At 51.5% G+C, this 70,596-nt stretch overlaps 2 protein-coding genes, 1 long non-coding RNA gene and 1 pseudogene across 4 annotated transcripts; all 4 read left to right on the top strand.

Annotated features, from left to right (window-relative positions):
• Window positions 1-3,866: 3,866 nt before the first annotated feature.
• LOC144371131 (cell adhesion molecule CEACAM1-like) lies at window positions 3,867-11,417 on the top strand. Its single transcript, XM_078033345.1, is given in 6 exon segments — window positions 3,867-4,069; window positions 5,056-5,289; window positions 9,336-9,614; window positions 10,121-10,375; window positions 10,502-10,541; window positions 10,543-11,417. Coding segments are annotated over 6 exon segments (1,194 nt in total). The 5' UTR covers window positions 3,867-4,005; the 3' UTR covers window positions 10,865-11,417.
• A 1,663-nt stretch (window positions 11,418-13,080) lies between these two features.
• Window positions 13,081-13,863, top strand: LOC144370807 (uncharacterized). Its single transcript, XR_013430765.1, has 2 exons — window positions 13,081-13,272; window positions 13,528-13,863. It is a non-coding gene; the product is annotated as an uncharacterized LOC144370807 (long non-coding RNA).
• A 15,721-nt stretch (window positions 13,864-29,584) lies between these two features.
• On the top strand, window positions 29,585-37,520 carry LOC144371130 (cell adhesion molecule CEACAM6-like; annotated as a pseudogene).
• A 20,647-nt stretch (window positions 37,521-58,167) lies between these two features.
• LOC144370804 (cell adhesion molecule CEACAM7-like) lies at window positions 58,168-67,342 on the top strand. 2 transcript variants are annotated; one of them, XM_078032001.1, is made up of 9 exons: window positions 58,168-58,389; window positions 59,245-59,604; window positions 63,076-63,351; window positions 64,040-64,306; window positions 64,799-64,919; window positions 65,877-65,929; window positions 66,260-66,291; window positions 66,805-66,846; window positions 67,113-67,342. In XM_078032001.1, the coding sequence occupies exons 1-9, from the start codon at window positions 58,326-58,328 to the stop codon at window positions 67,176-67,178; spliced, it is 1,281 nt and encodes a 426-aa protein (XP_077888127.1). In that variant the 5' UTR covers window positions 58,168-58,325; the 3' UTR covers window positions 67,179-67,342. The 2 variants fall into 2 exon arrangements, with proteins under 2 accessions (XP_077888127.1, XP_077888126.1); XM_078032000.1 differs by lacking the exon at window positions 63,076-63,351 and having other exon boundaries at window positions 58,170-58,389; window positions 65,877-66,291.
• Window positions 67,343-70,596: the final 3,254 nt, after the last annotated feature.

Genomic DNA, 70,596 nt, shown 5'->3' with positions numbered 1-70,596 from the left:
GAGACTGCAGCTGTCCCAGGACCACAGCACCCTCAGCATAGACCCCAGCAGACAGGAGGATGGCGGGGAGTAAAATAGGAGGTCCTCAACATGGTCAGTTCCAGCAAGAGTGACACCCTCAGTTGGCAGCGAATTATAACCCCCTTTTGGCCTCACCTATTAATTATTCATCTCTGTTGAATATTTTTTTGCTGTAATGAGGCAGTTATCAGACACTTATGTTTTTACAGTTGCTAAAGGTGGAATTTCCTGAGAACTTGAACTGAGTCAGTAAATGCTCAGAACCGTGATCTGACACACCTTATTCTTGACCTAAGGTCCTGTGCAACCCCAGGTCCCCCCTTTGCAGGTCTCACTTGCACCATCTCCACTGTGGAATGAGATGGCATTCTGCAGGGACAGGGGCACTTGGGCTGAGACCACGTGAGAGACAGTGCTAAAAGGAGAAGGTCTCTCCCGCTCTATGGTTTCACCATCCCCCTGGAAGATGCTCCCTGGCACACCTGCCCCAGGGGACCCAAGCCCAGGCTGAGTCCTGCTAAGGATGAACCCCAAAGCCCTGAACACCCACCCCCATGCCTGCACCAGCCCCTGCAAGCCTCACCCTCCTGGACCAGCAAACACCAGCCCTTACCCAGGGAGTGGCCTTCATTCACCATGGCCTTCATGCACCCAGCTACAATCTCTATGTGAGCTGCAGAGTCTGGCTATTTAAAATCCACCTGATGGAGATTCCAGCATCATCTGAGAGGCAGGTCCTGAATACAGACAGTGGCTTTGTGTTAGATTCCTGGACACACGTAATGCAGTTGAAGTGAGGACAGCAGCTTCCCCATAATGGGCCTGGCCTCTGTTCTCCCCAAGGCCCAGGCCTCTCTTCTTCTTGGTTCTATCTAAGGGCCCTGAGAACTGTGTACCTTTAAGCCCCAGTTTGAAGGAAGCTGCTGTAATGTGCCAGTGACCCTGTGAGGGACAGCTGGGCACAGATGGGCACCATCATGAACAACTCCAGAGGTCCCCCATGCCCTGGAGCTATAGAGGGTCCCTGGTGGAGCTGGCTGGTGGGTAATACCCTCTCCACATTCTAGGCTTCAGATCCTTAGCCACAGAGCTGATGTACTGATGCCCATTCACACCTGTTCCCAGGGAGCAAAAGACCCCTCAGGTCCCTTCCCTGAGCATAGTGGTGGGTCCTGCCCCATAGAGCCTGCTAAGGGGGAGTTTTTCCAGAGAAGTCACAGGACTGGGGTTGGGGATTTAGCTCAGTGGAAAAGCACTAACCTAGCATGTGCAACGCCCCGAGTTCAGTGCTCGGCCCTGAAAAAAAAGAAAAAGTAAAAAGCAAGAAGTGACAGGACAAGGGACACTCAGGACAGAAGCATCCCAGTGTTCCCACCCAGGTGGGTGACTGGTGAATGAGCAGGCAGACCCCTCCAGCTGAGCTCTCACTATGTCCCTCAGTTTCCCCCTCCCCCAGCACCCAGGACTGACCACATCACCAGAGAAGGCCCTGAGACAGAGAGCTCAGAGAGAAATGGACACACGGAAGCCCTGGGCCCTGCTGCTTGCCTTCCAAGGGCATGTCCTGAAGTCACTGTCCAAGAGCGGGTGCCTCTGTCCAGCCTGTCTCTGTGGACAGTGCCTGTGCCCTCCTGCTCTGCTAGCTCACTCCCTGGGTCCTTCTCCAGGTGCCTCTAGACAAACCTGGTGTGACTGTGTCCCTGTGAGGTGTGTGTAGAGGCTGAGTCTCTGGGGCATGTGTCTCAGAGCCACGTCACAAACATCTCTGGTGTCTAGGACTGGAGAGGAAGGACAGGGTTTCAGCTCCTCCATGTGAGACAAGAAGTGCCAATCCTGGGTTCCCATAAGTGTCTATCAACAGAAAAATACATAAAAAACGTGGCTTACAAATATGTTGGATTATTGGTTGGCCATAAAAAATAAAGTTCTGATGCACATTACAATCTGGGTCAAACCTGAAAACATGATTAAACAAGAAGCAAATGGTATGTGGTTGTATAATTTCATTTATATGAAGTATCTAGAATAGGCAAATTCATAGAGACAGAAAATAGATTCAAGGTTATCCAAGGCTAGAGAGTCCTGAGATGTGATAGCTTAATGGTTAGAGTTTTAGTGCAGGTGATGAAAAAAATCCTGGAAATAGTAGTCGTCGTTGTACATTTGAATGGAATCATGGCATGATTTTGCACACTTACAAGGGTTAATATACCACATTTTTGTTATAAGTATTGCACAATTGAAAGTTTTTAAGAAAGATGTATAAAATACATACACTCTGCTTAGATAGTGTGTGTGTGTGTGTGTGTGTGTGTGTGTGTGTGTGTGTGTGTGAGAGAGAGAGAGAGAGAGAGAGAGAGAGAGAGAGAGAGGTGAGGGACTAGGGATTGGCCCCAGGGGCACTCTATCACCAATATACATTTCATTTTTTATTTTGAAACAAGGTCCCACTAAGTTGCCTGGGCTGGCCTCAAACTAGAAATCCTCCTGTCTCAGCCTCCTGAACAGCTGGGATGAGAGGCTGTGTCATGTGTCTGGTCAGATAATCTTTATAATATTCACACGATGCTCCAATAGGCCCTTTGAGACGAAGATCCAAGGATTTAAAGACAAGAAACAAGCAGCCAACTGCAGACTCAGCTCACAAAGCTAGTGCTTCCACCATAAAGCCTCAAGAGAAACTTCCTGAGGCCCTTCCTCTGAACCCTCAGGCACAGATGGCCCCTCCTGAGGCTGCCCATCCCCTGGGTGCACAGTTCTCCTACTCTGGAGCAGGAGACCCCAGGACAGCTCCTGTTCTCTCACTAGACTCACTGGACAGAATCAGGAGGCCTGGGGACCCTTAGTAAGCAGGACCGATTCTGCAGCCTGTAAGTCAGGGCCACCTGTGTCAAAGGTCAGGACCAGCCTTCATCATTTGGACACTGGGCCGCATCCCTGCTACAGACCCTGACACTGGCCACAGTTCTCCTCATGACCACCAGGGGGAGACATGAGATGCACAGTCAACACTTGGCAAATGGATTCTGAGGCTTGGACTAGGCTCTGTCTCAGGAGGTGGAATTGTGGCCTGATTTCCATCCCCTATAGACTGCAGGGTATCTCCCACGCCCACTCCTTACTGGTTCTGTGAGGACCCTGCACAGCCAGGGGGCTCTGAGCAGGCCCTGCCTCCTGGCATCACCCATGAAAAAAGTCAGGGTGACCACAGGAGAGTCACTAGGTAGAGGACAGAGGCCACCCAAGGAAGGCATGGGCAGGCCTGAGCCTCAGCTGCACCAAAAAATGGAGAGGGAGGGTCTCCCTAAAATCTCTCCCTGAGGACCAAGGAGCCCACATTCACCTACCTCCACTACCACAGTCCTCCCCTCCCAGGACACAAAGGGTGTGAAGTCCTGAGATAGCCACTCAGAGGCCAGGCTGGGGACACCAGGTACAGAGAGAAGGTCCCCTCACCAGCCATCGCTCAGTGGACCCCTTTCGAGACCCCAGAGCTCTCTCTGTCCCCTTCCTACAGGGAGGAAATCCAGTTTCCTAGAGCATTTGAGAACATGGGGAAGACACAGGGCTCAACTGAGATTCTATATCATAAAGGAAACATGCCCAGGGTGAGGGGACCCCAGGGGTTCCCTGGGTGGTGCTGAGAGCTCTGAGGCCAGGACACAGCTGAGGCCAGTGCTGGGTGAGCCACTTCTCTCAGGGGACAGCGTCCCCACCTGCCTTGCTCCTCAGGGTGTGGCATGCAGTAGTGAAACCCAACAGGGAAAGCAGAAGGGACAGGAGGCAGGACTGAGAGGAGGGGACAGAGAGGTTCCTCCACAGAGACCCCGCCCCCAGCCCTGTGACCCAGGAAAGTGCTCCTGCCCTGGGAGGAGGCTGAGCTCAGAGAGGAGCAGGGCAGCAGGGCTGACTGGCCTGGACCTCGGCTTCCCAGCGGGTCTGCAGTGAAGCTCCTTCCACAGAGGGGACAGAGCAGCAGGGACCATGCAGCCCCCCTCAGCCTGTCCCTGCAGAGGGGGCATCCCCTGGCAGGGGGTCCTGCTGACAGGTAAGAGGGGACAGTTCCCTGAGGAGGGTGGGAGGTGGAGCAGAGTCTTGCTGGTGTCCCCAGGGAGGACCCAACCCTCACAGGGGACACAGGGCTTCACTCTGTCCCATTGGGAACCCATTGGGAACAGAACACAGAAGACAGACAGAAGCTCACCAAGAGGAACAGATGAAGGGGATGGAAAGCTCAGGGGTTCTCTTCTCCAAGTTACTCACCAGGGGCCATTATATTTTGAAAATTGATGTTAACAGCTCTGACAGGGACACTCTCCAAATAGAAAGGCAACTTGAGCAATGGACACTGTCTGCAGCCACCAGCCTCAGACATTGGCACACAGTCACCTGGACCCTCAGGGTGGGGACCCTGCTTCACTCATCCACAGGAGGCTGAGCCTGGTCCAGGCCCTGGGCTACCACAAGGGTCAGACTAGTCTCTGCCTCCTGGAGCTTCCTCTCTAGAGGGCAGGAGGCCAGGCCAGAGGGAGATCTGCAGGTGAGGCCAGGTGCCATGTAGATCTAGGAGGGCAGAGAGCAGGGAAATGTCCACAGGGAAGACCTGGGTCTGTAAGGAGGTGGTCAGGGGAGGCGGGTGCCCAGGTGCCCTGGGTGTGAGCAGGGCTCTGAGGGCACTGAGGGGCCAGCCTTGCAGACACCTGGGGAAAGGCGTTCCTAGGAGAGGATGACAGGTACAGGGGTCCTGAAGGAATGGAGGTCATGCTACTGGCCTTGACCAGGGACACACACACACACACCACACACCCCAAGGCTAAGGATGAGAACTCCTGCTGAGGACATCGGCCCCATCTTTCCACCCCATATGAAGGTCCCAGTATTGATGGATTTCTCTCTCTTCCCTCCTAGTCTCACTGTTAACCTTCTGGAACCCGCACCCCACTGTCCAGCTCACTATTGAACCAGTGCCTTCCAATGTTGCTGAAGGGAGAGACGTTCTTCTACTTGTCCACAATGTGTCGGGGAATCCTGTAGGCTACGCCTGGTACAGAGGGCAAATAACAGACCGCAGCCGTCTAATTGTATCCTACTCGAATATCACACACTCAGCTACACAAGGCCCTGCATTCAGTAGTCGAGAGACAATATACCCCAATGGGTCCCTGCTGTTCGTGAATGTGACAAAGGGGGACACAGGATTCTACACCCTTCAAACCATAGATGCCTATTTTTGGACTGAAGCAGCAACTGGAGAGTTCCGTGTACATGGTGAGTGATGCCCCAGCCCTCTGGGTGTTGGAGGGGTCAACTCCACTGCACACACAGGACCCTGAGACCTGGTCTGCCTCCCTCCTCCTGTGCATTACGTCCCTACAGTGGAGTTGGAGCATTTAGTGCAGGACACACGCAGTGCAGACAGACTTCAGAAGAGCCGAGTCCTCTGCCTGAATCCACTGGCAGAGAGCAGGGTGCTCTGGTGGGAGGCTCGGCCCAGGCAGAGCAGTCTCAGCCCAGCCCCTGTTTCCTTCCCAGGAGCATGGCCCTGAGAAAGACCCTGCAGGACTGAGTCAGGCCTGGCCTGAGGGCCCTGGAGTCCTCACAGAGAAGGTCAGCCCAGGAAGCTCCTGCTCCAGACCTCGGTCCCAGGCTTCTGGCTCCAGGTGACCCTGAGGACATGTGGCCAGGGTTGGACTTTGGCTTCCTGTTGAGGGCCGCTGGGGAGCAATGATTTACTGGCCACCTGATCTGGTAGCTCCTGGAGGTGGTCACCAGCCAGGGCACAGTCCCAGGAGCCACATCTGGGCAAGGGCACCTGGGCATCTCCTTCTCCTGGGAAGAGGTGTGGTGAGCACAGAGGGACAGGTGCCTCAGGCCAATCAGGTGCCCTGATGGACCTCTATGAGGCTCCACAGGAAGGTCCATGTCCCCAAGGGGAGGAACAGAGGAAAGAGATGCTCCTGGAGCTCCTGGTCCTCCCGGAACCAGCCCAGGGCGCTCTCACTGGGAGGCAGAGAAGAGTAGGGGCTTTTTCTTTGGGGGCAGCTCCTCTAAACCAAGGTCAGTTACTGTGAGAATTTCAAGGTTAATTTATAGACAACATGGTGAACCAGACACCACTTCCCAGGTATCCAATAAAGGGAAACTGAGGCACAGGCAACATAGTTGCTGAATCAGGTCACACAGACCATGGGTGGGAGGTCAGTGGTGCATGTCACTGTGCAGCCAGAGCCCTGTGCTCTGCATGCTAAGGGCCTATTAGGCATCTGTGGACCAGAGACCAGTCATTGGCTCAGGTAGTTTAGTCCTGGGCACTGGCAGCCTGGAGGGGACACTGTGGTCTGGGAGTGAGAGCAAGTCGAGAATAATCAACTTTTATTCTACAACCAAATCCCTTTACTCAACAAAATGTCCAGGACTCCCCTTCATAAGCCAGTGCACAAGCTCCCTTAGTGAACTTGAGGTCATGTGTTTACTGGTGTGTTGGGTGTCGCTCACTCTGGATCATAAGGGACAGGACTTTCTCACTCCCCACAAGACCCTCCAACCAGCACAGGGCCCAGTGTGTGGCCAACTCCCAGTGGTTTTATGACAAGGGAGGGAAGATCATGAATGAATGAACCTGAACCTCTTCAGAGCCTGGAACCTGCATGTGCAATCCCAGGGGGTTCTGCCACCTGCTCCCTGTCCCTCCTGGAGGCTGAGGCTCTTGCTCCATCCCACCAACCACCTCTCCTGAGGCCACTCAGGAGCCACATCACAGGATGCCCTTGGGGTGGCCAGGCTGTGGAGTGTCTTCAGGGTGGCCCTGGGTCAGTTCTGAGGCAGCCATGAGGCTCTTGGACCTGGGATTTAAGTCACTGTACCCCCACTGCTCCCTGCCATGGTGATTCTGGCTGCCTTGCTCCTGCCTGTCCGTCCTGTCCCTCCTTCTCATTCAGGCAGGACTGGCCCTGCCCTGCACAATGAGCCATGCCCTTCCCTCCTGCACTAATGGCCATCTGTCCTGTCCACCTCCTGCTAACACCTGGGGCCAGGCCCTCTGCTGGGCAGAAGTAAAAGGCACAGAAACAGTCGAGGCAGGTGCCCCTGTCAGGCTGCATCAGGGACAATGTCACCCACTGTGAAGGAGGCCCCACTGTGTCCCTTCCAGGGCTCTTTCCTTCCATGACAATGACATGTGAAATAGTCCAGGACACAGGCCTGAGCATCTCCCCCATCTGCTCTCTGCACTGACTCAGCGAGGGGGGCAGAGGCAGGACAGGGCGGCAAGCCCCTAGGTCCCAGGCTCCTTACACCCAGATGACTGGTGGCTCCATCCTGGTCCCTAAGAGGGGCTCAGGCTCCTCCAGTGACTCCCAGGACCTTCCCCAAGGGGGAGCTGGACTGAACGGTGCTGTCTCAGGGGCTGTCTATTCCATATGTGCCTGTGTCCCCATGAGGACACCATCACTACAAGGGAGGTCTGTCCCCACATGGTGTGATGCTCCAGCCACGGTCACTTACATTAGGCTCTAGGCCCTGATTTGGATCAATTTGATGATCTCACTGCACTTCCTGGGGTGAAAAGAACAAAAAGAAGGAATTCCACAGGCCTGTGTCAGGTGCTTCCCACTTTGCTGAGTCTCCACAGCAACTGGGAACATAGACTTCTAGATTGATTAACATTGCCAGGATTCTGTTCTCGCGACTAAAAGGCTCAGGGGTCACTCTAGTTAAACTGGGCTAACTGGGCTGCACAATATAACCACACAAGAGACACAAATACCTTTTTCTTTGGGGTCGCTGTGACGGCTACTCTGACCTTAAGGGTCTGCAGAAAGAGAGAGAGAGAGAGCACGCGCTGACCCATTTTACTGAAAAGAAGCTATTCAAATGAGGCAAGGGGTCAGATTTCAGCAGGTTGAGTCTGTCTTCATGATGTCCACTGTCAGCAGGTTGATTGACACCTGGGTAGGCCACACCCAAGGGCACAGTAAGAGGAAGGGACACACAGAAGGCACTTCCATGGAAGATTCTACCCTAAACAGGGCAAGGGGTTATATTACAAAGGAACAGGTGAGCATACCTCACCCATGGGGCTGTAGCAAGACACACCCATTTCTGTGACTGAGCGCCTCAGCACCCAGCTGGGGAGTGTAACTCAGTCACCCTTAAGGTTGGCCTACCACCAACATGATCAATAATACTTCTCTGAGTTTGGTGTTGTGCCTCATTTTACATAACAGAGACCCTCAGATGTCCCCTCTGACCATTCAGTCCTCCACCAGGACCCACAGGTCTCTCCTTACTCAGGAGGCTGCTGGTTTCAAACTGACCTTAGCAGCTGCCTTGGGTCATAATGTGACCCCTCAGGACTTCAGAGCTCAGTCTAAGACACTGTGCTCCTGAGAGCAATATTTCTTTCAGAAAGGAGTCTTAGATCCTGGGTATTAAACACTATTTTCCCATATGGAAAACTTTAACATCCCCCATGTCTACCCCAGGTCTGCCACACACAAGCCCACGAGGGCCGTATTTTCAGCAAGGTCCTGGTCCCCTCTTCCACCTCTTAGTGCTAATGTGTTTAGAACCATCCACGGGTCTCTCAGGACCATTCCACATGCCTCACCTGCTCTCTGCAGGGGGAGAGGGATGTAAAGACCAAGGACAGGAACATGATTCTGCTCTAAACCTTGTCTGTCCCCTCACCCTAGAGCATTCTTTGGACTCATGCTTTGCCTTTCAGGTGCCACTGGCTCCTGTCAGTCACCAGGAAACACCTGAGCAGAACTGTCCCCCTTGTGGCCCCAGGATGACCACCAACCTGAATGCCAAGCTTGCCCCTGTATCCTGGTTTCTGTTCACACACCCCATTCTCACATCAGGCGGTGGGGGTGTTCTTGGGGTGTAGGCACAGTGGAGTGTCCCACCATGACCCACATCTAGGATGGCCTTGAGAACCAAAGGCTCAGAGGACACACGTGGGCCGAGCCCTGGAGTCCATGCAGCTGGAGGGACTCTGCTTCTCAAGGCCAGCCAGGGCCAGCAAGAACCAGGAGACACACGGGGTTGCTAACTCCCAGTCCTGGGTCTGTCCAGGACCAAATTCTGCAATTAAGTGCACCTGTGAGAAACTCTGGGCTTCTCCCAGACACAACCCAGGGGGACCCACATCCTCTGATCCCTCAGATCCTCCTGTATCTGCCCAGGATACCCACTCTGCCTGGTTCTTCAGGACTCAGGTTGATGGGAGGTGAGAGGCAGTTCAGGTGGAAAGACACTTTTGAGGGGATCACAGGTACCACAGGGCAATCCTATCTTTGTTGTCTGCACAGAGAAATTACCCAAACCCAACATCACAATCAACAACTCCCAACCCACAGAGGGTGAGGACTCTCTAGCATTAACGTGTGAACCTGAGATTCATTATGCAACCTACCTGTGGAAGATAAACACTCAGATGATCCCAGATGGTGACATGCTGAAGCTGTCCAACAACAACAGGACTCTCACTTTATTCAGTGTCACAAGGAATGACACAGGACCCTATGAGTGTGAAACCCAGAACCCAGTGAGTGCCAGCCACAGTGACCCACTCACCCTGAATATTTCCTGTGAGTAACTTCTATTCCTCCATTACCCTGGCTGTGAACTCAAACACACAGGGCCAGAGGCTGGGCCACTTAGTCCCTCTCGGGTCCAAGTACACAGACCCTCTCTCCTGGGCACCTGGACTGGCAGTGACATTTGCCCCAGGCACATCCAGGCAGGCCCAGCCTTGGGCCATGAATAGGAGGGGAGGGCTTGTGGTTCCCTAGAGAGGTCTGGGGTCAGCCACCTGGGACAGAGAAGCAGGGGAATGTCACAGACTAATTTCAGTGAACAAAGGGGTTTGGTTGAGACTTCCTGTGAGTGTGTATGGTGCTGGGATTTGAACCCAAGGCCTCATGCATGCTGGGCAGGTGCTGTACCACTCTACTCCCCAGCCTAGTTGTGACTTAAAACAAAAACAAAAACAAGGTTGTGACATGGATCAGTAGTTATATTGTGGCCTTCTACAGTCTAGGAACTTCCCCTTCCCTCTGATGACATTACATGTGGCTTTATCTGTTTGCTCCAGATGGCCCGGATGCCCCCATCATAAACCCCCCAGACTCACATTTCCGTCCAGGGACAAATCTCCACCTCTCCTGCCACGCAGACTCTAACCCGCCTGCTCAGTACTCTTGGTCTCTCAATGGGAGGCCCCTGGAATCCACACAGGAGCTGTCAATCCCCAACCTCTCTACAAATAATAGCGGATCCTATGTGTGTGTCGCCCATAACTCTGTCACTAACCTCAATAGGACCACAACCAAGAATATTACCGTCTCTGGTAGTGGACCCTGGAGCACAGTATCAAGTGCTGGGTGGAGTCTTGATTTTTCGGGAAACAACATGGAAGAAGTTACTTCCTAGCCTCAGGCCCACTCTCAGTCAGGCCCTTGCTGTTTTTTCACAGGGCTTGTGGCCCAGCCCTCCCTCAGAGCTACCAACACAGAACACAGAACCACACTCTGTGGCCATGACCTGCCTCTCAGGTGACCCTGGAATCTTCATCACGTGGATCTTCAGTAGCCAGACTCTGCAGCTCACAGACAGGATGCAGCTGTCCCCGGACCACAGGACCCTCAGCATAGACCCCGTCAGACAGGAGGATGCCGGGGAGTATCAGTGTGAGGCCTCCAACCCCGCCAGTTCCACCAGGAGTGACCGCTACAGACTGGCTGTGATCTCTGAGTGGGCCCCGTCCCACCCAGTGCTTCTGTCATATATTTCCGCTGTCAAGGGCCATCATATGGCACCAGCCATGAGCATGGGGTAGATGCCAGAGCTTGGAGAGAATGTGCTTGACTACTTAGAAATTAGGTGCCTTGATGTCACCTTGGTTCTGATCTGTACCCGAGGCTAGGCCTGGGCTAGACAGTCTGTGAGGGCTGCCCGCTGACACTGTCCTGAGATGGGAAGGAAGAAAAGAGGAAGAGACCTTAACAGGAGCAGGAGCAGGATGTGGCCCAGCTGCGTGTGGAGAGGGTCAGGCTAGAGCACATGCAGGTTTCACAACCAAACGTGAGGAAATCGCCAGAAGCAGAGTCAGGAGAACATGGTGACGACATGACAAACTGCACTGGGACATGATGCCATTTCCTTCCACCTGTGTGACCCCCTGCAGGGCCCAGCTGGTTCCCCTGAAGACCTGACCTTCAGCCCCTTTCTCTTCTCTTTCAGCAGAAGAGAGGACCCCAGGCCTCCCTCTGTGGGCCCTTGCTGGCATCGTGACTGGGGTCCTGGTCGGGGTGGCTCTGATGGCCGCTCTGGGGTGTTTCCTGCTCCACACAAGAACTGGAAGGTACCCAGGCTTCCCCCACCTGATCCCACCCAGGAGACCCCAGGCCTGAGGGAAGGAGGCCCATCCTCAGACTCTGGCCTGACTCCCACCTCCCCACTTCCCCAGGACCCTCCCTCTCACCCAGCCGCCCCCCGTCCCTCACCAGCTGCTGGCCCTGGGCTGATTGCTCAACAGCTGCCTCCTCTGCACATTGGTCACCAGGACCTGTCCCCACAGCACTGGTGTCCCTCCCTAGACTAGTGTTCAACACGGCACCTCCTGCAGTATTTGCCCCACACCAAGAGAGGGCTGAAGCTGTGTGTATGAGGGGTCCTGTCCCAGGTCACTCAGGGCAAGGGCTGGGGCCTGGAGAGGAAGGAGGGTCCACTCTGCACACCTCCTGTGTGGCCCAGGGCCCCTGATGTGTGACGTGGGATCCCAGGGCCCAGCCAGAGAGTGTGTCCTGGAAAGTTCTTTGCCTCCTGGTCACATGGGTGGAGAGCACAAAAGGCCACTGTCACATTCCCTCATCTCCTGGCCTGAGCAGAGGGTCCTCCACAGCAGGGTCACCAATGGGGGTCGGGGAGTTTCAAGATGCACGTGGTTCCCAATGTCTTGCCTACATGGTGACCCTGCTTCCCTGTCCTCCCTCATAGCATGCATCCTTCTACTCAAACTCTCTTGCTTTAATTCTTCCTCGATTTCAGTCCGTTTTCTGTGTCCCTCAGCCAAAGCTCTCCTGGGTCTGCACCTGGGAGGGCCCTTCACCTTGGCCCAGGGCAGCAGTGTCTTCTTAAGGCCTTTCCTCCCCTCCCCTCCCTGGGCCCCCTGGTACACAGACCTGATGGAGAGAGGAAGGTTTCACACCCTCCTTGGAAATGGGGTACCCTCCTCATCCCCTATCTGACCCCAGCCCATGACCCTCATGAATAAGCCTGACCTTTCCTAGGGCCAGTGACGAGCATGGCCTCAGAGAGCACTGCACCCCTGCAACAAGACCCGGTAAGTGCCCCCTCAGCCTGAGGGTGGCTGGGAGCCCTTAGGCCTGCCCCACAGTGTCCATTCTTGCCCACAACCACACGTCCAGGGTTGAATATTTATACTGGGGATTCAAGGATCCCCGTCATCAAACACAACAGGGGACCCACCTGGCCAAGCCAGCCCAGACTGTGGCATCTGGTCTCCTCATGATCCTTGGCTCCTTGGGCCACTACAAGGGCTACAGGGTCTCTCCCTGGACATGCTGTCTCCCTGACACTCTGAAAGTTGAGGACCCCTAACCCCTCCTGCAGAAGGGGTCCAGCCCTCCTCATGTCTGCTAACTCTTATCTCTGTCCCCAGGCCAAGATTCCTTTGACAGCTCCACCTCCCTGGTAAGTCCCCCTGCTATCTCTACACAGGGGACTAGCTCTGCAGGCTCAGGGCACTGTCAACCCCCACACAGCACAGACACCCCCACTCATGTTGGACCAGGACAAGGTTAGCCTGGCCCTGGCCGTAGACTTGGCCACTCTCAGGGACAGGACCACCATCACTCTGTCCTCAGCCCACCCTACTTCCTGCCATCTCAGGGGAATCCTGATGCAGAATGGGTGCTGGGAGCTTCTATCAATGGTCCTGGGTTAATGATGGGGACCACAGTCTGGACAGAAACTGGGGTGTCTGTGCTGAAGCGGAGGCTGGTGCTCAGGACCCAGAGCTGGTAACTCCTGAGAAGAAAGGGCTAAAGCAGATACAGGGAGTAAGCTCTGGCCTGTCAGAGACCAGAACCTTCCAGGCTCCACCCAGCACCTGCTCCCTGGAGTCCCAGCCTTGATGAGCCTCCCATGCTGACCCAGATTTCCAATCTCCCTCCCTGCCAGGCCTCACCCCCTGGCCACGAAGCTGCTGTCCCCATCTACCAGGTGAGTGTGGGTGATGACCCTTGCCCACAGTCCAGGGTGACACAAGAGATGCCCCTCCCCACACCTTCCTGATCTTGCCAGGAAACAGCAGCCAAAATGGGATCAGGGGGTGGTGAGCAGGGGAGGGGGGGGGCTATGAACAAGAGCCTCTGAGCACAGACAGACACAGGGACAGAGCAGTCCCAGGTGGGCCAGGGCCTAGGAGTTCACCGTCCCCTGGTTCAGAAGGGTCAGAGCCTCTTTGTTCTTTTTCAGGAATTACTAAACCCTGACCTGGACATCTACTGCCAGGTCGACCACAAGGCTGATGTGGAATTTTAGTTTCCACCACACGATGCTCCATGTGGGCTGAGGGAGGGTCCTGCTAGACCCCAGATGCTGGGTGATGGGACAGAGGTGGAGCCTGAGCCTTACTGGACGCTGGAACCTGGTAGGGGGTGGGGTCCCTGGGATTCTAGAGACACAGGCTGCCCTGGCCTCTCAATGGCCAGAACCAGGCTGCCTGTGCCCAGGAGAAGGGGCTCCAGGGAGAGGGAAGGGCCACTACTGGTCACCTGGAAAGGCGCTGAATAAAGACCCCCTTCCCTCCTTCTCTCTTTTGGTTCCTGTGGGAACGTCTCTTGGCAGACACTCCCCTCAGGGTCCAGGTCAGCTCTCTCCTGTGTCACGCAGGGGAATCGTGGTCTCTAAGTGGCTCCCACAGGGTTTCTCTTCCTGGGAGACAGGAGCTGGGAGGTGGAGCCAGGGCAAAGGTCGGGTCTGTCCACAGGGAAGGGTGAGGGTCCCCAGGCCCTGCAGCCAGCAGAGCACTCAGTGGCCCTCAGGCTCCAGGGACCCAGGGTGGCTAGCTCTGGCCAAGATTTCTTCTCCACCCAAAGGCCAGTACTCAGCACATCTTCACCTCTGCTGGGACAGGGACACTGACTGTCAGAGTAATGAGGGGACAGGGCCAGATCCAGACTCATTCCCTGAACAAGGGCCTCAGGCCCTGCCTGAGGCTCCAGCCCTGCCCTCCCATCACCTTCCACTCTGCCCTGCCTGATCTCTTTGGGACCAGCCTCCTCTCTACCCTCCAGCACCCAGGGCAGAGGCTCAGGGCTCCCACATGGGGCTCTGCAGGCTCCATGGCGATGGGACAGAGGGTCTCCTCCCTGACCAGGATGTGCTCTGCAGCCTCCTCGATACACCTGGCCACGGCTCTGCCTCCTTCCCTGAAGGCTGGGCAGGGACGTTCTCAGGTAGGCTCATGTAGATCAGGCCTCTACACTCCTGGAAATTAGAGGTAAATTTAGTAAAGATGAGGGGACACTCTGCTGATGCCTGAGAGTTGTCTGTCCCGAGATGAGACGTAGGAAGTCATCCTCAGAGATTCCGCCGTGACTCAGCTCTAGTGAGGCTCCTCCTGCGTGAACATAGCATCAGGTCACACACGGTGACTTCTCTTTTCTTGGTTTTCTGGTGCAGCTGCCACAGACTGGCTCCCACACAGTGGCTCCGAACAGCAGATACCAAGGTGTCCTGAGCTGCATTCTTCTGGAGGCTCTAGCGGGTGTGCACAGCAACACAAGTCCCCTCAGACTCAGGCCCCTGTTGCATCCTAAAAGCTCGTGGAACCTTTTCCTCCAGGTCCTGTCCTGGGAACCACAGCAGCTGGAGCTCCCCCTGAGCACCGCATCCTGCTCCCTGAGCCTCACACAAGCCCCTGGGCACTGTGTCAAGCCACGCCCTCCAGGCAGTGTCATGCTCAGGCAGTGTCATGTCAGGTCCCACACCCCCCAGGTTGCCCAGTGGAAGGGTCACCTGTGCACTCAGGGGAGCCTCCCTGACGTGGATGGGGGTGGATTCCGCTTCACCTTCTGCATCTGAGCAGTCCCCAGGGTGCTCTGTACCCTGTCCCTGTGCCCAGTGTTTCTCCCTGGACACAGCCTCAGACCCTGGCAGGGGCAGATGAGGGGCTGACTCTCCAGCAGTCCTTCCCATTTTCCCCAGGTCAACCTGCTCAGCCCTGAGACCCTCCCTCTACAGGAGCCATGTGCTCTGAGCTCCTGAACACCTGCCCCCACACATGCCAGCTTCAGGTCAGTGACAACCACCAGCTCTGACATCTGCCCCCAAGGCAGGTGTCTGAGCAGACTCACCAGGTGGGACAGCTGAGGCCTCAGCATGCAGGAGCACCCTAGTCCCTCTCCTCCCTCCCTGAGGGCAGCAGGCCCCACAGGGTGTCTGTGAAACCAGCCCTGGGTCCAAAACACAGCTTCAGGTCCCTCCTGACCCTCTACAGGGAGAGGCGCTGGGGCAGTGGCAGCCACTAGGAAATTTGACTGTCAAGGAAACACTCGGACCCATCCCTCCTCATACCTGTGAAAGGACATACACATACAATACAGCTGGCCTCACCATATGTCCCAGAGGTCATTCCCAGGCAGCTGCAGCCAGAATAGCAATCTACTTGCTGCTCTCTCCCTGTGGCAGCAGGTGATGCTTTTGCTTTGTGGCCTAGGGTGCCCTCCACCCCCCAGGGAACCCAAACCTGCCTGTGCCCCACCTCAGCCACACTCCTCAGCCTCCTGCTCCCCTCCACCTCCCTGACCTGCACAGCGAGGGGACAGCCCTCCCAGACCCCTCCCGGCTCACTGCCAGCCTTGGGTGCTCATCACGGGGTCTGTAGGAGTCACCTTTGCTCAGGTTGGACATTTGTGGGACCAGACAGACCGGAAAAGCTTCCCACATGCCTTTGGCTCTCAGGGAAAATAAACAGAAAACAACTCCAACCAAAAGTCAGAAGGCAACAGTGTCCCATGGGTTCCTAAGAGTGTACCATCCTGGTTGTGATCTTCTTCAAGAGACACCTCCATGTCCTTCTTTGGAAACCTTAGGACAGTTGGCTCCTCCTGAGGCTGCCCATCCTTGTTTGCAAACTTCTCCCGACTCTGAGCAGGAGTCCTCAGGACAACCCCGTCCTGTCCCTAGACTCACCCTGCACTAGGTGTCAGGCTCCCTGGGGACCCAAGGTGAACAGGACCTCTGCTATAGCCTGTAGGTCAGAGCCACCTGGGCCCAGTGTCAGGGCCAACTGTCACCATTTGGACCCTAGGCAGCATCCCTGCTACAGTCCTTCACAATGGCCATGGGTCTCCTCATGATCTTCAGGGGCAACAATGGGCCTCACAGTCACATTCAACCTTGGGATTCTTTTGAGACAGGAGTGTGGCTTTGGCTGGAGATGGAGATGGAGATGTCGCCTGATTTTCACCTGGACACCAATGGCCCTGTGGGCTCCACCTCCATGCCTGTTGTCCCTGATGGAGACAGGCTCTAGTGCACATCCTGATCAGGGAGGAGACCCTCTGTCCCATCACCATGGAGCCTGGAGAGTCCCCTGTGGCTGGGAAGAACCTGCTTGGCCATGGGTCCCTTGTAGTCCCCTCCTACCTCCATCACTCATGGGGAAAAGCAGAATGACCACAAGAGGACAGAGGACAGACGCCACCCACAGAGGATATGGGCAGGCCTGAGCCACACCTGCACCAACAAATAGAGAGAAAAGCTCTCCCCGATCTCTTTCCCCAAGAGCAGCAGTGCCCAGGGTCACCTGTATCCCATTGTCAAACCTCTTCCTAGGACACAGGTCACTGCCCTTGCACAACCAGGCCTGAAGTTCCCTCTGGGGCATGATTGCTGGGTCTGCCAGGAGGCTGGGCCATCAGGGAGCTGGAATCAGGAGGCCCACGGAGGAAGGAGCATTATTCCCAGCTGAGAGCACATCTGTCTGCACAGCTGCACATGCAGAGGGTCCCCTGGGCCAGGCTGATGGTGCTCCCAATACCAACCTGCATCAGAGTGTGGAACCTGAAGTCTGTGCCATGCATGCATAGCACTGAGGTTGACAGGGACATTCAGGGGAACCTGCAGCTCCAAAATCTAAAAAACAAGAAAACACCTCACATTTCCCATTAAATTCCCTGTTCCCACAGCACAAGCCACCTGCCATCTACACTAGCAAGTTCAGTCATTCCTGGGTCCCACCCACCCGGGTCCCACCCACCCAGTCCCTCTCTCCAGCTCTGCTCAGCTGCTGCCACCTCCTGGGGATTCACTGATAATCAGGACTCAGGGGCCCCCATTACTGGTCTCTCAGCCCACCAGGAAGGACTCTGCCTTCAGCTGGACTTTTACCCTGGTGTGGACAGGGGTGTAAGGCAGCCACTCAGAAGACCTGGTGGGGTAGGAGAGAGGTGGGAAGCCACACAGAGCTGCACAGTGAGATGGGGACAAAGTGCTGGTGTAGGACCCAGGGCCTCAGCTGTGAGGGTGGCTGTGGCTAGGAGCTCAGGAAGGGAACTGAGGAGCACAGAGGTGGGAAGTTCCTGAACATTTGCAGGGACAAGGCTGGATTCCCAGAGGCCCACTCTGACCACTGTCAGCTGCAGCACTCAGAGCCTGGGCGCCTCCTGGCTGCCCATCAACCAAGAGCTCCCACCTCCATCTCCTAACTCACCTGCTTCTTCCACTGTCTGACTCTAGGGGAAGGTTCCAGACCCTCCTCTGCCCTGCAAGGGGGTGGTGGGAAGCCCAGTCCCCTACAGACAACCAGCAATGGCCCCTGCTGTGGTGAGTGGGCAGGATGACACACCCTGATCCCCACTCAGGGGTGACAATGAGTCCCAGATACCTCCTGCTCCCGCAGGCCCTGATGGGCATCTCTGCCTGGTGACTGTCACAAGTGAGCTTACCTGGGAGGACCCGTATCCCACTGGAATATTCCACAGCAGCCCTGCTGACACCTATTTACAAAAAGCCCAGGTGACACAGCCTTTAGGGACACAGGCTCACAGACATCTCCCCCAGTGGCCACAAAGACAGAGACATCAGGTTCCTGAGTGTCCAGCCACGGAGTCTGACATTCCCCCTACCAAATGACCTAGGCTCTGGCCTTGGTTCTGGGTCACCAGTCCAGGTGCACAAACCTTTTACATGAGGTTCTTCCCTGGGGTCCCTGTCCCAGGTGCCTGTCCCAGGCGCTCCCTCTAGAGCAAATCTTCAACTCCACCCAGGAATGAGGCTGGGGTAGGAAGAGCAGCTGCACTGGTCCCAGAGGACATCAAGGCTCCCCTGAGCTCAGGGAAGAGCCTGCTCGCCTCTAGTGGACACTTCTTGCCAGGCACGAACAGAGGCCCCCAGAGAGGGCAGGTGAGGACTGACCTTGGGCAAAGGGCACCTTCAGAGAATGGAAATGAATATGCAATGGGAGGGGGTTGGAGGGGAGTGAGGGGTGGGAAGAAGCAGGGGGAGGGGAGACTCTGGGAAGGTCGGGGAAGGTCACAGAGCAGGGTTCCCTTCTCTCCACTGACACTAGAGCTGGTCACCTTGTAGGGCTGTGCGCTATGGGGTGTCGAGCACCATCTGGAATAGTACCAACTAAGTCCAGTAGGACCCGTCCTGCCGCAGTCTGGCTGGGCACAATTCAGGAGCCACTTGTCAAAAGAAACTAACTTAATTTTTAGAACTATAAACGCAAAGCAAAACAGCTCCTCAGGAAAAAACCCTCAGAGCCCAACTGCCACCATCGGCTTCCACAATTCTCTCACCCACACAAGCCTCCACCTCCCACAATCCTCCTGCTCTTGAGGCTGATTGGCTGGGTCGCATGGGCGGAGCCAAAGAAGTCCCCCAATGAGCAGCTCCGTGGTCTGAAAGGGCAGGGAAACAGCCCAATGAGCAGCTCCGTGGAGGAGCCAATCAGCTAGATGTTGCTGGGGCCGCTGTGAGCCAATCATCAGCTGGCAGTCTGAAGGTTTGCTGGGGCCCCTTTGGCTGTGGCTCTCAACATCTCCCCCTCTCTGTTTAAACAAGCATGTGGCTTAGGGACCGTGCCTGGCTTAGGTTGTCCAATACTACATATGGTCTTTACCCGTCATCGGATGAGCTGACCTCAAGGCATCAGCCTCCTGTCGTAGGTTGGTACCATTGTAATTGGATCTTACCCGTCATTGACTACCGGTCCAGTTTACAGCCACACCTGTGGAGAGGTACCAGCGGAGGGGCGGGGGGTGAGGTAATTTGCCTCACCTCTGTTGGCCCCCCAATGAACGATCATGACAAGCAGAAGGCAGGAAGATATACCAAGCCAATTGACGGCTCCTTTTGGGAAAATTGTACCACCGATGACATCATCAGCAAAAGTACCCCAACACTACCACAAGTCGCTGCACCAACAGATAGTTCACAATGCATACAAGTGAGTTCACAATGCATACAAGTGACACATAGTTTAGGCAAGTTCTGTAAGCAGTTCAGTGATGGCTATTGCAGAAACTGTAGATTAGTTTTATCTTTGTCTTCACCAGCACAGGGATGAAGATAGGAATTCTGGCAATAATGGCTAAAGAAAAAATTATGTAACATTCCAGAAGGTACTAAAAGAAAACAATTTTCTTAACAATTTACATTATCTTCACCGGCACTGGGATGAAGATAGGAATTCTGGCAATAATGGTTAAAGAAAAAATTATGTAACATTCCAGAAGGCACTAAAAGAAAACAATTTTCTTAACAATTTACATTGTCTTGAAGAGAATTTTTAAATATAATGAAAAGGAAAGGTGAAAGTAAACAAACAGATCTGTTAACCTCCTTTTTTGTTCACATATTAAAACAATTCTTAACAGTTATTTACCCAATTTAAATTAAACCATTTAAATCACGTAAATAAAAAAAAATATTTGGGTCCATTTTTTCATGAGCGCTCATCATATATGATATATGGACATACGTACATTCAGACATATAACACAAAACACAAGTGTGCACACATAATATAATACATACAACACATAACATAATAGTAAAGGCCTTATAACTTTACAGGTTAAATCTTCATTGCAATGTTTAAAAACTCTATAGTCAAAAAAAAAAAAATAGAACTGATCAGCAAAACATTAACCTAGGTCTGTATGAGCTCAAAAAACAAAATAGAACTTCCTGATATGGGAAAGAGCAATAATAAAATAGATATTGAAAAAAGCATCCTGGTTCTGTCGCAGATGTAAGGATAGTCAAATTGGAGTTTTGGATATCAGCTGTTATGGATTTGAGCCAAATCATCTTCTTTTTGGTCTGTAGAAATCGCTTTAGTTAATCTCTCTGGAATCCAAATTGGCTGCTGTTCTCCCTGTGGAAACACACAAACAGACCCCCGACTCCAGACAATCACTGGGTCAGGATTTTAGTTAATCTCTCCGGAATCCAAATCGGCTGCTGTTCTTCCTGTGGAAACATATAAACAGGCCCCCGACTCCAGACAATCACTGGGTCAGGACCTTGGTTAATCTCTCTGGAATCCAAATTTTAAAAGTTTAGAGTAAAAAGGGTTATTTTAAGTTTATCTTTGGGGAATATATACCCCTTCCCAATTCCGTCTTTTTGCTTTAATAAATACATTTTAATAGTTTGATGAGCTCTTTCAACTATGCCTTATCCCTCTGGATTGTATGGGATTCCTGTTATATGAGTAATGCCAAACGATGAGCAAAATTGTTTAAAAGAGGTAGAAGTATAACCAGGGGCATTATCTGTTTTTAACTGTTTTGGAATGCCCACAGTGGCAAAATTTTGTAAGCAACGAGCTATAACATCTTTAGTTTTTTCTCCGGCATGAAGGGAGCCCATCAAAAATCCAGAAGAAGTATCAACTGTAACATGCAAATATTCTAATTTTCCGAATTCAGGCAAGTGTGTGACGTCCATCTGCCAAATATGGTTAGGTATTAATCCTCTAGGATTGACTCCAAGATTAACTTGTGGTAAAAAGGTCACACAATTTTGACATTGTTTTATTATTTGTCTAGCTTGTTCCTTAGTTATTTTAAAAAGCTTTTGTAAAGTATTAGCATTGACATGGAACCTTTTATGAAAATTTATAGCTTCTTCTAGTGTAGAGAAAATATGTATGTCATGTGTAGTTTTATCTGCTAAATCATTGCCCAAACTAAGGGCTCCAGGCAATCCTGTATGTGCCCTGATATGTCCTATAAAGAATGGATCTTTTCTGTCCCAGATTAAACTTTGTATAGTGGAAAACAAAGAGAAAACAGTAGAAGAAGGGGAAATCTTACCAGCATCTTCAAGGGATACTATAGCATTGACTATATACTGACTATCAGAAAATAAATTAAATACAGAATCTTTAAACATCACAAAAGTTTGTAATACTGCATTAAGCTCTACCTTTTGAGCTGATTGTTTGGGTACTAAAAATGTAAAAGTTTGATCAGTGTAACTATTGCTGCTGTACCATTATTGACCCATCAGTGAATATATTTGGAGCATTCATGATAGGTGTTTTTCTTGTCATTTTTGGAAAAATTACAGGATGCAATGACCAAAAAGACAATAAAGGATTAGATGGTAAGTGGTTATCAAATGAATCATTAGATTTGCACATGATTATTGCCCAAGTATTTAACTCATTAGCTAATTCATCAATTTGATTCATAGTATATGGAGTAATAATTTTATTGGGAGAAATTCCAAACACTGCCTTTGCTGTTTTTATTCCTTTGAGTATTAATTGTCCTACAGCCTCAGGATACCTAGTAAGAATAGTGTTAGGAGAATAAGATAAATGTATCCATAATAATGGACCTTCTTGCCAAAATACTCCTGTAGGGATATTTTTTGTTGGTAGTACAATAAATAATAAAGGCAAACTTATATCAATTCTATCCAAATGCATATTTTCCATATATGTGTCAATGATTTTTAATGCCTTTCTTGCTTCAGGCGTTAACATTTGGGGTGAATTTGGATCTGATGGACCTTTTAGGATATCAAATATAGGTCCCAATACCTAGATAAGGCCTTATCCAATTTATGTCTCCTAATAACTTTTGAAAGTCATTAAGTGATTTGAGTTGATCTACTCATATTTGAATTTTTGGTGGACGGACCATGGTTGAGGATAATAGAACTCCTAAATAATTAATTGGAAAATTTAATTGTACTTTATCTATTGCTATCTCTAGATTACAATTTTTTAATAAATTTGTAAGTGTGGCATAACATTCTAGCAATGTGTTTTTATCTTTATGTGCTAATAATACATCATCCATATAGTGAAATATTTGTAGTTCAGGATTTTGATTTCTAAGTGGCTGGATTAAGTTGTTAACATAAATTTGACACATAGTTGGGCTGTTAGCCATCCCTTGAGGGAGTACTTTCCATTCATATCTCTGATCTGGACCTTCATGATTCAATGCAGGGTTAGTAAATGCAAAACGTGGACTATCCTCAGGATGAATTAGAATTGAAAAAAAACAATCTTTAATATCTATAACTAAAAACATACCAAGTTTTTGACAAAGCAGACAATTGAGGAATCCCCGATTGAGCAGGTCCCATAATGACCATTTCATTATTAATGGCTCTTAAATCTTGCAATAATCTCCATTTACCAGATTTCTTTTTCATGACAAAAATGGGAGTATTATGGGGAGATACAGAAGGTTGTATATGTCCTTCCGCTAATTGTTGTTTGACCAGATCATTGGCTACTTGTATCTTTTCTTTAGTCAAGGGCCACTGAGGAACCCATACTGGTCTTTCTGATTTCCATGTAATTTTTATTGTCTCAGTGGCCCTTTGTGAAAATCCAACCCATGTCTGTCTGTTCCTTGATCTATTTGTATTGGTGCTTCTATACCTTGTTCTTGTTTTTCTAATCTTTTTCCTTTCCTAAAACCTTGTCTAGCCATAATAGTGGGTGCATTTTGATTGATATTATTTGTTAATGTCAAACCTAATTGATCTAAGACATCTCGTCCCCCAAAATTTACGGGAAGATGATCCAATACATATGGCTGTATAGTTCCTTCACATCCTTCAGGATCCTTCCAATCTAATAGCATTGCACTTCTATCGGGATTAGTCGCCACTCCTAGGCCTCGAAGCATTTGAGTGGCTTGTTGTAATGGCCAATGTTTTGGCCATTCTTGACGAGAGATGATGCTAAGGTCTGCACCTGTATCCAGTAGCCCATTAAATTCATGTCCTTGAATATTTAGTTTTAGCATGGGGCGAGAATCTAAATTTAAAGAAAGCATAGCCCAATCTACACCTGTGGAGCCTAATCCCTTGGAACCTCTTTCTACAGCATGACTGGAAAATTTATCATGTAGGCTTGGTATTATTAGTAACTGTGCTATTCTGTCTCCTGGTGAAATTACTGATATACCCTTTGGAGAACTGGCTATAATTTTTATTTCACCTTCATAATCGGGATCAATTACCCCAGGACTTATCAAAAGTCCTTTTAGAGTAGAAGAGCTGTGTCCCAATAATAAGCCTACTGTTCCTTTGGGAAGAGGTCCTTTCAGCCCTGTGGGAATGATTTGAACTCCCATCTCTGGAGTTAGTACTGATTTGGTGGAGGCGCAGATGTCCAACCCTGCGCTCCCTCTGGTTTGTCAGATGAGGGATCTGATGTCCTGGGCACTACCCTGATGGGGTTGCTGGGGTTGCTGGGTTCCTCCAGTGCTCTGTATATTTGTGGTTTGGCACCCCGGAGCATTGGGGCCCCCTGTCCATTCTTTGGCAACCGAGCCCAATGCCTTTGTCCACGATATTGTGGATAAACACCTTGTCCTTGTTCTTTTTTTGATAATGGAGTACCCTCTATGGTGGTTTGAGAATGGCATTCATTAGCCCAATGTAATGGAGTACCCTCTATGGTGGTTTGAGAACGGCATTCATTAGCCCAATGTCTCCCTCTATGGCATTGTGGGCAAATACCCGGTATTCTACTCCTTTGATACCTAGTTTTGTTAAACCCTCCTCCTATGGGGCAATTCCTTTTAAAATGTCCTGTTTGTTGACAATTGTAGCATGTTCTTGGCCTGGCATATAAAGCCTGTTTTACTGCAGCTGCCACAATTTGCCCTTGTTCATTAATGTCTCTGGCATCTAAAGCCTGTTTTACTGCAGCTGCCATGACTTGCTCTTGTTCATTAATGTCTCTACATAATTTAATATATGTGTTTAAATCTTCCTGTTTCCATGGTCTAATGATATCTCTGCACCAACGACTCGCTTGGTCATAAGCCAGTTGTTTTATTAATGGCATTGCTTGTTCTGTATTCCCCAAAACTCTGGTAGCTGTTTGAATAAGCCTATCTACAAATTCAGCGTAAGGTTCATTAGCTCCTTGTATTATCTTAGATAATTGACCTTGTAAACCTCCATGTCCTTGTAAAGTCTTCCATGCCTTAACTGCATCTACAGCAATTTGTAAATATACACCAGGATCATATGCAATTTGTTGCTGCCCATCCTCATAAGGTCCCTTTCCTAACAACATATCTAGATTTCTCTGAGGATAACCAGCTGCTGCATTTCGCCTAGCCGTCTCCTTGCAAAATTCCTCATTGGAAACCTTCCATAACAGGTATTGTCCTCCATTTAGCACAGCTTTACAAATATTCGCCCAATCTGCTGGCGTCATGTTTAAGTTGGTAATGGATTTGACCAAGCTTACAGTGAAGGGTGCTTGAGGACCATAGGTTGTTACAGCCTCTTTTAGCTCCTTCACTGATTTGAAATTTAAACCCTGGTAAATTCGCTGCCCTCCTACCTCAAATACAGGGCATACTTGAGATCCTGTCTCAGGATCCCAACTATCAACTGCGGGGGTTGGGAGTCTCCTAGCATATGGAGGTGGTGCTGTTGATTGGACACTTATGCCCTCTGGTGATAGAATGCTGTTAGTAGCAGTCTCCTGTAGAGGTGGTGCTGTTGGTTGGACACTTACGCTCTCTGATAGAAAGGTGTTATTAGCAGTCTCCTGTTGTAACTTTTCCCCTGATGGCTTTTTCTGCTCTAAACTTCCTTCCTCTGTCTCACTAGCTCGAAAGACCTTCTCTTTTACTTGAATCTTTTCCTCTTTCTGACTAACTTGAGAGACCTTCTCTTTTACTTGAATCAATATGTCTTCTCCTTCCTCTACCTTTGTCTGAACTGAAGGCTTTGGACTAAGCAAACAAGATACTAGCGCCCACAATGTCAATGTGCCAACTGGCAGAGTCCCTGGGTTGTTCTTTTCTATTCTTTTTAAATCTTCACCATGATCGTCCCACTGTGATATATTTAACAACTCCTCCTTAAAAAGCCATGGGCTATATTTTTGTATTGTATCAACGTATGCCCTGACTGCTCTTGATTTTACTGAGATGCCTCCTTCCTCTAACAATTTACTTAACAGTCTTTCGGTTTGTTTTTTACTAATTGCTGATCCCGTATTTCTACTATAATACAACCCAACAAAATAACACCCAACAACACCAAGACAGAATCCAATAAAAATGGAACAACAAAAATTCATTATAGCCTTTCTATCCTCCTGACGTGTGCATCCGTCCTTTCTCCCTATCTGTTCCTCAGACGCAAATAGTTTTTCCTCAGATGTGAGTGGTTTTTCTTCCGTCTCACTCATCTCCAGGGACAGGCAAGTTAAAACAAAAATGAAGCAAAACAAAAGAGGAAACTTAGAATGGCTACCCATCCCTCAGGGGCGAGCAGTTTTCTTACCCTCAGTCGCTCCCCGTGCGAGCCACCAAATGCCGCAGTCTGGCTGGGCACAATTCAGGAGCCACTTGTCAAAAGAAACTAACTTTATTTTTAGAACTACAAACGCAAAGCAAAACAGCTCCTCAGGAAAAAACCGTCAGAGCCCAACTGCCACCACCAGCTTCCACAAGCCTCTCACCCACACAAGCCTCCACCTCCCACAATCCTCCTGCTCTTGAGGCCGATTGGCTGGGTCACGTGGGCAGAGCCAAAGAAGTCCCCCAATGAGCAGTTCCGTGGTCTGAAAGGGCAGGGAAACAGCCCAATGAGCAGCTCCGTGGAGGAGCCAATCAGCTAGATGTTGCTGGGGCCGCTGTGAGCCAATCATCAGCTGGCAGTCTGAAGGTTTGCTGGCAGCTGGAAGTTTGCTGGGGCCCCTTTGGCTGTGGCTCTCAACACCGTCCCCTAGCTGTGACAATCAGCAGTGTCTACACCAACCTTCAGTAACAACTCGGCATTTAAAATCCTCCCCCTCTCAACAGAAGAACTGAGTGTAAGAGGGCAGAGACTGACTGGGGCTTGTCACTTCTAATCACTTGACGTCCCTGGATAAGACATGTTTCAAGGTACTGCCACACGGCTGCCTGAACCCCCACAGCATTGTGGGCTTCCCAAGGGTCTGTAGTCACACATCAGTGACACCTGCTGGGTCCATGACATTGTGAACACAGGGAGCTCTGTGCACACTGGGAAGAGGAAGCCTGTGATCTGATCCTCATCAGTACTTCCAACAAGCAGGATGCAGGAGAATGAATCCTTCCTTGAAAAGACGTTCAAATATGAAAATGCATTAATTTTTTAAAACACTAAAAGTATTTACCATTAAAGATTTAACTTGTTTTTGTAAACGAGTAGGGACCCATATGATTTTGTTAAAATTACTTATAAACAAATAAGTGGCATGAGTTTAATAAAAAGTAAAAGGACAGAATAGAAGAAAATATTTGCAGATATATTTTGTGATATGGATTTCATGTCTAGATTATATAACCAATGGGTATAAATCTGCAACCAAAGAATAACCTAAATTTAGAATATGCCAAGGACCCTTGCACAGTCCTGGGCATCTGTAATCCCAGGCGTCTAAGACATGAAATTCCCAAGTTTGCAGCCAGCCTGGGCACCTGTCCCAAAACAAAAATAAATAAATACATGTAAAGGCTGGGGGTGTCGCTCAGAGGTACAGCGCCCCTCAGATCAATCCCCAGCAGTGAAAGAGAAGGGGGAGGGCAAAGGGCTTGCAAGACCTATCTCCAGAGATGTTCCAGTGGCCAATAAGCACATGACAAGATGCTCAGTGTCATCAGTCTCTAAGGAACCAAATCAAAATCACAATGACACCTCACCCCACACCTTCCTACATTCCCCAGGGACTCTGAAGAGCTGCAGTCACAGTGGAGAACACTTGGGCACTTCCTGCCAGAGCCAGGCAGAAGCCCATGTACCCAGCACTCCCACGGCTGGGCACGTGCCCACAGGATGGGAAACAGGGACTCCAATAGCTCCCCCAGGCTAAGGCTCGCCACACCATTCTTCACAACAGGCAGGTGTGGAAACAACCCCGTGTCCATCAACAGAGGAACACATAAAAAACATGGCTCACAAATATGTTGGATTATTAATTAGCCATGAAAAATAAAGTTTTGATGCACATTACAACTTGGGTCAACCTGAAAACATGACTAAACAAGAAGCAAATGGTACATGGTTGTATAATTTCATTTATATGAAATATCTGGAATAGACAAATTCATAAGAGACAGAAAATAGATTCAAGGTTACCGAGGCTAGAGGGTCCTGAGACGTGATAGCTTAATGGTCAGAGTTTTAGTGCAGGTGATGAAAAAATCCTGGAAATAGTAGTGGTTGTTGTATATTTGAATGGACTCATGGCATGTATTTCTACAGTTTAAAGGGTTAATATAGCCCATTTTTGTAATAAGTATTACATTATGAAAAGTTTTTAAGAAAGATGTGTAAAATACAAGCACTCTGCTTAGTGTGTGTATGTTTGCATTGCATATGCATGTGCGTGTGCGTGTGTGTGTGTGTGTGTGTGTGTGTGTGTGTGTGTGAGAGAGAGAGAGAGAGAGAGAGAGAGAGAGAGAGAGAGGTGAGGGATTAGGGATTGGCCCCAGGAGCACTGTAACACTAAACTACATTACATTTTTTATTTTGAAACAAAGTCAAACTAAGTCAAACTAAGTTGCCCAGGCTGCCTTCAAACTAGAGATCCTCCTGCCTCAGCCTCCTGAACAGCTGGGATGAGAGGCTAGGTCATGTATCTAACCAGATAATCCCCATAATACTCACACGACACCAGCCAACCGCAGACATAGCTCACAAGGCCAGTGCTTGCCCCCTAAAGCCTCAGGAGACACCTTCCCATGTCCTTCCTTTGAACCCTTAAGCACACATGGCCCCTTCTGAGGCTGTCCATACTCTCGGGGCCCAGTCCTCCCTACTCTGGAGCAGGAGTCCCCAAGACAAATCCCGTCCTCTCACTAGACTCACCCTGCACTGGACACAGTCATGTATCCTTGGGACACTCAGTAAATGGGACCCACTCTGCAGCCAGTAGGTCAAGGTTACCTGTGCCCAGGGTCAGGGCCAGCTCTCACCATTTGGACTCTGGACAGCATCCCTGCTACAGTCCCTGACACTGGCCACAGGTCTCCTCATGACCACCAGGGGGCGACATGGGACAACATTTGGCAAATTGATTCTGAGAATTCCACTAGGCTTTGGCTGAGGAGGTGGACATGTGGTGAGATTTCCTCTGCAATAGACCAATAGAGGACAGGGTGCCTCCCACGAACCTGCTCGGCTCCCAGCTCCCTCTTTCCTGGGCCTGTGAGGACCCTCTGAGCAGGCCTTTGCCTCTGGGTAACACGCATGAAAAAGTCAGGGTGACCACAGGAGAGTCACTAGGTAGAGGACAGAGGCCACCCAAGGAAGGCATGGGCAGGCCTGAGACTCAGCTGCACCAAAAAATGGAGAGGGAGGGTCTCCCTAAAATCTCTCCCTGAGGACCATGGAGCCCATGGTCACCTACCTCCACTACCACAGTCCTCCCCTCCCAGGACACAAAGGGTGTGAAGTCCTGAGATAGCCACTCAGAGGCCAGGCTGGGGACACCAGGTACAGAGAGAAGGTCCCCTCATCAGCCAGCGCTCAGTGGACCCCTTTCGAGACCCCAGAGCTCTCTCTGTCCCCTTCCTAAAGGGAGGAAATCCAGTTTCCTAGAGCATTTGAGAACATGGGGAAGACACAGGGCTAAACTGGGATTCTATATCATAAAGGAAATATGCCCAGGGTGAGGGGACCCCAGGGGCTCCCTGGTGGTGCTGAGAGCCCTGAGGCCAGGACACAGCTGAGGCCAGTGCTGGGTGAGCCACTTCTCTCAGGGGACAGCGTCCCCACCTGCCTTGCTCCTCAGGGTGTGGCATGCAGTAGTGAAACCCAACAGGGAAAGCAGAAGGGACAGGAGGCAGGACTGAGAGGGAGGGGACAGAGAGGTTCCTCCACAGAGACCCCGCCCCCAGCCCTGTGACCCAGGAAAGTGCTCCTGCCCTGGGAGGAGGCTGAGCTCAGAGAGGAGCAGGGCAGCAGGGCTGACTGGCCTGGACCTCGGCTTCCCAGCGGCTCTGCAGTGAGCTCCTTCCACAGAGGGGACAGAGCAGCAGGGACCATGCAGCCCCCCTCAGCCTGTCCCTGCAGAGGGGGCATCCCCTGGCAGGGGGTCCTGCTGGCAGGTAAGAGGGGACAGTTCCCTGAGGAGGGCGGGAGGTGGAGCACAGTCTTGCTGGTGTCCCCTGGGGAGGACACGACCCTCACAGGGGACACAGGGCTTCACTCTGTCCCATTGGGAACCCATTGGGAACAAAACACAGAAGACAGACAGAAGCTCACCAAGAGGAACTGATGAAGGGGACGGAAAGCTCAGTGGTGCTCTTCTCCAAGTTACTCACCAGGGGCCATTATATTTTGAAAATCAGTGTTAACAGCTCTGTCACGGCCACTCTCCAAATAGAAAGACAACTTGAGCAGTGGACACTGTCTGCAGCCACCAGCCTCAGACATTGGCACACAGACACCTGGACCCTCAGGGTGGGGACCCTGCTTCACTCATCCACAGGAGGCTGAGCCTGGTCCAGGCCCTGGGCTACCACAAGGGTCAGACTAGTCTCTGCCTCCTGGAGCTTCCTCTCTAGAGGGCAGGAGGCCAGGCCAGAGGGAGGTCTGCAGGTGAGGCCAGGTGCTGTGTAGATCTAGGAGGGCAGAGAGCAGGGAAATGTCCACAGGGAAGACCTGGGGTCTGTAAGGAGATGGTCAGGGGAGGCGGGTGCCCAGGTGCCCTGGGTGTGAGCAGGGCTCTGAGGGCACTGAGGGGCCAGCCTTGCAGACACCTGGGGAAAGGTGTTCCCAAGAGAGGATGACAGGTACAGGGGTCCTGAAGGAAATACGGTGAAGCTGCTGGCCTTGACCAGGGACACACACACACATACACACCACACACCCCAAGGCTGAGGATGAAAACTCCTGCTGAGGACCTGGTCCCCATCCTTCCACCCAGTACAAAGGTCCCAGTGTTGATGGATTTCTCTCTCTTCCCTCCTAGTCTCACTGTTAATCTTCTGGAACCCGCACCCCACTGCCCAGCTCACTATTGAACCAGTGCCTTTCGATGCTGCTGAAGGGACAGACGTTCTTCTACTTGTCCACAATGTGTCGGAGAACACTGCAGGCTACTCCTGGTACAGAGGGCAAATAACAAACCAAAACCTTCTTATTGTATCCTACTCAAATTTCACACACTCAACTACCCAGGGCCTGCATTCAGTGGGCGAGAGACAATACACCGCAATGGGTCCCTGCTGTTCGTGAATGTGACAAAGGGGAAGACAGGATTCTACACCCTTCAAAACATAGCTACTAATTTTCGTACTGAAGCAGCAACTGGAGAGTTCTGTGTACATGGTGGGTGATGCCCCAGCCCTCTGGGTGTTGGAGGGTTAACTCCACAGCACACACAGAGACCTGGATCTGCCTCCCTCCTCCTGTGCATTACGTCCCCACAGTGGAGTTGGAGCACTTACTGCAGGACACACGCAGTGCAAACAGACTTCAGAAGATCCGAGTCCTCTGCCTGAATCCACTGGCAGAGAGCAGGGTGGTCTGGTGGGAGGCTCGGCCCAGGCAGAGCAGTCTCAGCCCAGCCCCTGTGTCCTTCCCAGGAGCATGGCCCTGAGAACGACCCTGCAGGACTGAGTCAGGCCTGGCCTGAGGGCCCTGGAGTCCTCACAGAGAAGGTCAGCCCCAGGAAGCTCCTGCCCCAGACCTCTGTCCCAGGCTCCTGGCTCCAGGTGACCCTGAGGACATGTGGCCAGGGTTGGAGTTTGGCTTCCTGTTGAGGGCCGCTGGGGAGCAATGATTTACTGGCCACCTGATCTGGTAGCTCCTGGAGGTGGTCAGCAGCCAGGGCACAGTCCCAGGAGCCACATCTGGGCAAGGGCACCTGAGCATCTCCTTCTCCTGGGATGAGGTGTGGTGAGCACAGAGGGACAGGTGCCTCAGGCCAATCAGGTGCCCTGATGGACCTCTATGAGGCTCCACAGGAAGGTCCATGTCCCCAAGGGGAGGAACAGAGGAAAGAGATGCCCCTGGAGCTCCTGGTCCTCCCGGGACCAGCCCAGGGCGCTCTCACTGGGAGGCAGATCAGAGTAGGGGCTTTTTCTTTGGGGGCAGCTCCTCCAAACCAGGGTCAGGTTACTGTGAGGATTTCAAGGTTAACTTAGAGACAACATGGTGAACCAGACACCACTTCCCATGTATCCAATAAAGGGAAACTGAGGCACAGGGAACACAGTTGCTGAATCAGGTCACACAGACCATGGGTGGCAGATCAGAGGTGCATGTCACTGTGTAACCAGAGCCCTGTGCTCTGCATGCTGAGGGCCTATTAGGCATCTGTGAACCAGAGAACAGCCATTGGCTCAGGGCACTGGCAGCTGGAGTGGACAGTGTGGTCTGGGAGTGAGAGCAAATGGAGGATAATCAATTTTCACTCTGGAACCAAATTACCTGCCTCAACAGAATGTCCAGGCCTCCACCTCCCACAGCTGGTCCACACCTTCCCTCACTGAACTTGAAGTCTCCTGTTTCCTGGTGTGTTGGGTGTCACTCCCTCTGTAGCATAAGGTGTTTCTTTTTTTCTTTTCTGGGGGCAGCAAAGGGAACGGGGGTACCAGAGACTGAACTCAGGGGCACTCGACCACTGAGCCACATCCCAGCCCTGTTTTGTATTTTATTTAGAGACAGGGTCTCACTGAGCTGCTTTAGCCTGACCATTGCTGAGGCTGGCTTTGAACTCACGATCCTCCTGTCTCAGCCTCCTGAGCCACTGGGATTACAGGTGTGCGCCACAAGCCCAGCCCTCTGGAGCATAAGGAACAGGACTTTTCTTTCTCACTCCCCACTAGAGCCTGCCGCCAGTACAGGGCCCAATGTGTGGCCCACTCTCAGTGGTTTTATGAGGAAGGAGGGGGAAAGGGATTGTGAATGAATGACCCTGAACCTCCTCAGAACCTGGAACCTGCATGTGCAATCCCAGGGGGTTCTGCCACCTGCTCCCTGTCCCTCCTGGAGGCTGAGGCTCTTGCCCCATCCCACCAACCACCTCTCCTGAGGCCACCCAGGAGCCACATCACAGGATGCCCTTGGGGTGGCCAGGCTGTGGAGGGTCTTCAGGGTGGCCCTGGGTCAGTTCTGAGGCAGCCATGAGGCTCGTGGACCTGGGGCTTTAAGTCACTGTACCCCCACTGCTCCCTGCCATGGCGATTCTGGCTGCCTTGCTCCTGCCTGTCCGTCCTCTCCCTCCTTCTCATTCAGGCAGGACTGGCCCTGCCCTCCACGGTGAGCCATGCCCTTCCCTCCCTGCACTAATGGCCATCTGTCCTGTCCACCTCTTGCTAACACCTGGGGCCAGACCCCCTCCTGGGCAGCAGTAAAGGGCACAGAAACAGTCGAGGCAAGTGCCCCTATCAGGCTGATGAGGGACAATGTCCCCGATTGTGAAGAAGGCCCCACTGTGTCCCTTCCAGGGCTCTTTCCTTCCATGACAATGACATGTGAAATAGGCCAGGACACAGGCCTGAGCATCTCCCCCATCTACTCTCTGCACTGACTCAGCGAGGGGGGCAGTGGCAGGACAGGGCGGCAAGCCCCTAGGTCCCAGGCTCCTTACACCCAGATGACTGGTGGCTCCATCCTGGTCCCTAAGTGGGGCTCAGGCTCCTCCAGTGACTCCCAGGACCTTCCCCAAGGGGGAGCTGGACTGAACGGTGCTGTCTCAGGGGCTGTCTATTCCATATGTGCCTGTGTCCCCATGAGGACACCATCACCACAAGGGAGGTCTGTCCCCACATGGTGTGATGCTCCAGCCACGGTCACTTACATTAGGCTCTAGGCCCTGATTTGGATCAATCTGATGATCCCTCTGCACTTCCTGGGGTGAAAAGAACAGGAAGAAGGCATTCCACAGGCCTGTGTCAGGTGCTTCCCCCTTTGCTGAGTCTCCATAGCAATTGGGAACATAGACTTCTAGATTGATTAACATGATCAATAATACTTCTCTGAGTTTGGTGTTGTGCCTCATTTTACATAGCAGAGACCCTCAGATGTCCCCTCTGACCATTCAGTCCTCCACCAGGACCTACAGGTCTCTCCTTACTCAGGAGGCTGCTAAGGTTTCAAAGTGACCTTAGCATCTGCCTTGGGTCATAATGTGACCGCTCAGGACTTCAGATCTCAGTCTAAGACACTGTGCTCCTGAGAGCAATATTTCTTTCAGAAAGGAGTCTTAGATCCTGCGTATTAAACACTATTTTCCCATATGGAAAACTTTAACATCCCCCATTTCTACCCCAGGTCTGCCACACGCAAGCCCACGAGGCCATATTTTCAGCAAGGTCCTGGTCCCCTCTTCCACCTCTTAGTGCTGATGTGTTACGAACCATCCACTGGTCTCTCAGGACAATTCCACCTGCCTCAGCTGCTCTCTGCAGGGGGAGAAGGAACGTAAAGACCAAGGACAGGAACATGACTCTGCTCTAAACCTTGTCTGTCCCCTCACCCTAGAGCATTCTTTGGACTCATGCTTTGCCTTTCAGGTGTCACTGGCTCCTGTCAGTCACCAGGAAACACCTGAGCAGAACTGCCCCCCTTGTGGCCCCAGGATGACCACCAACCTGAATGCCCCCTGGCCTCCTAGTGTGGGATTTCTGTTCAAATGCCCCATTGTATGATCAGGAGGTTTAGGCACAAAGCGGTGTCCCATCATGACCCACATCTAGGATGGCCTTGAGAACGAAAGGCTCAGAGGACACACACGTGGGCGAACCCTGGAGTCCATGCAGCTGGAGGGACTCTGCGTCTCAAGGCCAGCCAGGGCCAGCGAAGACCAGAGGAGACACAGGGTTGCTAACTCCCAGTCCTGGGTCTGTCCAGGACCAAACTCTGCAATTAAGTGCACCTGTGAGAAACTCTGTGCTTCTCCCACACACAGCCCAGGGGGCCCCACATCCTCTGATCCCTCAGATCCTCCTGCATCTGCCCAGGATACCCACTCTGCCTGGTTCTTCAGGACTCAGGTTGATGGGAGGTGAGAGGCCAGCTTAGGTGGAAAGACACATTTGTGGGGATCACAGGGCAATCCTCTCTTTGTTGTCTGCACAGAGAAATTACCCAAACCCAACATCAAAATCAACAACTCCCAACCCATGGAGGGTGAGGACTCTCTAGCATTAACGTGTGAACCTGAGGTTAATTATGCGACCTACCTGTGGAAGATAAACAGTCAGATGATCCCAGATGGTGACAGGCTGAAGCTGTCCAACAACAACAGGACTCTCACTTTATTCAGTGTCACAAGGAATGACACAGGACCCTATGAGTGTGAAACCCAGAACCCAGTGAGTGCCAGCCACAGTGACCCACTCACCCTGAATATTTCCTGTGAGTAACTTCTATTCCTCCATTACCCTGGCTGTGAACTCAAACACACAGGGCCAGAGGCTGGGCCACTTAGTCCCTCTCGGGTCCAAGTACACAGACCCTCTCTCCTGGGCACCTGGACTGGCTGTGACAATAGCCCCAGGCACATCCAGGCAGGCCCAGCCTTGGGCCATGAATAGGAGAGGAGGGCTTGTGGTTCCCTGGGGAGGCCTGGGGTCAGCCACCTGGGACAGAGAAGCAGGGGAATGTCACAGACTAATTTCAGTGAACAAAGGGGTTTGGTTGAGACTTTCTGTGAGTGTGTATGGTGCTGGGATTTGAACCCAGGTCCTCATGCATGCTGGGCAGGTGCTGTACCAGTGTACTCTCCAGCCTAGTTTCAACTTTTTAAAAAAACCAAGGTTGTGACCTGGATCAGTAGTTATATTGTGGCCTTCTACAGTCTAGGAACTTCCCCTTCCCTCTGATGACATTACATGTGGCTTTATTCTGTTTGTCCAGATGGCCCAGATAAACCCCATCATAAGCCCCCAGACTCACATTTCCATCCAGGGACAAATCTCCACCTCTCCTGCCACGCAGACTCTAACCCGCCTGCTCAGTACTCTTGGTCTCTCAATGGGAGGCCCCTGGAATCCACACAAGAGCTCTCAATCCTCAACCTCTCTACAAATAATAGCAGATCCTATGTGTGTGTCGCCCATAACTCTGTCACTAACCTCAATAGGACCACAACCAAGAATATTACTGTCCTTGGTAAGTGGACCCTGGAGCACAGTATCAAGTGCTGGGTGGAGTCTTGATTTTTCTGGAAAAAACGTGGAAGAAGTTCCTTCCTAGCCTGGCTCAAGCAAATCCCTGTCCTTACCTGAGCCTCCTGCTCCATCCCAGAGACTCTCCTCTTGCTTCTGACTACTCATGACCAATCTAGGGTCCAGCCTGGAATGTGGGGAGGGGCTTCTCCCAGACCCAGAAAGTCTTAGGTAGTGGAAGGAGCTTTCCAGAAAGGGGGAGGGTCCTTGAAGTCAAGTCACTTCTTTCTGTCACTAACTTGTCCCTTTCTGTCACCTCTCTGCTTTCTGTTACCTCCTCCGTGAGCATCAAGGAACCTGCATGGCTTTGCAATACGTTCATCCTCTTTTTCCCCAAATGACAGGAGCAAAGCCCCCTCAGATGGGGGACGAGTATCATTGTCAAGTCTCCAACCCAATCTCTTCCCTAAAGAGCAACCCCATCACGCTGACTGTGATCGGTGAGTGACCCTCTGCCCCTCCTACATCTTACTGAGGGGATTTCTTTATCAATGGTATACAAAATGGATAAAAGTCACAGGGGAAAGAATATCAATTAAGACACTAAAGCTGTAAGCAGAATTGCAAAGTGGTTCAGAGTTTAGGCTGTCAGTGAAATGTGTAGTCAACTTCTGCATTCATGAGGAATTGCTTCCAGAAGCCCTGCATCTACCAAAGGATGCTCTAGAACCTTATAAAGAATGGCATAGTTCCCAGCAGCTTGGGAAGCTGCCACAGGAGGATCACAAGTTCAAGGCCAGTCTCGGCCTTGAACTTAGCGAGGTTCTAAGCAACTTAATGAGACCTTGTCTCAAACAAAAAAATAAAATGAAAAGGTCTGGGGACTTAGCTCAGTGGTAAAGTGGCCCTGAGTTCAATCCCCAGTACAAAAAATAAACAAGAATGGCATAGTGTTTGTGTATAACCAACATTCTCCCTTTTCCGTACACTTTATTTTGCAGCACTGGGAATGGAACCCAGGGCCTCATGCTTGCTAGGCAAGAGCTCTACCACTGAACTATATCCAAGCCCTTTTTATTTTTATGTTACTTTTCAGTGCTGGGGCTAGAACCCAGGGCTTCACACATACTAGGCAAGTGCACTACCACTGAGCTGTTATTTTTATCCACAGCCCTTTTATATTTGAGTCAATTTAGTCTCACTAAATTTCCCAGGATGGCCTCAAACTTTTGATCCTCCTGCTTCAGCCTCCCAAGTAGCTGGGATTCCAGGCATGTACCACCATGCCCAGTAACTTCCATACACCTTAAATCAGCTCTAGATTTTTTTAATATCTCCTACAATGTAAATGCTATATAAATAATTGTAATACTGTATCATTTAAGGAATAATAAGAGAAAAGAACCTCTGTACATTTTCAGTGAGAACACAGTTTTGTCGGACTGTTTTCCTTCTGCAGTTGGTTGAATCCACTTTGTTCCTTTTTTTGACAGTTCGGAGGGTTGGACTCAGGCTAGGCAAGTGGCAAGTGCTCTACTGTGGGAAGCAGTTCTCACCTGTGATTGGGCTACCTCCCTGACTGGGTGTGAGGCACTCAGGTCAGCTGTGTCAGAGCTTATCCCCACCCTTTCCAGGTGCGAGGGCCTGTCCATGTGGGGGTGTGACTGACCATTGACCTGGAAACCAATCACTGACCCTGACCTTGGAATGCTGTCCCCCTCGACCTTCATTGGATGGAATTTTCCCCTGAATTATTTGTTCCCCAATAAAAGCCCACTCTCTGGCGTGCTCCTTCCTCTCTCCTGCTGGCCTCTTATGTACACCTCGCTACCACCGGGTGGCTCGAGGCAGGAGCCAGGAGAAGCCGTCTCTGAATTGGGCAAGGAAAAGGTAAACTGAGTTTTATGTGTCTTTATTTTGATCTCACTAGTTAACTATTATGTTTGGAACCTCTAGTATGAAACTAGCGTGCTGGTCGCGCGGCAGACTCTACCACCAAGTTAAATCCCCATCCCTTTTTATTTTATTTTGAGACAGGGTCTGGCTAAGTTGCTCAGGCTGGCCTCAACTTGCAATCCTCCTGCCTCAGCCTCTCAAGTATCAAAACTACAGGTGTGCACCATGTGCCTGGTTCAAGATTCTTTTCTGTTCACTTTTTTTTTTCTGGTGTGTGGTAAAATACACACAACCTAAGATTTGCCATCTTGGCCCCCTTGAGCATACAATTCAGCAGCATTAACCAGGTTCTGTGCAGCCATCACCACTGTTTCCAGAACTTTCCCATCCTGCTGAGCAGTAGATCTCAAAACATATTCCTCTTGTCTATCTGAAACTTCAAACCCTCCGACCTCCTTGACCACCCAGTCTCTGGTAACCCCCATTCTGCTTTCTACTTCTAGAAATTCAACATTTGTAGATTCCACATACAGGTGAGATCCTGCAGGGTCCCGCTTCCTGTTCCCAGTTTATGTCACTTCCTGTGTTGTACAGTGATAGAATGCCCTTTTTTTGAAAGGCTGGCCAGCATTCCACTGTGAACAAAAGCCACCTTTTCTTTATCTGTTCATCCATTGACGGACACTGGCTATTGGCAATGCTGCCTGAACATGGGGGTTTGGCTCTCTCTGACAGACTATTTCAACTCCTTCTGTGCCTGTATTGGGAAGTGGAATTCCTGGATTATATGGTTGATAATGTCCTTGGATGCACAGAAGGCCCCACCTATCAGTTATTTAACTCTGCACTGAATATTTTTTATGGTAAAGTGGTAGTTATCAGGCACTTGTGTTTATACAGCTGGTGAAAATTGTTAATCATGTGAAGGTGGAAAGTCCTCAGAACTTGGATTGAGTCTGTGTCACGTCCCATGACTAAACACTCAGGGTCACTCCAGGTGAACAGGGCTGGCAGGAAATAATCACAGAGAAATACTTTTCTTTGGGTCTTGTGATGGCTCCTCTGACCTTAGGGGTCTGTGGAAAGAGAGAGAGCGAGGAGCACGTGCTGAACCCTTTTATTGGGAAGCCATTCAAATGAGGCAAGGGGTCAGGTTTCAGGGGGTTGAGTCTAGCTTCCTGATGCCTGCTGTCAGCAGGTTGACTGACTTCTGGGGACGTCATGCCCATCTCATGAGCAGTTGGGCATCATAGGCAGAGCAAGAGAAGGAGACACACAAAGGGAGGTTCCATGGAACATTCTATCCCAAACAGGGAAAGGGGTAGGATTAAAAAGAAATAAGTGAGTCTAACTCAACCCCAGTAGGTACTACTCCTGAAGGCACACCTTGATATCTGAGCTGGGACAATGCTCAAGTCACTATGAAATGTAGTGATTGGTCAGAGCTTCAGGTGTCAGGAGGCGTGCTCATCCAGGGCAGCTCCTGACAAGTCTGTAAATGCTCAGAACCATCAACTGACAGGCCCATTATTCTTGACCTAAGGTCTGTCCAACATCAGGGCCCACCCTTTGCAGGTCTCACTTGTGCCCTCTTCAAAGCGAGATGGTGTTATGGAGGGACAGGGGCACCTGGGCTGAGACCCAGTGAGACATGGCACTGAGAGGACAAGGCCCCTCCCCCCATGTGGTTTCACCATCCACCTGGAAGATGCTCTCAGGCACACCTGCCCCAGGGGACCCAAGCCCAGGCTGAGTCCTGCAAAGGATGAACCCCAAAGCCCCAAGCACCCACCCCCATGCCTGCACCAGCCCCTGCAGGCCTCACCCTCCTGGACCAGCAAACACCAGCCCCTACCCAGGGAGTGGCCTTCATCCACCATGACACAGAGGGTTCCTGGACATACATAATGTCACTGGAGTAGGGACCACAGTTTCTTCATAACAGGCCTGCCTCTGTCCTGCCCAAGGCCCAGGGCTCTCTCCCTGTCCTTAAGTGTTCCCATAACTGTGTACTTCTGAGCCCCAGAAAGAAGCCACCCCAATGCACCCTATGAGGGACAGCTGGTCACAGGTGGGCCCCATCATAGATATCTCCAAGGCCCCCCAGGCCCTGTAGCTATAGAGAATCCCTGCTGGTGGGTTGACCGTCTCCATACTCTAGGCTTCAGATTTTCAACCACAGAGCTGATGTGGTGACATCCATCCACACCTGTCCCCAGGGAGCATATGGCAGCTCAGGTCCCTGTCCTGAGCATAGTGGTGGGTCCTGTCCCATAGAACCTGCTAAGAGGTGTTTTTCCAGAGAAGTCACACAACAGGGGTGGGGATTTAGCTCGGTGACAGAAGTCTTGCCTACCATGCACAACACCCTGAGTTCAGTCCTCAGCTCCGGGGGAGAGAGGGGGAATAAATGAAAGCAAGGACAAGGGACCCTTAGGACAAAGGCATCCAGAGTTCCCACCCAGGAGGGTGACTGGTGAATGAGCAGGCAGGTCCTTCCAGCTGAGCTCTCACTGTGTCCCTCAGGCTGACCGCATCACCAGAGAAGGCCACGAGACAGAAGCTCAGAGACAAATGGACACATGGAAGCCCTGGGCCCCTGCTGCATGCCTTCCCAAGGGCATGTCCTGAAGCTGCTGTCCAAGAGGGGGTCCCTCTGCCCAGCCTGGCTCTGTGGACAGTGTCTGCACCCTCCTGCCCTGCCCTACCCTGCCCTGCCTTTCCCACTCCCTGGGTCCTTCTCCAGGTGCCTCTAGACAAACCTGGTGTGGCTGTGCCCCTGTGAGGTGTGTGGAGGGGCTGAGTCTCAGGGACATGTGTCTCAGAGCCACATCACGAACATCTCTGGTGTCCAGGACTGGAGAGGAGGGACAGGGCTCCAGCTCCTCCATGTGAGACAGCAAGTGCCAATCCTGGGTTCCCATACGTGCTGCATGGGTCCTTCTGCAGAGAGTCAGGCCTGGTCACCTGGAGCAAGACCTGGGCCAGGCCCTCCTGTGTCAGCACATCCTGGAGTCTGTGTCTAGGGAGGCCAATGCTCTGTTCCCGTGACACCAGGCCCTGATGGGACACTTCCTTCAGGAGGCAGGCCCCTCAGGCCCCAATTCTGCATGCACAGAAAGGGCCTTTCCGCCCATAAATAAAGTGTGTCTTCTCCCTGCTCTGACCCCTCCTCCTCCTCCTAGTCTCAATCACTGGATGGATGTCACAAACCACAGTCATCCCAGAAGCAAGGAGGCCCCATCTCCCCCTCCTCCTGTCTCACAGAGCCCTTCCAGATCCTTCTCTGACAGACTCACAGGACCCTTGGGGGAGGTCTAGACCTGGCCACAGGCAGGGTCATGTCTTCTCGACCATCCAGGAAATGCAGATGGTGGCTATTGCCGGGATATGGAGAACTGGGAGTGGTGAGGGAACCACATGTGGCCAGGCATCAAGCTTCCTGCTGGGAGGACAGCAGAGCTCCAGACACTGGTGGTGACCTGGGGGGATGGACAGATTCCAGTCAGCAAAACACCCCACAGAGAACCTCTCCAAGCTGACTATGGGGTCTGCCCCACCCCGCTTTAGGACCTGCCCTAAAGAGGGTTTGGCCCCAACGGGTGGAGTCTCGTTGAGGGCCACATGCAGCCCAAGGGACTGACACTGTCAGCCTGCAGGACAGAATCCGCAGATTGTCGCTTCAGTGCAAATCACTAGGTCTAATTCCCCAAATCCCAGCAGGTTTGGCCTCCTTGGGGCCTCTGCTGTCTCCCAGGGGATGCCAGGGCACCGGGATGCCACATGTTCCTCACAGATCAATGCTTTCCCACTGACTCACATCAGGAGCCATAAACACGCAAGGGAGAGCAAACCCTCAGCACCTGCTGCTCTGTCACTGGAACTTTCCAAGGCTGTGCGCCCACACCTCCTCCTGAAGACCTCACTCTCCTCCTCACAAAGGAACACCCTTCTCTTGTAACTGGGGGAGACCCTAAATACACTCTCTAGCTTGAATTCCTTTTAGTTGACTTTAAATAGCACTAGTTTGGGAGGTTGCAACCTGGAGCAATCCACTATTAGCCTCTCACTATTTGGCCAACATAGGTTAAACTGTTCTCCAGCAAAAGTTGGGGTGTTTTAAAAATTGTTTTTTGCTCTTCTCACTTATTCTGCCATTGTTTTGTTGTTGTTGTTGTCGTCTTTTGGTCTTTTTGTTTTGTTTTGTTTTTGTGGGCTTTGAAGATCCAACCTAGGGGTGCTTAATTATTGAATCACATCTCCAGCCTTTTTTATTTTTTATTTTTTGACACCGGGGATTGAACTCAGGTACACTCAACCACTGAGCTACATCCTCAGCCCTATTTTATATTTTATTTAGAGACAGGGTCTCACTGAGTTGCTTAGCACCCCAGTTTAGTTGAGGCTGGCTTTGAACTTGCAATCTTCCTGCCTCAGCCTCCTGAGCCGCTGGGATTACAGGCATGTGCCAACATGCCCTGCTAACCCCTTTTATTTTGAGACAGGATCTCACTATGTTTTGGGGGCCTTGCTAAGTTGCTGAGACTGGCCTCAAACCCAGACTCCTCCTGCCTCACCCTCCAGAGTTACAGAGATTACAGGTGTGCACCACTGTGCCCAGCTCTTCTTCTGTTATCTTAAACAATGAGGTCAGCTATTCCTAAAGAAAGACAGTGTCCAATCAGTAACTTATCTCTAGAGTTACAGATCCCAGAACACTTGATGACTTTCAGATAACAACAGCACATGCACCAGAAACTCAGACCCCCGCTGGGCCCAGTGGCAAACTCCTGGCCCCCCAGTGACTCCAGAGGCTGAGGCAGGAGGTCACAAGTTCAAGGCCAGCCTCAGCAACTTAGCAAGATCCTGTTTCGAGAGAAAAAAGAAAAAGGGCTGGGGCTGTAGCTTAGTAGTAAATACCATGGCTTCAATCCCAGTATAAAAAAAGAAGAAGAAAGAAAAGAAAAGCAGAGCATCACAGGATTTATGAGCCTCTAGCACCCACGCTGCCTGAAACTAAAGAGAAATTTCACTAAAGTCCCCACCCAGGCCCTGTGCCTGTGACCCCCTGGCACAGTGGCTTTCTCAGGATGGGAATCCCCACCTGCTAAGTTGCCCACCCATTGTCAATAATGCTTCCCCGCCACACTCCATCTCTCAAGTTACTGGTGTCAACAGGTGGCAGTGGAACTGGACCTTCAGGATCCACCTCACTGTGGGGTAGGACCCCTGCAGAGTGGAGTGAATGAGAAATGGGGGGTCCACACAGAAGCAGGGCCAAGAAGCACGTGGGTGGGGCTCAGCAGGAGGAGGCAGGTCACAGAGGAGGAAAATTAACACTCAGGTCACTACAGAACTGAGGGTTGACTCACTGATTAGCTTGTTTTTTGAGGTTCCAGGGACAGAAACCTGGCACATGCTAGGCAAGCACTCTGCAGGGAGCTGCATTCCCTGGCCCCTGAAGGCAATTTTGGAAATTTCTTATGAACTAGGAGATGTAAATAAGTATTTGTTCTAGTCGTCTCCGGGATATGACCTCCCACATGATCATCCACCCTGACACCTGCCTTCATGGGCAACAGCTACAAATTCTCTAAAGTCCAGACTGTAGTCTGTGAGATTTCTTTTCTCTTCTCTTCATTAAAACAACCAGAAATTCCTGGACAGATGATTCCACACCTTGGAGCAGGAGAAATCTGTAATGGCCTTTGATTGCCATCCCCTTGTGATTTAGACAACACAGAAACCAATGACAAACTATGGAAAGAGGGGTCTCCTTCACCTAGTAAACTGCTGGCATCATGGCACATGACTGTAATCCCAGTGGTTCATGATGTTGAGGCAGGAGGAGCACCAGTTTCAGGCCAGTCTCAGCAACCTAGCAAGACCCCCCAAAACTTAGTGAGATTCTGTCTCACAGGAAAAAAATAAAAAGGACTGAAGATGAGGCTTAGTGGTCAAGTGCCCTTGAGCACAATCCCTGGTACCAAAAAATAAGCAAGCAAGCAAACAAACCAAACCTTGAATAAATATCCTAGGAAGCCATGGGACTTGACTGGCCCCTATACTGAGCCCAAAGAACAATCAAACTTGGAGTCATTCTACAAAAATGAAACTGATCCACAGAGCAGTCTTTCTTGTAACAATGGCTGAGTGACTGTTGGTTACAGTTACGGAGCTTCAGTGGGTCACAGGTGTCAATCAATCTGTCCTGGGCAGCCAACTGATTCAAAAAAGCAAATGAGCCAGACTCTGAACCTCACTGAGGTCTCCACACCTCACTTCCATTTTCCCCCATAAACATTGCTGCACAACATGGCAGCCCCGGGGTTCTTTGAAGCTGCTCTGGTTCTGATCCCTGCCTGATTCTAGAAACAGGTACAGAAGCCAGTTACTATCTCTAACCAAATTTGTTGTAATTTTGTCTGGTTTTTTTTTTTTTAAATTTTGTTGTTGTTGTTGTAGTTGTAGATGGACAGCGTGCTGAGAAACTGATGTGACTCCATTTTTAAAGATAAATAAATAACAGCAGCTTCTACCTCAAGGCCTGTCCTAAGGAAGGGGGCGTGACCCTTGTCCTTGGAAAAACCCTCAGAGCACTCCTAAGCACAGACCCACCATGCTGAGTTGTTTGTCTGTAAATAACAGGAGAGGTCTGTAGCACCAGGTGTCCCTGACTCAGTTAGGCTAAGTGAGGACCCATAGTAACCCCCCAGCAACCACCAATCAGCATGAGACAGGGAAAATACCTGGGATGCCAGATGACCCCCAGTAGTTTATGGTGGTTGATAACATGTTGGGAAACCATGTAGTTTAGATCATATACCCCTAGTGGCCTATACCAATCAGTTCAAACGAATCCCCCTGTTATTCCAACCAATCACCCCTACCCAACTTGTTCCCGCCACTGAATGTGCTAATCAATGTTAAGAGTTGTTGTTTGATTTTCCCACAGTATGGAATGATTTGCTGGGTGATGTTGTGATGCATAGAGTATCCCCCAAAACCTATAAAATCTCACTGGACAAAGGATCTGGACTCACTCCCTGTGACCACTGCATCAGGAACAGTTGTGAGTCCAGGCTCGAGCTTGCAATAAAGACTTTTGTGTGATTGCATCTGATTCGGTTCCTGGAGGTCTACTGGGGTCCCACGAATCTGGCATTACATCTGGGGGCTCGTCTGGGAGCCCCCAGACCCCAGGACCCCCGAACCGGAGAGACTAACACGGGTGAGTCTTGTTTGTTATTCCTGTGTCTGTTGTCTGCTTTGTTCTGACTACGGCCTCCCGTAGAATCTGTATTCTGTATTCTGGGTGGCCTTTCCATAGGGTCGCCAGCTAGGGCTGCTGGGAGACGTCCCAGACCCCAATCTGAGGGGGATACTCCCCCAATCTGTTTGTCTGAGGGGAAGGCCCCAGTTGGCTTGGGGCCAGCCCCACTTCTGTTTTTGTTGACCTAGGGTCATCAGACCCAATCTGAGAGGGATACTCCCCCAAACTGTGGTTGTCAGACCCAGTGTGAGGGGGACTTCCGTTTTTGTCTGCAATCTGAAAAGGGAATCTGTGTTTTGGCTTTTTGTCTGTGTCTCTGTTAAGTGTGATGGTACTGTTTCACTTTGGACAGATCCAAGTTCTGATCTGCCTTAGATGTGTGGAGGTAACTTTAGCTAAATTTTAGCCTGAAAATGTCCCTGGGATGCTTCTCCTGCTTCCCTGAAAGGGACCAAAAGTCAATAGAACCGCCAGCTTTTCTGTTCTCTCCTCTTACACCCCTTTGAGCTGTGTTTTAAAGAACTTTGGTAAACTTCACTCCCCTTTGTTAAGCGAGATTAGAGAAGCAATGTTTTCTTTTCTTCCGTAGTTGGCTTGCGTGCACCCACTGCAGAGGGAAATGCCTGGGGGGATCTAAGAACTTTGATATCTCCCTTTTTCTTTTTCTCAAAACCCTGTCCTCATTATTAAATTGGCATTAATTAGCTTCAAGGACAGGAACCAAACTTTCAGTTACAAATTACTCCTTTCTTGAGGAAGCATCACACTCCAAACAACTGCATGCAGAGGATTAATGTTTTGAGAACTGACTACTGGAAAGTTAGGAGATATGAGCATGCCTGGTGCCAGGGATCAGGACGAACCAGAGGAGCTAATCCTGTAAGTAAAAGGAGGGACTGAAGGACTCCCAGCAGCTGCAGAAGCCCCTTTTGCTTTGGGGAACTCCCGCCTTCCTTCCCTGCACTGTGAGGATTACTCCACCTCTGTCTACTTAAAAAGAAGGGGACACTGAATGCAGTAAAGTCTCCACACCGAGACCCTTGATCTCACACTTCAGGTTGCCCCTCTGTGAGAACGTCTGGTCCACTCGTGGGGACATCTGTGGTGCCACTGGTGTATGAGTCATAATTAAATGGGAGTTGGAAACTTGGGGAGATTTTTCTCTTATCTGGTCTGTGTGTTTCAAAGATTAGTCTGGAACTCCTTTCTGTCTGTCTATCTGTTCCTGGCCCTTTAAGACATGGGCAATAATGTGTTGATATTATAGATTGTTTCTTGGGAATGATCTTGGCTGAATGTGTGACTAAATGATGACATTTTATTGTAACAATCTGGTATCTGAATGGATTTTTGAAACATTGCACAATCTTGCAGTTAAAAGTTGGGTTTAGGTAATTGTTTAGTTTATGATTTCAGATAATTCATGCCAAAGAATTTAAATAACTTAGGATGGAAAACTAAAGAACTCTACTTCCAAGTTGGCAAGTAACTCCCAATTATTTATTTTTTCACCAGTTTTTGAATTGGGTAGCCTGGGAAGATTTCACTAAGTGTACCAGTGAATTAATTTAGGCAAGGATAGTAAATCATGGTATGGTATCTGTTCCCCTCAGTGTGTAGGATTTAGGAAAGGAAAGTGTTGGATTGGGGGTTGGTCTGGCTTGTTGAAATGACATTGAATAGCAAAGTTCTTTAAAACACAGCTCAATTTTTAAAGAGAATTTTTAAAGCTTAATTTTGGATATAGATGGTAGTGTGTGTTTTTCTTTTGGAATTTAATACTACTATAGGAACTTCAGAGCAAAAAAAAAAAGTGGCTTAATGATCCTGAAGGGATTTCTTCTGATGGTAGCTTTTATATTATCAAGTAAGATCCTATTTTCAGTTTTGTGTGAGAAAGTTTTTCTAGTGTAGGAAGATATAAAGGTATGAAATTTTGTGAATCGTATCTTAAACTTGTATCATAATTTTCAACATCCAAACCTGAAAATTAAGACTTAAGGTTAAAATGCCTTAGGTATGAGGTTTCTGCTCAGAATAGCAATTTTCCTTCTCCTTCCAGACCTCAACCAGGGCTTAACTTGAAATGCAGATAGAAGAAGCCTGCAAGCTCAGTAGGAGACTAATCTGAGGCCCAAGGGAAAAAAAAAAAGAGTAAATGCTGAGGGCCATTACCAAGTAGGAATGACGCATCGAAATTTCCTTGCCAAGCGTACCCCATGCTGCTTAGAGGACATTCGATGGGACATTGCATGCATGCTTTAATAAGGTGACCTTGCTCAAGGACCAAGGCGGATCCGGGTTTAGAGCTGATCAGGTTTGAGGAAGTAACTGGCTCCTTGAGTTTAAGGCGTTGCCAGTTTAAAATAATGGGTTTTAGGGAAGTTGGAGATTGAAGATTATTGCTGGGATTAGGGTGTTCCTGCTGCTTGAGTTCTCGTGAGATTAAAATGGGATTTGGAGAGAGCCTCGTGGAGTAGGTGAATTGTGCGGGAGACGGCAGAACGTGATTGTCCCTGGACCTGTGTGGAGGCAGTGTGAGAGCTGGAATAAAGAATTGCTGTTTGAACCTACAAAGGTGTGTGGTGGCTCGTGATTCTGGTGCCAAGCCGAGACCTTGGCAAGTAAAAGTGGTTTTTTTTTGTTTTTTTTTTTTACCTGAAGTCAAACTAGACTAAACCAAAAACGTAAATTGTATGGTACTTTCTAATTACCGGCTGGTCATTTTTTCTAGGACTCTTGCTTTTTCTTAGATTCTGTATTTTTTTGAGCTCATGATTTTGATCCTACAGACCTAGGGTAATGTTTTTCTGGTCAGTTCTATTTTTGATCAACTGTGAGTTTTTAAACATTGCAATGGAGATTTCACCTGAGAAAAGCTACAAGGCCTTTACTATTGTGTTATGTGTGCACACTTGTGTTATGTGTTATATGTCTGTATGTGCGTACGTCCATATTTCATGCACATGATATGAAGATTGGAGCGCTCATGAAAAAAATTTTAAAAATGGATCCAAATATCTTTGATTCACGTGATTTAAATGGTTCAATTTAAATTGGGTAAACAGATGGAAATAATGATGTCTTTAAAATTAAGCTTACAAATTTTTCTAAGTGTTAAAAAAACTAATAAAATGTTGATGTCTATGAAATGTCTGATATGCTTTGGTTCTAGGACTTCTCTTCAACAAGGAAGGAATGGCTAACACTGTTCAATACACTTGTCTGATGTTTTGATAAAATAAGTAAAGTAGATTTGACATGGGATTACTCATTTATGAGTATTTTTGTTAGATATCTGATTGATCTGTAGATTTGACATGGGATTACTCATTTATGAGTACTTGTGTTGGATATCTGATTGATTTACAAGGTTAAATGCTAAATGTTAAATATACCATTGAGTACTCTTAATTCCTTGAATTGCATTGAGTAATATCACTGATGTTTTCATAAGTTGGTAAATAAAGAAAAAAAGGTTTAAAGTTGTTTTGTCATCACTGACACTTAGACATTGTGTTTTCATGAAATGGTAAACAGATGTGATTCTAGATACAAGGGTTTATAGAAGATTTCTATAAATAAAGGCCCAAAAGTTTCAGATGTTTCCATTAAGAGTACTATAGGTAAAATCAAGTATTTCTTTTTATTAAAATGAAATAATCTGCCTAAAATCAGAAATTTACAAAGACGGTTTCAAAATGTGAATAGAAAAGGAGGTTAACAGATGGGAAAGAGAAATTACAAGAACCTAGGTATGGAAATCATATTTAATAGAAGAGAAAAAGTGTTCCTGGATAAGAAAGTCTTTAATAAGAGAGTTTAAGTAAGTGATAAAGAAGGTCTGTATAAGTTTGTTTTTACAATCAGTCATATGTTAAAAGGACAAAGATTTCTTAAAACATTAGTTTACCCATAACATTGTGTTTATTAAGTTTTGTTTCTTGTTTCTAGAGCAAGTAATCTTAAAGGAATTTAACAGCTGATTAAACAAGAACTGTTATTTTAGAGAACTGTGCTAAAGCCAACACTACTGAACTCACAGATTCCTAGTCAGGCACGGATTCATCCCCATTAACAGAGGGTGCCTGCAAATGGGTGTGTCTTTCTACACCTTCACATGGGAAGATTCCCAGATGGGGCAGTCAAGCCGTCCAGGGCTGTAGAGTTCAGAGCCATAATTGATTTGCCACTCCTGACAGGAGGGTGGGTGAGTGGCACCCTGGTGGGGGAAGAGCTTCCTGAGGAGACCTGGGCCTCAGAGAGGGCAGCTCCAGGGACCTAGAGAGCCAGGCTCACCTCCAGGACCGCAGACCACCCATGGGAAGCCAGCCTGGACCTTTCCCAGGGGGTGACTCTGAGGTGACCAGGAGTGTGGCACCCAGCAGGTTCCCCACATACACTGTAGATGAAGGAGCCTCCAGAAAACATACTTCTTGTGGCAGATCTGGACAGAGTGAGGGCAAGGTGCTGAGCCTTCTCTGGTGAGGGAGAGCTGACTCAGGTCACTCCCCTGCAGTCCATCCATATGCTTCTGTCTCGTATAATTCTAAGGTCAGCGGCCAAGAGTGTCAATGAGTTGTCAAAATGAACAGCGAACAAGAGTGGACAGTGCACAGCAGCAAACACCATTTATTATAGAAACAAGTCCTGCTCCTTTGATTCTTGCATTTGAATAAATATCTGTTAAGTGACTCAAAATCCAGTAGACTAAGGTCGCACATGTATGAGGTTGCCCCCCCCCACTCTCCTCTCAGGATACCTGCAGGACCTTGGACTGTGGGAGGCCAAACTAGCACGTGACTGTGTCTGACTCCCCTGCCGTCCAGTGCAGAGTTTGTCAGTCTGGTTGCCTAGGTAACCGAGACAATTGCCCTGATCTTTTAGGGTGCAAGCGACTGTGTCTTCCTGCATGGGTGTGCCTTCCCACATCCCCAGGGATCCAATTACCTCACCTGTCCTTGTAACCCTACCCCCCTTGACCTTCATTGGATGGGAATTCCTAAGAATTTAGAGTCCCCCTTTTAAAAGTCCACTCCAAAACCTTCTCGCTCACTCTCACCAGCCACTCGTGTAGTTCCTCGCTCTCCCTTTTGGAGAGCTTGAGGGCAGAGGAGCCATCCTGGAGCTTGGTTTAAAGGTAAATTGTGTGTCTGTATTTTATTTTAATACCTTGGGATTTTCCCCCAAGTGACCTTAAGTTAGCCATCTGTACTGGACGCAGGTGGCATTGGACAGCACCAGGCAGACATCAGGAGCACATGCAGCCAATGACAGGCACGATGTCCCTGGGCAGTCAGCTCACGGACCTCTATGAGGACTGAGATGGAGGATGACTGTTGGGTCTGCCAGGAGAGTGGGGCTTCAGGGAGCACAGTTCCCAAGAGAGAGCACATCTGTCTGCAGCAGCTGCACATGCAGAGGGTCCCCTGGGCCAGCCTGATGGTGCTCCCAATACCAACCTGCATCAGAGTGTGGAACCTGAATTCTGAGCCATTCATGCATAGCACTGAGGTTGACAGGGACATTCAAGGGAACCTGCAGTTCCAAACTCCAAAAACTAAGAAATAAGAAAAACCTCACATTTCCCATTAAATTCCCAGTTCCCCCAGCACAAGCCACCTGCCATCTGCACTAGCAAGTTCAGTCATTCCTGGGTCCCACCCACCCCAGTCCCTGGCTCCCCAGCTCTGCTCAGCTGCTGCCACCTCCTGGGGACTCACTGATAATCAGGACCCAGGGGCCCAGTGCTGGTCCTACAGCCCACCAGGAAGGAGGACTCTGCCTTCAGCTGGTCATTTACCTACATGGGGACAGGGGCATAATGACAGCCACCTACCTGGGGATAGGAGAGAGATCACACAGAGATGCACAGGGAGATGGGGACAAAGTACTGGTGTAGGACCCAGGGCCTCAGCTGTGAGGGTGGCTGTGGCGAGGAGCTCAGGAAGGGAACTGAGGAGCACAGAGGTGGGGAGTTCATGAACATTTGCAGGGACAAGGCTGGATTCCCAGAGGCCCACTCTGACCACTGTCAGCTGCAGCACTCAGAGCCTGGGCGCCTCCTGGCTGCCCATCAACCAAGAGCTCCCACCTCCATCTCCTAACTCACCTGCTTCCTCCCCTGTCTGACTCTAGGGGAAGGTTCCAGATCCTCCTCTGCCCTGCAAGGGGGTGGTGGGAAGCCCAGTTCCCTACAGACAACCAGCAATGGCCCCAGCTGAGGTGAGTGGGCAGGACCACACACGCCCAACTTCCTGGTCCCCACTCAGGGGTGACAGTGAGGCCTGGAGACCTCCTGTTCCCTCAGGCCCTGATGGGCATCTGTGCCTGATGACTGTCACATCCCTCCTGATTCTTCCTAGTGAGCATATCTGGGAGGTCCCGTATCCCATTGTAGAAGGTCCAGTACGGAATGTTCCACAGCAGCCCTGCTGACACCTATTTACACAAATCCCAGGTGACACAGCCTTTAGGGACACAGGCTCACAGCCATTTCCCCAGAGACCACATGGGCAGGGGCATCAGGGCGCTTGGTGTCCAGTCATGAGTCTGAGATCTACTTCTTCCCCACTGACCTGGGTGCTGGCATTATTTCCGGGTTGCCAGGCTGTGTTGCCCACCTCCTACGTGAGGTTCTTCCCTGAGGTTCCTGGTGCCTGTCCCAGGAGCTTCCTACTGGGGAAATCTGCAGCTCAGCCAGGACTCCAGCTGGAGTGAGAAAAGCAGCTGCACTGGTCTGAGGACAGCAAGGCTCCCCTGAGCTCAGGGAAGAGCACGCGCCCTCTAGTGGACGCTTCCTACCAGATGTGCAAAGGGGCCCTCAGAGGGCCAGTGAGGGCTGATCTTGGGCAAAGGGCACCTTCAGAGGATGGAACTGAAGACGCAAGGGAAGGGGACTGAGGAGGGATACAGGTGGGGAGGGGTGGGAAGGAACAGAGGGAGGGGAAGCTTAGGGAGGTCGGTGCAGGACATAGGGCTCCCCTCTCCTCTCCACTGACACTGGGGCTGGCCATTCTTGGGGGGCTGTGTGCTGTGGGGTGTTGAGCACCATCTGGGAGTCCACCTACTAAGTCCAGTAGGACTCCCTCCCCCAGATGTGACAATAAAAAGTGTCTCCAGATACTGTCGATGTCCCTTGGATGGCGACACGGTCCCTGGCTGAGACTCACTGGTCTACACCAACCTGCAGTAAATAACTCCACAGATAAAATCCTCCCCCCTTGGGAGGAGACCTCAGATTCTCCTCTATCCTGCAAGAGGGTGGTGGGAATCCAGGTTCTCTACAGATAACCAGCAATGGCCCCTGCTGAGGTGAGTGGCAGGACCACACACAGCCAACTTCCTGTCGTGACTCAAGAGTGACAGTAAAGCCCAGAGACCTCCTGCTCCCTCAGGCCCTGATGGGAGGGGCAGAGACTGACTGGTGCTGGTCACTGTCAATCACTTGAAGTCCCTGGAGAAGACATGTTTCTAGGTGATGGCCACACACCTGCCTGACCTCCACAGCACTGTGGGCTTCCCAAGGGCCAGTAGCCACACATCAGTGACACCTGCTGGGTCCATGACATCCTGGACGCAGGGAGCTCTGTCACACTGGGAAGAGGAAGCCTGTGATCTGAGCCCACACCCAGCACCTGGACAGTCCCTGGGCCACTCTCACCACCTCAGGAGGCCTCTGAGCAAAGACGGCAAAGTCAGTTCTGGGTTAGGAAGAAAGGTCTTAGTAAGAGGAAAGGACAGCACAGGAATTTCTCTTCATGTTCCACGTCGTAGACTGTGGATCATTCATTAAGTTGACTCAACCCCAAACTGACCAAGTGGCTGGACAGAGCTGGGGTCTCACCAGCCCCTGGGCCTGCAGCACTCTGCTGCCCCAGCTCTGGCCCACTCAGAGCCACAGGGGCCTTCGCTGATTATTCTTCAGGGGGCAGGTGAGAGGGAGCTTTTAGGGTCCTCACTGTTTACCCACCACCTCTCAGTCTCTGGGCGATTCTGTTGTCCACTCTTGGATTCAGTGTCCTTATCCCTGACCTCTGCTTCTCTCACTTATCTTGACATCATCACAGGTCCAAAATGCCCTCTGCAGGTGATCTGGAGGGACATGTTCTCAGAGACGGTTTCCTTCACATCACCCTGAACAGACCTCCACCTGGGGTCCCAACACTGTGACCAGCAGAATTTGGACCAATCTGAATGGTGGGATGAAGAGGAACCAAGACACTTTCCAGCACTTAGGGGGAGCATGAGCTTCCTCCCGCTGTGTGCAGGGGTGACAGTGGACAGAGACACAGAGCACCTTGTTGCTGTGTAGAGAGGGTGAGCCACATGAATGTATGGCAGCTACATGGACAGCAAAGTCCACTTAAGTCCCCATTGTGTGGACAGCTCTCCCAGCTCCTTAAGAGAGAAATTCAAAATGTGGCATTCACAGGCTAATGAAAAACAGAACACGCATCACAGTTACTGGTACTATTTTCCATACAAGTGTGTTCTGCTCATTTTTTAAGGTGTGGAAAAGGAGGCCCTTCTGCTCATGCACCATCTCCAGCATTGTGTTCTGGTGGAAATTACAATGTTTCTCCTCCTTGAATTTGTTACATTACTAAAAGCAGCTCCTAACATCCTCCAGGGCCAACAGTGCCACTCACAGGCTGGGGATGTGGCTCAAGCGGTAGCGCACTCGCCTAGCATGCGTGCGGCCCGGGTTCGATCCTCAGCAGCACCACATACCAACAAAGATGTTGTGTCCGCCGAGAACTAAGAAAAAATAAATAAATGTTAAAATTCTCTCTCTCTCTCTCTCTCTCTCTCTCTCTTTTTCTCTCTCTCTGTCCCCCTCTCTCACTCTCTCTTTAAAAAAAAAAAAAACAGTGCCACTCACTGCAGCTGGGCACTCCCCAGTGCTGTCCTTGAGCCTGGGATATCCCATGTCCACAGGAGCCCTGGCTGGTGGCTGAGGAGTTGGACATGAAAAGTCTCAGACTCTTTTTTTTTTTTCCTACAATTCCAGTTCTCCCTGGAGTCCTGCCTTCTCTGCCTCTGCCTCTGCTCACAGGTCCTGGGAACTTCTGGAAGCTGAACCCCCATTGGAAAGCAGCCACCTATGCTCAGGTCTGTTGGGCACTGCCTGGTCCCAGTGAGCTCCTTGGGCCACATCCAGCTGTGGGAGCAGCTGCCTCACTCTGTTATAGGGGAGATGTAGCTGGGTATCCTCAGATGGGTGCCAGCAAAAAGACATGGGGAAGGATGTGGAGAGCCATTCTCACACGTGATTGGGCCACTCCCGTTAAGGGTCTGAGGCACTTTGGCTGTGTCGGAGCTTTCCCGGCCCTCTCCTGATGAGAGAGCCCATCCGTGTGGGGGTGTGACTGACCACTGACCCCAGGGGCCCAATCACCCTGACCTTGGAGTGCAGCCCCTCCTCAACCTCCATTGGATGGAATTCTCCCCTGAATTTCTTGTTTCCCAATAAAAGGCTACTCCCTGGCGTGCTCGCTCTCTCTCTCTCCTGCTAGCCCTGAGTAATCCTTGCTGCCTACCGGGCTGTTAGAGGTAGGAACCAGAGAGGGGAGCCGTCTCGGACCTGGTCATAGAAAAAGGTAACTGAGTCTGTGTGTTTTATTTCGATCTCTCCTAGCTAACTTTTATGCCAAGAACCTCATTAATGAAACCAGTGTGCTGGCCGCATGGTGGAGAAGGACTTCCATGGAGCAAAACTGATGGCACAGGAAAACTTATTCTGACATTGTCCCCATTCCTAGAATGCCATGAATGGATCAGAATGTCCACTTTCATGTTTGGACAGGGCGATCCTCATCATGATTTTGTAGCAAAATGGGGTCAGAATCTGTCTTTGAAGGTAGAGAAGTGGCTGGCGCTCCTCTCAGGCTTAGTGCAGAACTCTAAAGGTTTTGCACAAACTCTGCCAACACAACTGCTTTATGACCGTGACCAGCTTGTCCATGTGCTCGAGGGACAGAGTAGCAGCAACTCCAAGAAGAGCAGGTTTAGTGGAAACTCTGCACAGAGAAGAACAACTGCAGGAAGATAAGCTGCCCCAGTCCTCTGAGCTGTTGGGAGAGAAAGAAAAATTCCCAGGACACAAAATCCTCTGCTTCTGGAAGAGAGAGAGGGAGAGGCCGAGCAGGGGGAGAAGAATCCCGAACAGACCCACCTCAACAGCACCTCCCAGGAAGCAGGAGGCAGAGGGACAATGGATCCTCACTTGTAAAGACGTTCAAATGTGACAATGAATTTATTTTTTTAAACCTAAAAGTATTTACCATAAAAGACTGAACAGGTTTTTGTAAATGAATATTGATTCATAGGCTTTTTTTTTAAAGAAAGAGAGAGAGAGAGAGAGAGAGAGAGAGAGAGAGAGAGAGAGAGAGAGAGAAAGAGAGAGAGAGAATGAATTTAATATTTATTTTTTAGTTTTCAGCAGACACAACATCTTTGTTTGTATGTGGTGCTGAGGATTGAACCCGGGCCACACGCATGCCAGGCAAGCATGCTACCACCTGAGCCACATCCCCAGCCCGATCCATAGGCTTTTAACAAAATCACTAATAAAATAATAAGAGAATGAGTTAAAAAATAAAACTGAAGTGACAGAATAGAAGAAAATATTTGCAAATTATACATGGGATATGGGTTTCATGCTAGGATAAATAAAGAACAGGTACAAATGTGCAACCAAAGAATATCCTATGTTTAAAAGAGGCCAAGGAGCTGGGCACAGTCCTGGGCATCTGTAACCTCAGGCATCTAAGACTTGAGATTGGCAAGTTTGAAGCCAGCCTGGGGAACTGTCCCAAAACAAAAATAAATAAATATATGTAAAGGCTGGGGTGTAGCTCAGAGGTACAGCACCCCTCAGATCAATCCCCAGCAGTGAAAGAGAAGGGGGAGGGCAAAGGGTTTGGATAGCCACATCCCCGGAGATGTTGCAGTGGCCAACAAGTTCATGAAAAGATGCTCAGTGTCATCAGTCACTATGGAAACAACCAAAATCACAATGACACCTCATGCCACTTTATCCTACATTCCTGAGGGACTATGAGCCCTGAGGACTTCAGCACTTCCTGACAGAGCCAGGCAGAAGCTCATCTACCCAGCACTCCCACAGCTTGGGATGGGCCCAGAGGATGGAAACAGGGACTCCAATAGTTTCCCACAGGCTAAGGCTCGCCACACCACTTTTAACCATAGGCAGAGTGTGGAAAGCACCCAAGTGTCCATCAACAGAGGAATACAGGGGCTGGGGATGTGGCTCAAGCGGTAGCGCGCTCGCCTAGCATGCGTGCGGCCCGGGTTCAATCCTCAGCACCACATACCAACAAAGATGTTGTGTCTGCCGAGAACTAAAAAATAAATATTAAAACTTCTCACTCTCTCTCCTCTCTCACTCTCTCTTTAAAAAAAAACAGAGGAATACATAAATAAACATGGCTTACAAATAAATATGTTGAAGTATTAATCAGCCCCCCAAAAATAAACTTCTGATGCACACCACAACCTGAGTAAACCTGAAAACATGATTAAACAAGGCAAAATGGTTCGAGGTTGTTTAATTTCGTTCATATGAAATATCTAGAATAGGAAATTCATAGAGACAGGAAATAGATTCCTGAGATGTAATTGCATAATGCTTAGAGTTTTAGTGCAGATTCTGGAAATAGTAGTGGTCACTGTATATTTGGCTGGAATCATGGCATGTATTTGAACAGTTAAAAGGGTTCATATAGCACATTTTTGTTATAAACATTACACAATGAAAAATCTCTAGGAAAGATGTGTAAAATACACCCACCCTGCTCAGATAGTGTGTGTGTGAGTGAGTGTGTGTGTGTATGTAAGGTAGGGGACAGGCGTGAGGAACTAGGGATTGGCCCAAGGGCACTCTGCCACTGGACTACATTTCATTTTTTTTTTATCTTGCGACAAGGTCTCACTAAGTTGAATGGGCTGGCCTCAAACTAGTGCTCCTCCTGCCTCAGCCTCCTGAACAGCTGGGATGAGAGGCCGTGTCATGCATCTGACCGGACAGTCTTCAAAATACTCACATGACGACCCTGCAGGACCTTTGAGACTAAGATCCAAGTATTTAAACACAAGAACAAACCAGCCAACTGCAGACCCTGCTCACAAATCCAGTGCTTCCACCCTAAAGCTTCAAGAGCTCTTCCCAAGGCCCTTCCTTTGAAGACTCAAGAACAGATGGCCCTGCCTGAGGCTGCCCATCCCCTGGGTGCACAGTTCTCCCTACTCTGGAACAGGAGACCCCAAGACAGCTCCCATTATTCCCTATATTCACCCTGAATTGGACAGAGTCCATCAGCCTTGGGACCCAAGGTGAACAGGAACCACCATACAGCCTGTCAGAGCCACTTGTGCCCAGGGTCAGGGCCAGTTCTCACCATTTGGACCCTGGGCAGCATCCCTGCTTGAGTCCTTGACACTGGCCACAGGTCTCCTCATGACCACTAGGGGGCGACATGGGACTCACATTCAACACTTGGCAGATTGATTCTGACACTTGGACTAGGCTTTGGGTCAGGAGGTGGAAATGTGGCCTGATTTCCATCCCAATAGACTGCAGGGTGCCTCCCACGAACCTGCTCCGCTCCCTCTCCTACTCCTTCCTGGGCCTATGAGGACCCTGCACTGCCAAGGGTCTCTGAGCAGGCCCTGCACCCAGGCATCACCCATGGGGAAAGTCAGGGTGACCACAGGAGAATCACTAGGTAGAGGACAAGGCCACCCAAGGAAGGCATGGGCAGGCCTGAGACACAGCTCTGCCAAAAATTGGAGAGGGAGGGTCTCCCTAAAATCTCTCCCTGAGGAACAAGGAGCCCACGGTCACCTACCTCCACTACCACAGTCCTCCCCTCCCAGGACACAAAGGGTGTAAAGTCCTGAGATAGCCACTCAGAGGCCAGGCTGGGGACACCAGGACAGAGAGTGGGTCCCCTCACCAGCCATCACTCAGAGGGCTCCTTTCCTGACCCCAGAACTTTCTCTGTCCCCTTCCTGCAGGGAGGGAATCCACCTTCTTAGAGCATTTGAGAACATGGGGAAGACACAGGGCTAAACTGGGACTCTCATCATAAAGGAAACATGCCCAGGGTGAGGGGACCCCAGGGGTTCCCTGGGTGGTGCTGAAAGCCCTGAGGCCAGGACACAGCTGAGGCCAGTGCTGGGTGAGCCACTTACTTAGTGAGTGAGCCTTGCTCCTCAGGGTGTGGCATGCAGTAGTGAAACCCAACAGGGAAAGCAGAAGGGACAGGAGGCAGGACTGAGAGGGAGGGGACAGAGAGGTTCCTCCACAGAGACCCCGCCCCCAGCCCTGTGACCCAGGAAAGTGCTCCTGCCCTGGGAGGAGGCTGAGCTCAGAGAGGAGCAGGGCAGCAGGGCTGACTGGCCTGGACCTCGGCTTCCCAGCGGCTCTGCAGTGAAGCTCCTTCCACAGAGGGGACAGAGCAGCAGGGACCATGCAGCCCCCCTCAGCCTGTCCCTGCAGAGGGGGCATCCCCTGGCAGGGGGTCCTGCTGGCAGGTAAGAGGGAACAGTTCCCTGAGGAGGGCGGGAGGTGGAGCACAGTCCTGCTGGTGTCCCCTGGGGAGGACATGACCCTCACAGGGGACACAGGGCTTCACTGGGAACCCGATGGGAACAGAACACGAAAAACCGACAGAAGCTCACCAACAGGAAACTCTCAGTGACCTGGAGCTGATGAGGGGGATGGAAAGCTCAGGGGTTCTCTTCCCCCAAGTTAATAACCAGGGCCATTGTATTTTGAAAATCAGTGTTAACAGCTCTGTCAGGGCCATTCTCCAAATAGAAAGGCAACTAGAGCAGTGAAAATTTGTTCCAGTCACTAGCCTCAGACATTGGCACAGACATCTGGACCCTCAGGGCGGGGACCCTGCTTCACTCATCCACAGGAGGCTGAGCCTGGTCCAGGCCCTGGGCTACAACAGGGTCAGACTAGTCTCTGCCTCCTGGAGCTTCCTCTCTAGAGGGCAGGAGGCCAGGCCAGAGGGAGGTCTGCAGGTGAGGCCAGGTGCTGTGTAGATCTAGGAGGGCAGAGAGCAGGGAAATGTCCACAGGGAAGACCTGGGGTCTGTAAGGAGATGGTCAGGGGAGGCGGGTGCCCAGGTGCCCTGGGTGTGAGCAGGGCTCTGAGGGCACTGAGGGGCCAGCCTTGCAGACACCTGGGGAAAGGTGTTCCTAAGACAAGTACAAGGGTACTAAAAGAATGGAGGTCATGCTGCTGACTTTGACCTTCGGACACACACACACCACACACCCCAAGGCTGAGGATGAAACTCCTGCTGAGGACTTGGGCCCCATCTTTCCACCCCATTTGAAGGGCCCAGTATTGATGGATTTCTCTCTCTTCCCTCCTAGTCTCACTGTTAACCTTCTGGAACCCACACCCCACGGCCCCGCTCACTATTGAACCAGTGCCTTTCGATGCTGCTGAAGGGAGAGACGTTCTTCTCCTCATCCACAATGCATCACAGAATACCATAGGCTACAACTGGTTCAAAGGAAAAACCGCAGACATCAGCCACGATATTATATCATATGTGGTACTCACACAGACGACTATCCCAGGGCCTGCATTCAGTGGTGGAGAGAAAATATACTCCAATGGATCCCTGCTGTTACATAAAGTGACACAGAACAACAGAGGATTCTACACCCTGCAAACTGTAACTGCCGATGCTAGAGTTGAATTAGCAACTGGAGAGTTCCGTGTACATGGTGAGTGACACTCCTGGCCCTCTGGGTGTTGGAGGGGTTGAGTTCACTGCACACACAGGACCCTGAAACATGGACTCTGCCTCCCTCCTCCTGTGCATTATGTCGCCACACTGGACTTGGAGCACTTCCTGCAGGCACAAGCAGTGCAGACAGACTTCAGAAGATCCGAGTCCTCTGCCTGAATCCACTGGCAGAGAGCAGGGTGGTCTGGTGGGAGACTCGGCCCAGGCAGAGCACTCTCAGCCCAGCCCCTGTGTCCTTCCCAGGAGCATGGCCCTGAGAACGACCCTGCAGGACTGAGTCAGGCCTGGCCTGAGGGCCCTGGAGTCCTCACAGAGAAAGTCAGCCCAAGAAGCTCCTGTCCCAGACCTCTGTCCCAGGGTCCTGGCTCCAGGTGACCCTGAGGACGTGTGGCCAGGGTTGGAGTTTGGCTTCCTGTTGAGGGCCACTGGGGAGCAATGATTTACTGGCCACCTGATCTGGTAGCTCCTGGAAGTGGTCAGCAGCCAGGGCACAGTCCCAGGAGCCACATCTGGGCAAGGGCACCTGGGCATCTCCTTCTCCTGGGACTAGGTGCCTCAGGCCAATCAGGTGCCCTGATGGACCTCTATGAGGCTCCCGAGGAAGGTCCGTGTCCCCAAGGGGAGGAACAGAGGAAAGAGATGCCCCTGGAGCTCCTGGTCCTCCCGGGACCAGCCCAGGGCGCTCTCACTGGGAGGCAGATCAGAGTAGGGGCTTTTTCTTTGGGGGCAGCTCCTCTAAACCAAGGTCAGGTTACTGTGAGGATTTCAAGGTTAACTTAGAGACAACATGGTGAACCAGACACCACTTCCCATGTGTCCAATAAAGGGAAACTGAGGCACAGACCATTGGTGGCAGGTCAGTGGTGCATGTCACTGTGCAGCCAGAGCCCTGTCTTGGCATTCTGGAGGCCTATTAGGCATCTGTGGACCAGAGACCAGTCATTGGCTAAGGTAGTTTAGTCCTGGGCACTGGCAGCCTGGAGGGGACAGTGTGGTCTGGGAGTGAGAGCAAATGGAGAATAATCAATTTTACTCTGGAACCAAATCACCTTCCTCAACAAAATATCTAGTCCTCCATTCACACAGCCGGTCCACACACTCCCTTGCTGGACTTGAGGTCACATGTTTCCTGGTGTGTTGGGTGTCACTCACTCTGGAGCATAAGGAACAGGACTTTCTCACTCATCACAAGATCCTCCAACCAGCTCAAGGCCCAAGGTATAGACAAGTCTCAGTGGTTTTATGGGGAAGGAGGGAGGGATTGTGAATGAATGACCCTGAACCTCTTCAGAGCCTGGACCCTGCATGTGCAATCCCAGGGGGTTCTGCCACCTGCTCCCTGTCCCTCCTGGAGGCTGAGGCTCTTGCTCCATCCCACCAACCACCTCTCCTGAGGCCACCCAGGAGCCACATCACAGGATGCCCTTGGGGTGGCCGGGCTGTGGAGGGTCTTCAGGGTGGCCCTGGGTCAGTTCTGAGGCAGCCATGAGGCTCGTGGACCTGGGGCTTTAAGTCACTGTACCCCCACTGCTCCCTGCCATGGCGATTCTGGCTGTCTTGCTCCTGCCTGTCCATCCTCTCCCTCCTTCTCATTCAGGCAGGACTGGCCCTGCCCTGCACAATGAGCCATGCCCTTCCCTCCTGCTCTAATGGCCATCTGTCCTGTCCACTTCCTGCTAACACCTGGGGCCAGGCCCTCTGCTGGGCAGAAGTAAAAGGCACAGAAACCGTCGAGGCAGGTGCCCCTGTCAGGCTGCATCAGGGACAATGTCACCCACTGTGAAGGAGGCCCCATTGTGTCCCTTCCAGGGCTCTTTCCTTCCATGACAATGACATGTGAAATAGTCCAGGACACAGGCCTGAGCATCTCCCCCATCTGCTCTCTGCACTGACTCAGCAAGGGGGGCAGAGGCAGGACAGGGCGGCAAGCCCCTAGGTCCCAGGCTCCTTACACCCAGATGACTGGTGGCTCCATCCTGGTCCCTAAGTGGGGCTCACGCTCCTCCAGTGACTCCCAGGACCTTCCCCAAGGGGGAGCTGGACTGATCGGTGCTGTCTCAGGGGCTGTCTATTCCATATGTGCCTGTGTCCCCATGAGGACACCATCACCACAAGGGAGGTCTGTCCCCACATGGTGTGATGCTCCAGCCACAGTCACTTACATTGGGCTCTAGGCCCTGATTTGGATCAATTTGATGATCTCACTGCACTTCCTGGGTGAAAAGAACAGGAAGAAGGCATTCCACAGGCCTGTGTCAGGTGCTTCCCCCTTTGCTGAGTCTCCATAGCAATTGGGAACATAGACTTCTAGATTGATTAACATGATCAATAATACTTCTCTGAGTTTGGTGTTGTGCCTCATTTTACATAACAGAGACCCTCAGATGTCCCCTCTGACCATTCAGTCCTCCACCAGGACCCACAGTTCTCTCCTTACTCAGGAGGCTGCTGGTTTCAAAGTGACCTTAGCATCTGCCTTGGGTCATAATGTGACCCCTCAGGACTTCAGAGCTCAGTCTAAGACACTGTGCTCCATAGAGAAATATTTCTTTCAGAAAGGAGTCTTAGATCCTGGGTATTAAAACTATTTTCCCATATTGGAAAACTTTAACATCCCCCATTTCTACCCCAGGTCTGCCACACACAAGCCCACGAGGCCGTATTTTCAGCAAGGTCCTGGTCCCCTCTTCCACCTCTTAGTGCTGATGTGTTAGGAACCATCCACTGGTCTCTCAGGACAATTCCACCTGCCTCAGCTGCTCTCTGCAGGGGGAGAGGGGTGTAAAGACCAAGGACAGGAACATGACTCTGCTCTAAACCTTGTCTGTCCCCTCACCCTAGAAAATTCTTTGGACTCATGCTTTGCCTTTCAGTTGTCACTGGCTCCTGTCAGTCACCAGAAACACCTGAGCAGAACTGTCCCCTTGTGGCCCCAGGATGACCACCAAACTGAATGCCAAGCTTGCCCCTGTATCCTGGTTTCTGTTCACACACCCCACTCTCAGATGAGGTTGTGGGGTTTTCTTGAGGTTTAGGCACAGTGGGGTGTCCAACCATGACCCACATCTAGGATGGCCTTGAGAACCAATGGCTCAAGGATAAACACGTGGGCCGAGCCCTGGAGTCCATGCAGCTGGAGGGACTCTGCATCTCAAGGCCAGCCAGGGCCAGCGAGGACCAGGAGAGACACAGGGTTGCTAACTCCCAGTCCTGGGTCTGTCCAGGACCAAACTCTGCAATTAAGTGCACCTGTGAGAAACTCTGTGCTTCTCCCAGACACAGCCCAGGGGGACCCACATCCTCTGATCCCTCAGATCCTCCTGTATCTGCCCAGGATACCCACTCTGCCTGGTTCTTCAGGACTCAGGTTGGTGGGAGGTGAGAGGCCACCCCGGGTAGAAAGACACATTTGTGGGGATCACAGGGCAATCCTCTGTTGTCTGCACAGAGAAATTACCCAAACCCAACATCACAATCAACAACTCCCAACCCATGGAGGGTGAGGACTCTCTAGCATTAACGTGTGAACCTGAGATTCATTATGCAACCTACCTTTGGAAGATAAAAAATCAGACCATACCAGATGGTGACAGGCTGAAGCTGTCCAACAACAGGACTCTCACTTTATTCAATGTCACAAGGAATGACACAGGACCCTATGAGTGTGAAACCCAGAACCCAGTGAGTGCCAGCCACAGTGACCCACTCATCCTGAGTATTTCCTGTGAGTAACTTCTATTCCTCCATTACCCTGGCTGTGAACTCAAACACACAGGGCCAGAGGCTGGGCCACTTAGTCCCTCTTGGGTCCAAGTACACAGACCCTCTCTCCTGGGCACCTGGACTGGCTGTGACAATAGCCCCAGGCACATCCAGGCAGGCCCAGCCTTGGGCCATGAATAGGAGAGGAGGGCTTGTGGTTCCCTGGAGAGGCCTGGGGTCAGCCACAGAAGTTCTGGAAGATAAGACACAAGAGTCCACGGGAAAACCCACTTGATAATGAGGTGGCTGGACCTGGGGCCTGAGAGGAGTTTCCCATCTGGATCCCAGAGAGATATCAAGGGACCAGTTTGGGGTCTCCTTGAGGTCATCTAGGGTCAGAGGGAGGTTGAGCAAGTCCCTATTTTAACATGAGGACCCTGAGGAGGGTGCTGGGTCATCCAAGGTCAACGTATTGCAGTATATTTTGTAGTTTCCCAGAACAGACTTGAACCATTTCAGACCCAAGATCATAACAAGGGCATCTTATTTCTGGGTCCTCAACCACTGTCCATGGCCTCAACCATCCAGCTCATCCTCTGGACCCCTCACCCACATCACAATGGCCCTGAGAACAGGCAGACGTCTCTGAGGACGACAGGGACCCAGGCCTCAGGCCTACTCTCAGTCAGCCCCCTGATGCTTTTCCACAGGGCTTGTGGCCCAGCCCTCCCTCAGAGCCACCAACACAGAACCACACTCTGTGGCCATGACCTGCCTCTCAGGTGACCCTGGAATCTCCATCACGTGGATCTTCAATAGCCAGACTCTGCAGCTCACAGACAGGATGCAGCTGTCCCCGGACCACAGGACCCTCAGCATAGACCCCGTCAGACAGGAGGATGCCGGGGAGTATCAGTGTGAGGCCTCCAACCCCGCCAGTTCCACCAGGAGTGACCGCTACAGACTGGCTGTGATCTGTGAGTGGCCCCCGTCCCACCCAGTGCTTCTGTCATATATTTCCACTGTCAAGGGCCATCATATGGCACCAGCCATGAGCATGGGGTAGATGCCAGAGCTTGGAGAGAATGTGGTTGACTACCCAGAAATTAGGTGCCTTGATGTCACCTTGGTTCTGATCTGACCCAAGGCTAGGCCTGGGCTAGACAGTCTGTGAGGGCTGCCCGCTGACACTGTCCTGAGATGGGAAGGAAGAAAAGAGGAAGAGCCCTTAACAGGAACAGGAGCAGAATGTGGCCCAGCTGCGTGTGGAGAGGGTCAGGCTAGAGCACATGCAGGTTTCACAACCAAACGTGAAGAAATAGCCAGAAGCAGAGTCAGGAGGACATGGTGACGACATGACAAACTGCACTGGGACATGATGCCATTTCCTTCCACCCTGTGTAGCCCCCTGCAGGGCCCAGCTGGTTCCCCTGAAGACCTGCCCTTCAGCCCTTTCTCTTCTCTTTCAGCAGAAGAGAGGACCCCAGGCCTCCCTCTGTGGGCCGTCGCTGGCATCGTGACTGGGGTCCTGGTCGGGGTGGCTCTGGTGGCCGCTCTGGGGTGTTTCCTGCTCCACACAAGAACTGGAAGGTACCCAGGCTTCCCCCACCTGATCCCACCCAGGTGACCCCAGGCCTGAGGGAAGGAGGCCCGTCCACAGACTCTGGCCTGACTCCCACCTCCCCACTTCCCCAGGACCCTCCCCTCTCACCCAGCCGCCCCCTGTCCCTCACCAGCTGCTGGCCCTGGGCTGCTGCCTCAACAGCTCCCTCCTCTGTGCGCTGGTCACTAGGGACCTGTCCCCACAGCACTGTCCTCCTTCCTTCACACAGAAAACCTGCAACACTTCCTGTGACAGAGTTAGTGTCAAACCCGGCACCTCCTACAGTCTATTTCCACCACCTGAAATGAGGGGTGAGGCTGTGTATATCAGGAGTGTCCTGGCCCAGGTCACTCAGTCACTTGGAGGGGCCTTGAGAGGCTGGAGGGGTCAGCTCCCATAGCTTTATGGTCACCCACACCCCTGATATGTGAGGTGGCAGTCCTGGGGCCAGCCAGGATAGTGTGTCTTGGAATGTCCTTTGCCTCCTGGCCACATGGGTGGAGAGAGGACAAGGCCACTGTCATGTTTCATCAACTCCTGGCCCCACCAGGGTCACTGAGGTTAGCTATTTTCAAGATGCAAGAGGCTGCTGCAGTGTCCTGCCCACATGGTGACCCTGCTTCCCCTGCCCACACGGCTGGACCCTTCCACTCAGTCAAACCCTCCTGCTTTAATTCACCCTAATTCTGCAGTCCCTTTCTAGGGTCAGTCAGCCAAATCCTCTTGAGTCTGCATCTGTAAGGGACATTCACCTCTGTCCCTGGGCAGAAGAGGCCACTTAAGGCCTTTCCTCAGCTCCCTTCTGGGCCCCCTGGGACACAGACCTGATGGAGTAAGAAAGGTTTCACACCCTCCTTGGAAATGGGGTGCCCTCCTCATCCCCTATCTGACCACAGTCCATGACCTCTCTCTGCATCCTCATGAATAAGCCTGACCTTCCCTAGGGCTGGTGTCCAGCAAGGCCTCAGAGACCACCGCACCCCAGCATCAACAGCCAGTGAGTGCCCCTTCAGCCTGCAGGTGGCTGGGAGCCCTAGGCCTGCCCCACAGTGTCACTCTTGCAGTCAACACTCCTTAGGTCAAGTCCTTCCCCTGGGCCGCAGGAGCCCTGTCATCAAACACTCAGGTCAGGGGACCCACCTGGCCTCACTTTTGGCATCTAGTCACCTCCTTAGGCTCCCTGGCTCCCGGACCGCTAACAGGGACACAGGGTCTCTGCCAGGACATGTTGTGTCCTCTGACCCTCTGAAAGCTGAGGACCCCATCTCCTCCTGCTGCAGGGGCCCAGGCCTCACCACACCCTCCTTTAACTCTGTCTCTGTTCCAGGCCAAGGTCCCTCTGACAGCTCCACCTCCCTGGTAAGTCCCCCCAGCTCCCTACACACAGGGACCTGGCTGTGAAGGCTCAGGGCAAGGACACTGTCAACCCCAGTACAGCACAGACGGCCCCTCTCATGTTGGACCAGGGCAAGGTTTGCCTGGACCTGGACAGAGGCTTGGCCTCTCTCAGGGACAGGACCACCATCACTCTGTCCTCAGTCCACCCTGCTTCCTTCCATTTGTCTCACAGAACCGCTGGAGGCCAGCAGGTGCAGAGTGGGTGCTGGGAGCTTCTATCAGTGGCCCTGGGTTAATGATGGGGACCACAGTCTGGACAGAAACTGGGGTGTCTGTCCTGAAGTGGAGGCTGGTGCTCAGGACCCAGAGCTGGTACCTCCTGGGAAGAAAGGGCTAAAGCAGACACAGGGAGTAAGCTCTGGCCTGTCAGAGACCAGAACCTTCCAGGCACCGCCCAGCACCTGCTCCCTGGAGTCTCAGCCTTGATGAGCCTCCCTCACTGACCCTGATGTCCACTCTTTCTCCCCTGCCCAGGCTCCTGTTTCTGGCCACAAAACTGCCGTTCCCATCTACCAGGTGAGTGTGGGAGATGAATATTCTGGTCCACTGTCCACAGGCCAGACCATGTAACTGACACTAGCTGAAACTTCTTGAGTTTTCAGGAAAGAGTAGTCAAAACAGGATCAGGGGTGGTGAGCACAGGAGGAAGGGACCTGGAAACAGGAGCCACTGAGCCCAGCCAGGCACAGGACGGAGCAGTCCCAGGTGGACCAGGGCCTAGGAGTCCCTGAATTCAGTTCTCAGAAGGACACAGGGTCAGAGGACTCTTTGTTCTTTTTCAGGAATTAATAAACCCTGACCTGGACATCTACTGCCGGGTCGAACACACAGCCATTGGAGGTTCCTAGTTCCCACCAGACAAGGCTCCATATTGATGGAGGGAGGGTCCCCGTAGGACCCCACACCATGGGCAATGGAGAAAAGAGCTGGGAGACTCTGGCACCTGGAGGGGAGGGGTTCCATGGGCTTTGGAGACCTGGAAAGGCGCTGAATAAAGACCCCCTCCCTCCTTTGCTCTTTTGGTTCCTGTGGGAACGTCTCTTGGCAGACACTCCCCTCAGGGTCCAGGTCAGCTCTCTCCTGTGTCACGCAGGGGAATCGTGGTCTCTAAGTGGTTCCCACAGGGTTTCTCTTCCTGGGAGACAGGAGCTGGGAGGTGGAGCCAGGGCAAAGGTCGTGTCTGTCCACAGGGAAGGGTGAGGGTCCCCAGGCCCTGCAGCCAGCAGAGCACTCAGTGGCCCTCACGCTCCAGGGACCCATGGTGGCTGGCTGTGGCCATTGATTTCTTCTCTGCCCAAAGCCCAGTACTCAGCACATCTTCACCTCTGCTGAGAAAGGGACAGTGACTGTCAGAGTAATCAGGGGACAGGACCAGACCCAGACTCAGGCCCTAAACAAAGGACTCAGCCCCTGCCCGAGGCTCCAGCTCTGCCCTCCCATCACCTTCCACTCTGCCCTGCCTGGTCTCTCTAGGACCAGCCTCCTCTGCACACTCCAGCACCCAGGGCAGAGGCTCAGGGCTCCCCATATGGGGCTCTCCAGGCTCCATGGTGATGAGGCAGAGGATCTCTTCCCTGACCTGGGGCCCAGGATGTCCACTGCAGCCTCCTCCACACACCTGGGCCACTGCTCTGACTCCGGTGAGGGCTGGGTAGGGTGATGTTCTCAGGTAGGTCACGTGGATCAGGCCACTACATTCCTGGAAATCAGAGGACCATGTACTAAAGCTCAGGGACGCTCTGCTGATGCCTGAGAGTTGTCTGTCCTGAGATGAGAAGTCGGAAGAGACCCTGGGAGATTCCCCCACAACTCAGCTCTAGTGAGGCTCATCCTGCGTGAACATAGCATCAGGTCACTCATGGTGACTTGCCTTGGTTTCCTGGGGCAGCTGCCACAGACTGTCTCCAGCACAGTGGCTCCAACAGCGATCTCAGGTGTCCTTGCAGCTGCATTCTTAATGGAGGCTCCAGAGGCTGTGCCCAAGGTCAAAGGAACCTTAAGACTCAGGTCGCTGTTGCAACTTCAAACCTGGTGGGAACTTTCCCTAACTCTTGGCCCAGGTCCTGTCCTGGAAACCACACCAGCTGGAGCACCTTCTCCCACAGCATCCTGCTCCCTGAGCCACACATGAGCCCCTGGGAACCTGGGTCAAGCTGAGCCCCTCCAAGCCAAGCATGGCACCCATCTTCCTCCTTCCCATCTCATCCCATCCAAGAAGATACCCTGCTCCTGTAGAGCCACCCTGGCCCTCCAAGGACTCAGGTCCTGTCCCTGCAGTGTCCCTGCAGGTCACACTCACACCACCCAGGCTGCCCAGAGGAAGGGTCTCCTGTGCGCTCAGGGGAGCCTCCCTGACTAGGATGGGGTGGAGTCCTCCTCTCCTTCTGCATCTGAGCAGTCCCCAGGGTCCTCTGTACCCTGTCCTTGCCTCCACTGTTTCTCCCTGGACCCAGCCTCAGGTCACAACAGGCAGAGCTGAGGTGCCGACTCTCCAGGAGTCCTTCCCATTCCTACCACATGAACCTGCTCAGCCCTGAGACCCTCCCTCAACAGGTGACTGTGCTCTGGGCTCCTGAACACCTGCCCCCACACATGCCAGCTTCAGGTCAGTGACAATCACTCAGCTCTGACATCCTCACCTTTGGCAGGTGTCTGAGCAGACTCACCAGGTGGGACACCTGAGGCTCCAGCAGGCAGGAGCACCCTGGTCCCTCTCCTCCCTCCCTGAGGGCAGCAGGCCCCACAGGCTGCCTCTGACCACCAGCCTTTGTCCAGAGCACAGCTTCAGGTCCCTACTGCTCCTCCCCAGGGAGATGCACTGTGGCTGCAGCAGCCTCCCACTGTCAAGGAAACACTGGGCCCCATCCCTCCTCAAACTCTGAAAGGGACAGACACATGCAACACACCTGGCCTCACCATCCGTCCAAAGGCCACTCCCAGCTACTTACCACCCAGGCCAGCTGCAGCCTGAAGAGCGACCTCCTTTCTGCTCTCTCCCTGTGACAGCACGTGCTGCTTTTGCATTGTGGCCTGGGGTCCCCTCCACCCCCCCCAGGGAACCCAAACCTGCCTGTGCCCCGCCTCAGCCACACTCCTCAGCCTCCTGCTCCCCTCCACCTCCCTGACCTGCACAGAGAGGGGACAGCCCTCCTAGCCCCTCCCTGCTCACTGCCAGCCTTGGGTGCTCATCACGGGGCCTGCAGGGGTCACCTGTGCTCAGGTTGGTCATTTGTGGGACCAGGCAGACAGGAGAAGCCTCCCACATGCCTTCGACTCTCAGAAGGGAAAGTAAACAGAGAACAACTCCGACCAAAAGTCAGAAGGCAAGGGCGTCCCAGGGATTCCTAACAGTGCACCATCTTGCTCATGATCTTCTTCAAGAGATACTGTCAGATCAGACAAGGCAGGCAGCAGCCAAAGGAGGCAGATTTAAAAGGGCCGCTGAACAGGCTTTATTGAGATATCACTTCCGGGCAGAACTCGATCAGACCCACAGATGGGACTGGGGAAGGGCCTGAGGAGAAACTGCATGGAAGCTCGACCGGACTGGACTTTTATGGGGCTTACAGCAGGAAGGGAAGGGCTTGGGATTGGAAAAGGTGTCTCTAGGGTCCCTTGCCCCCTTGGAGTTGGTCAGGGGATTTGGCTGAACTCCAGGATTGGCCAGGGGGTCCTGCTGATTGACAGGAGTTAGTCAGGAGATCTGGCTGATTGACAGGCGTTTCTGCCAGCATCTGATTGATGTTCTTTTCAGTCGCGGGCTGGTTTGTTCTAAGTTGCCACTAAGTCGCCACCAAGTCACTGCCACCAACCTAACAGATACTTCCCATGTCCTTCCTTTGAGACCTTGGGACAGATGGCCTCTCCTAAGGCTGACCATCCCTGGGTGCAAAAATCTCCCCACTCTGAGCAGCAGTCCTCAGGTCAACTCCCGTCCTCTCCCTAGACTCACCCAGGCAGCCTGGGACCAGCACTGAACAGGACCCACCCTGCAGGCTGAGGTCAGGGCCACCTGGGCCCAGGTTTCAGGGCCAGCTCTCACCATTTGGACCCTGGTCAGCTTCCCCACTACAGTCCTGACACTGGCCATGGGTCTCCTCATGACTTCCTGAAGTGACATTGGGACTCACAGCCAACACTCAACATAGTGTGATTCTGTGTGACAGGAGCGTGGCTTTGGCTGGAGATGGAGGTGGAGATGTCGCCTGAGTTCCACCTCAGCCCCGAGGGCTCCCTCCCACATGCCCACTGTCCCCACACTCCTTC

The sequence above is a fragment of the Ictidomys tridecemlineatus genome, chromosome 15 (genome assembly GCF_052094955.1).
Source record: "Ictidomys tridecemlineatus isolate mIctTri1 chromosome 15, mIctTri1.hap1, whole genome shotgun sequence".
In the NCBI taxonomy this organism is placed as follows: Eukaryota; Metazoa; Chordata; class Mammalia; order Rodentia; family Sciuridae; genus Ictidomys; species Ictidomys tridecemlineatus.
The sequence above is the reverse complement of the archived record's forward strand: the minus strand, read 5'-3'. Positions and strand labels throughout refer to the sequence as shown.

Bases quoted from the DNA above. Each gene is read 5' to 3' on its own strand.
- LOC144370804 (XM_078032000.1), top strand. From the start codon at position 58,326: ATGCAGCCCCCCTCAGCCTGTCCCTGCAGAGGGGGCATCCCCTGGCAG. The intron at 64,920-65,876 runs GTACCCAGGCTT...GACCTTCCCTAG, and splicing joins CTCCACACAAGAACTGGAAG to GGCTGGTGTCCAGCAAGGCC. The intron at 66,847-67,112 runs GTGAGTGTGGGA...GTTCTTTTTCAG, and splicing joins CTGCCGTTCCCATCTACCAG to GAATTAATAAACCCTGACCT.